Here is a 72,089-nt window from a genome sequence, read left to right on the forward strand (position 1 = left end):
ATTGACTGCTAACTGTAGCTGCACTACGGGCACGCCCACGCAAATGAGCGCACTCACGGTTAAACATCTTTACAATTTAAAAGAAATATGACATGTTCATTTATATTTCTTTTATGTTTAATAGTCTGTAGGGGCATGTGTTGTGTTTATTCACATTTCCGTGGACTCTGTTGTGGGTGTGTACTTTGGGCACTTTTAAACTTATGGGGGCGTGTCCGCTTGCAGGGCTTAGCCTACGGACACGCCCCCTACTGTCTTACATGGCCGTGTTCGACTTAGGTGTGATTCAGCATGCTCTCATGAATATGCAGAGCATGCTGACATCACTCAGTTTAACTGCAGCCTCCGTGTAAGAGTTATAACTCTTACACGGAGGCTTCGTGAATCCTGGGGAATGTTCTTTATCTGTATTTGAATTTCTTCCACATATAAACATAAATAGCCTAATTTGCATAACAAGTGTCTAAATCAGCATGAATTTACGCCAACAGGTTGAGCATCGCCATATTGATTCGTAAATAGCCACGATAGGCGACAAAAGTAGTAGGATACCTCAGACATCTCAAAGTAAGGAAAACTTTATAAAATAACTATTATTTAGTAAGAGACGCTTTAACAGCTACTGTAATATTGATTTAAAACTCGCCATCAGTACATTATGATGTGTAGTGTGCAGAAATTAATATCATTGTATAACTGGTAATTTTGGTCAATTTGTTAAAGTTGCCTAAAGTGCAGTACATTGTAATTTTAGTAAATGATCATTGGATCATTAAAGAAGTTAGTGTAGTGTAGTGATTTTACATCTGTAAGAAAAATGCTTACTGTACTTGAAAAATTTGAGTATGCAAAGGACAGGAACAGACGTGTGATAAATATGATTTTCTGCTACTGACAGTGAGTGGAAAATGCATGACAATGGCAGATAGTAGTGCAGATTGTTTTTCATGTAACTACTGTTGTTATTAAATAAACTGTAGCCGTGTAGCTTAGATGACATTTCTGTCTGCTTATTTATTTATATCTGTGGGTGGCAGGAAGAGCAGACCAGTGGTTTCTATTGTAACAGCTGATGTACTTTGACAAGTGTCTAACTGTAGCACCCCCCCCTTTTTTTTCTGTGTAGTACTGATGGAGAATAAAGGATCAAGACATAGACATGATAACTTTAGCAATGAGGAAAATTGTGAACTCATGTCAACCCATAGGGCATATGGAAGACTTTTTTTTTTTTTGTAAAGGGGGACAGAGAAGTTGAGTTGAGCAAGGCATGGAGCCAAATATTTGTTGAAATCACTGCAGTTGGAGGCAGAAACAGATCACTGGCATAGTACAAGAAAAGGGCAAATGATATGGTAGTACATACTAGAGGTAAGGCCAGGCAGAATGCAATTTCCAGGACCACTACAGGGAGGCTTCCATATCTTATAAAGTTAACACCAGATTATGAATACCTTCTGTCCATCCTTGGGATGACTGTGATACAGAAGATTATGCAACTGCAATAATTAGAGGTGGTGTTGACACTTTTCCATGAAACCAAAGAATGCAGCTGCATTTACAACATTTATCAGCTCCTGAAGGGTATTTTAAAATGTTCACCTTTAATAGCCAAAACTGAATGGTAACACAGATTGCTGTAAGTAAACATATCACGATTATTATTAGATGAACCATGTACATCAGTAACTAATGAAAAAGAAGTCAGAGTGCATGGTAAGTGTCCCACTCACCCCCTTGTAATCATACTATACCGTATGTTGTTGCATTTTTATTAATGTTTTGTAATGATTTCTTTCATAAAGTCAGCATCAGAAACAAAGAGTTCAACTGCACCAATAAATATGGATGAAGTCCGCAGTAGAATGGGTGCTGCTGCTGCTGATTAATATAATTATATTTATGAGCCAACCTGAGGGAAGTGGCAGGCAGTCTCCAAGTTTAATGGCAGGTTCTTTTACCTCACAACATGTTATTATCTTTAGAGAAAGTGGCACTGCATCACAAAGTCAAACACAGGCTTACATTCCACTCATGCTTGTACAGCAGGAACAACCCTACACATCTACACCAGTTTCTCCACACAAAGAGGAACACTTTTGAGAATGATGGCAGACATTTTGAGACCACATTGTCCACAGTGATATCATTACAAAGAGGTGCAAGTACTTATTATAACTACCACAGGAAACACATAAAGCTTTGGCTGCCCAACAAGACATGTGCCATGACATTGTTAGGGCTCAAAACACTGCAACACATAGTCAGATAGAAATAGCCACAGTCCTGCAGAATATTGTGATGATTTCCTGCACTACTTTGAATTGGCAGAGAGTGTGGATAAACCCATGGTATCACTGATGCATAGCATGGTAGCACACCAAGCATCACTTGCAGCCTCCATTTGTACACTAGTTAGGACATACCAGAATCACAGAAACACCCAGAGGGAACCCACATGAATACAGGGACTACTTGGAAAAAAAATTCAGTTTACCAACAAGATGACCACAGGACATCCTACTATGCAGGAATAGGTGGTAGAGTGAGCTGGCGTGCCATATACAGGAATCATATATACTGCCAGAATGCTGGCCTGAGATGATGATGATGCACCCTCATGCATTTCACAATACCTAACAACTGATGGAATGATAGCCCTTCCTATTATGGTACCACTCCACCGTGGACCAGAAGGGGGTTTAATTGCAACATGGGTGCAATCTATTGTACCAAGTACCTAAAGGAAATGTGCCAGCCCATAAAAAGTATGCATAGCCCTGGTTTGGTCCTGAAGAATCCGTAAGTGCCAAGACTGTATCCACTAACTACTTCAATATCTTCAAGGTAGAAGCATGTGAGATCCCCAGCATGTCCTCAGTCTGCCTCTGGAAGGTCACCATAACAAGTATAGTGAAGGCTAAACATACTTTGGTGTCCACATGAATAGGAAGCCTATACATTTCTCCACCACCACTAGAGGGAATGAAACATGACCACTAAGACAGTAATAATGTCCTTGCTGCATTAAACCTATCAAGGATTTCTTGATTATCAAAGTTATGATGAGTGTTTCTTTGCTTATATATTTGCCTTCTTGGTGGGTGTGCGTCACTGCATTCAAGAGGTTTTGGCCCAGTCAAGACAAGCAACTCCAACCTAGAAATAGCAAAGCTCTGATAGATTTGGCAATGCTTCCCTTTTTAAAGTGCATCAGTGACCAGTGAAGAAAAGTGGAAAATACTGACTGTGAATTGCAAATGGTGTAAAAAGTCTTCATTAGCATATGAAGACTTACATCATTTCTAATTTCCATCTCATTATTTGCCCATTAGCATAAGTACATTCAAAGTCAGCATGCAATGGTATAAATGGTCTCTATGAATTGCAGCTTGGCTGTGCTTGTTTAAGCATACCCCTAAAATCCTTAATGCATTTGCATAGCTGAATATAAATACTAGTCTATGTCTATATTATTAAATACCCTACACTTGTTTTACTAATATAAAATTATTGCTCTCTATAATTTTGAGACTTTGGTATATTGTTCATTATCTGCTTAAATGAAGCATGTGTCCCACATTGGTATGTTTGTTTAGGTCTATGTTAGAACAACAAAATGCCACTTGCCCAAAACTCATATCACTGAGACGAAAACACTGGCAGCACCAAAACACCAATGTTCCGGAACACCGACTAACCACTCCAGGTAAGTAACCACTTGGCCATCCAGCACAAACAGTAAATGAAAGAAAGCCAAACCCACCCATGTGGGGGGTTTCGCCCTTCCCACATGGCCCCTATGTGGGGAGGTGTGCCACCTCTAACTAAATATACCAACTCTGAGATCGCACTACCTTGGGGTAAGGGGCAAAGTTCAACAGGATCGCCAAATGGTTACTTATCTGGAGTGGTTACTCGGTGTTCTGGGACATCGGTGTCTTGGTGCTGTCAGTATTTTCATCTTGGTGATATGGGTTTCAGATAAGTGGCATTTCGTTGTTCTAAAGTAGACCCGTTTGTTCATGGTAGTGGTATGTTGTTGCTTTGCAACTGACAGAGTTTGAATGCATTCTACTGAAAGATGTTTGCTCAGAATAATAACTGAGGTAATTGATTTGTACCTGTTGTTTTATCACACCTAGATCAGGACTAAAAATGATTCCATGTCCCGCAACCCCACCTGATTAACAAAATCATAAATAAATGCAAACATACACACAAATAAATAAATAAAATGCTGGCTTTATCCATCACCAAAGAATGATTACAATGAGATATGAGTGCATTTGACAGAGCGCAAAAGACAGACATAAAATAATAGTTTCCTTATTTTATATTGCTATAAATTATAGTTATGCATACTTGTTTACCATTTGATTAGGTATATATGAATTGGCAGTCCATTAAACATAAGAACATGTCTTCTAGATGCATTAACCTGTGTCACTTTAATACTACCTTCAAAAATAATAATAAAAAAAAAAACAAGTTAAAATGTTTTTTGAAATATACACATCTCCTCTTAGTGCACTTTGGAAATCAATGAAACAGTATTTTTAGAACTAGCCAGCTAAGCTCAATGGACTTTATTGCTTCTGCCTCACTTCAACACATTCCTTTGAAATTTCTTTTATCTAGCAGACCAATTAAGTAATGTGAAAGGATGCTATGGCTGTGACCTCTTCTGAATGATGTCAGAAAAGGTTTCTGCATTTGACACTAGTGACATGTTTAAGAAGCTGCAGCTGAAAGCTGTTTTTTTTTCTGTTTCCTTTATTATATTTAAACCATTCCTATGGTGCTCTTGCAACAGAATGAGAAACATTTGGTTCTACTTTGATAAATAAAAAATACATACTAAAAATGTTCAGTTGTTGAATCTTGCATTTTGAGCTAGCCCAATATAATAGAACATTCCTTACATTGTTTTCAGAACTCACATTAATGCTTTCAACATTCCAGTTAAAAAAAATATTTCAGTTATTTCTGTTTGTATGTTTAACTTTAAAGGGTGTTGGTAGGGTAGCCTAATGGTTAAGGTGTTTGCCTTATAAACACAAAGTGCAGGGGTTTGAGTCACACAAAGGATAATTGGCTAGGCTTAAAGTGGCTCGCAAGGGCAGTTAGCTTAGTACTAACCTATGTAAGTATTTCACTGTTACTTGGGACAGCTGACCAAAATTTTCTGCTGTCATCCTAAAGCATTCATAGAGAGGAATTAAAACAGTGTGTTTTAAAAATAAGATAGAATCTTATTGAATATAGTTTAGTACTCTGTTGGAACTGAGCATATCTGAATTAGCAAATATCAAATCCATAGCCTCCCAAAAACACTATAGCCATTTTTAGAGATGTTCCTACATATATTTAGCTGGAATACTTGTGCAAGTAATGTAAGATGCATGTTTTGACTGGCATTGCTCCAAGGTATGAATGGTCCAGCTATGTTGGATAAATTCACTGGCTTTTGGCATTTTCTACATGCTCAGGAGGCAGCGAACTGAGGCATTCCATAACTAGGCATTAGTAATGGATGAAAAATGGTATGGGCATTGTTCTGCTAAATGGGGTACTGCACATAAGTAAAAAGTTAAGGTATTCACATATGGACATATAACCCTCCGCGCGCACATACACATATGGACACACATATCTCAGTACCTAAATGAAAAAATATCAGGGTACTGAGCTCTTTTCTTCTTTACAACAGCCTCTGAATGATTTTGCCAAAACCTTTGGATTGCAATAGCTATGCACACAATGTCACCAGATTCTCCCTCGTGACAGCATAAATGTTGTCACCAGTTCATTTATCTTTGAATGGTTTATCATCTCACACTCACAGTAGCTGACCTTATATACACCATTTTCATTTTTTTTGTTACTTTTGGAACTGCTTATATTATTTAGAATCTTCTGCTTCACATAGGCTAATAGATCCCTGACTAAGTACCAGACAACCCAAGTTCAATTAATGGCTCATGTGCTGCAGAGAACAGATAGGGTTTTGTGAAGGGGTGCAAGATGGGTACAGTGCTGTGATTGCATGTCAGATTGACAAAGAATTTGGCTAAGAGGTTGGGTTGAACACAACTGATACCTTGAGTAGTAATTTGTATGATGACAACATCTTCACCCAGGTAGGGTTAGCAACAAATCGCTCTGTATGGATAAATAGATGACACCATACCAAGAGTTCTTCATCTCCTCCTCTAAATTTCTTACACTCAGATGACCCCCATCTCCCTCATGAGCCTGATCTGAAGGGGCAAGTTGGACAAGTGTCAAGAAAGAGTCAGAGTAGAAGATCAAGGAAGGAATTCAGGACATGAACTGAGGGACACAAGGGACAATAAGTAAGTAAATAAATAGAAACATACAACTAACAATTTATATACCATATATAGTATAATAACATCAAAATGGATATATAACACTTTCCAGACAAAAAAGTTGTGATGAATGAACTTCAAAAGGTCTGAACTAGTTCCTTTGATATCAAACTCTGTATTTATATTAGATAAGAGCTCACCTTTTTAAAGTTCCAGAGGAATTGACTGTATACATGAACTGTGCAGTCTGTAAGCCAGTTTTTCCTCCTATTCATCCATGTAGAGCTGGAGCCTATGGTTATGTTTCATCTGCAACACCTCAAAGGTTTAAATCAGAATTGTGCTTTATTAAACCTTGACTAGTAAAAACAAAAGCTTCCATAAAACCGTTAAAAAAACAGAAGTAAGACACATCTCACCCTCCCCTTAATCTGGACTCAAAAATATTCAAGGTTTTTCAAACCAGATGTTCTTTTGATCCAGTGATATTTTATAAGAAGAACTGTGTTTAAACACTGATGTAAAAAATAGAATCAATGAGGCAGTTGAACTGTTCTCGACTGTTCATAGGATCTACTACTCTGCAAGACAAAATGTATAAAACCAGACTCCACAGTACACTAACTTCCAGGAGATCCAGGGAGCCATAGTCTGGCAACAATCTTACACTGTGTCACCCATTTTGTAATATATGTATGCATGTATCTGACTAACCAGACAGACACCTTAACAAAATAATAAAAGTCTGTTGAAGATAACTCTATGCTTCACTCATTGAAAGGATATGCTAAGATCAACTATGATAACATCAACCTGCATTCCTTTATCAACAGATTTTGAAGCATAGTCTGAGAAATGCAGAAAATTACCTATCCTTTATAGATTTTTCCTGAAAACAAATCAGTTTGGTAAGATGCAACTTTGCAGTGGTTTGAAACCTCTCCACAATCCTATTATGAGCCAAAGTCTCTAAGACATTGGTACAATTGCACAGCAGCTTAATTGGTCTACAGGATTCTATTAACTCCCTAGGGCCCTTCCTTTTAAATATGGAAACAATAGTTTCCTTCCATTCCCTTACAACCATAATCATCTGACATTTTCACTGGAACGTATAACCTAATATAGTAATGGCATGGCTGTTCATTCTCATTTTAATATTAATTAATCAATCCAGACCAATGGCATCCTTTTTACTTAAATATTTAAGAAATTTGCCTAAGGTATCCTCTGTTAAACATTCCAGTAAAAAAATATAATTAAATCAAGCTCTGATATCTGAAGAAGCGTATGAAAGCCATCACTGCAGTTTGGATTTTGAGAAAATGAGTCTTCCTATTGGCATTTTGGATCTATTTTTCTCTGTTGAGCAGTTAGCAGATGAAAATCAGAAGAGTATCTTTTCTGGCTTACATATCACTGAGCTAAACAGAATTGCTGAATACTGCATACATCCTCTGGCCTTTTCTTCTTTAATGTATACAATTCTGCTGCAATAAATTTCATTCAGATTGCTGCATTGGTGCTGTTGATTCTTTTTTCCATTGCCAGTTTAGTGTTTAAAATAGCAGCATGTCTGCTTAAGCTGAAATATATTGCAATTTCAAAGCATGCATTCACATAAGACTGATTTATGTAAATTGTGATATTTCAGTGAAGTGTATGAGTAACAAGATATTCACAGAGTATCCACCGCATGTCACTAATATGCTATGGTCTTAAGAATACAGCTTGCAATTGTATACACTTTGTGGTTGTGCTAGACTGTGTTCATAGGTTAGTACTAGGCTAATTGCCCTTGCAAGCCATTTTAAGCCTAGCCAATTATCCCTTGTGAGACTCGAACCCTGCACTTTGTAAGGCAAACACCTTAACGATTAGGCCACCCTCCCAACCCCAGTATTTTACTCAGAATTCTAATTTACAGCTTGAATCACAGAACACAAACTTGTTTTACAAGCTATCAATGTCAATGGATGCTAGGATTAATGTCCAACAGGAAGTAAATAACAGGCAACAGGCTGTGCTATGGGCAAATACCTTATCTTCCTACCTCCCAGTTGCCATAGGTGTCCCTCAAGGCTCAATATTGGGTCCTCTCCTCTTTTCATCTTCACAAATTACCTCCATTCTGTAATTCCTCAAGCTACCTGTATCCAATATGCAGACGACTCCACACTTATATGCTCAGCCACTTCCTCATCAGAACTTCAGTCCCTAACCCAAAACACCATTAGCATAGTTGAAAATTAGCTTCTACACCAATGTCTTATCTTGAACCCTAAAAAAACAAAAATGCTACTATTCACCCCCACCCATAGAGACTTTCCACTTAACTTTACTGTAACTTCTAGCAATGGAACTATAATATCTCCTGATCCTACTACAAAACTACTTGGAGTACTAATTGATAATAACCTCACCTTTGAGCCTCATATTAATAACACTATCAAAACAGTGAACAAAAAATTAGGTTCCCTCTACAGGATCAAAACCTTTCTGACTCCACTAGCCAAGACCACTATAGCCCGTACCCACCTTATCTCCACCCTACTATATGCCTCGCCTATCTATACTAAATTATATAAAAGCAACCTGAGTAAACTGTCTACCTCCTACAACAATATTGCCAGATGTGAAGCTGGATCCTCCTATAGGACCCATCATTGTATCAATCTGAATCAACTAGGCTGGTTAGAATTACCAAATCAAATACTTTTCAACCAGCTAACAATAGTCCATAAGATCCTGTATCAACCTACAAATACACCAATACTCAATATCCTAGTCACCCCTATAATAATCTCAAAATCCTGCACTCATCTAACAAACTGCTAGTACAAATAGCTAAATCCAATAATTCAACTGGTGATGCATTGTTTCCTAATACAGTGGGTAAAACCTGGAACAGCCTCCCTAATCACCTAACCTCCCTAGCCTCAGCTAACCTATTTAAAAGCAAACTAAAACCCTACCTTATATCACCCTGGTTATGCCCATGTGTCAACCCAGACTAACTACAAAACCCTTCCCTAGACACCTATCTTCTTATGAGTATAATCTTGTGTCTTCTCTATTGATAATAAAGCTAATGTGACTATACAGCGGACTAATGTCCTGTACATATTTTGAATGATTATCCATAGCCATCTTACACTAGGACTTCTGGTGAGACTTTACAGAATAAGTGTCCTTGTACATATTTTGTATGAATATCCATTGCTGTTACACACTTGCATTGTTGTGTGACATTTGTGTGTGTGACTTTATAATTAATAGTGTCTTTAGACATATTTTATTAGGAATATCCAAAACTGTTTGCACTAGGATTTTTGTATTCAAGTGCTAAATCCTATGAAATGTAATGTATGCCTAAGCTTTGTAATGTACCAATGTCTTTGTAAATACCATTGTCTTTGTAAACATCTTGATGTATGTGGAACGCTTCTCCCCAGGCCTCCACTGAAAATGGGCATATATCCAGCTGGACTAGCCCAGTCAACAAATGTAAAATAAATAACTAAATAAAATATGTATCTGTCTGCTATGGTATAGGAAGCAGAATCATCCTCTTTGCCCTATGCAGCCAGTTCAAGGAAGGGATATAGGGATCTTCTGTTGGCCCATTTCAGAAGGGGGATGCCTATTTTAATCTGGTTAAGTTTCTGACAGATGCTATTAAAATCGTGAAGACAGTTGAGCAATGATGAACTGCTGTCACACAGAGAAAATGGGAAGCAGAGGCACCCAAAATGTGGCAATCATTATTTTGTTTAGTCAATCAGAGCTGTGTTCAAAATAATGGCTGTTTATTCTGACAGATAATAAAGCATACCAAGTGGGACCTGTATCTGGGTTGCACCTGTAGCTTGTCTCTATGTCATGTCATCACTGTATACTATCAAGTAACTCACATTTTAACAATTCAGAGGCTGTGGTTACCATGACAGGTTTCTGTTATCTTTTACTTACATATGGGGCCATGGTTTATGTGTGTCTGTGGGATTATGTCCAGTATTCTACTATTTGGCACATATCTTTGTGGAAGAAATTTTTCTGTGAGGCTATGGACACATTTCCACACTTCTGCTATCATGCACATGCATGTCCAAGTGTAGTTCTGCACTGATGTTTATATAACATCTATACCTATGAATGAAAACTGTTTTGTTCCTTATGTATTTCAGCAGGGGCACAATAGGAGACCAATCATACTGACTAACACAGGATTTACCTGAAAATTTCAGCACAAGGGATTACTTTATTTTTTTTTGTATTAACTTACACTTCATTAATTATACCATTTGTAGAGCATCTTCAGCTGAGATACCCTTTCAATTGTGTCGCCTTGCTGTCATCATGATATTACCAATGAAATGAATTGGGATCAGCCATCATCAGTTTCTGCCCAGCCTGAGTTTGTGCTGTGATGGCTGATAAGACTGGGAATGCCTAGCTGAATAGGGGTTTTGACCTCCAAAGAAGGTAGCCCACCTTGTTCATATGCTGCAATATGGCTGTAAGTGCCCTAGGTGGACAACAGTGCAATAACCTATTGAATAGCCACTGCCAAGTCGTGCTGCAGCATATTATAAATGCACTCTCTCTTATATGCTCCTGCATCTAAGCTACCAGAGGAAAGTGTAGCTCCTGCTAATAGCCATCCTGACCTGTCTCAGCCACCTAATAGGTGACACTGACATCTATTTTGGTCTGTTAGTAGTGAGCAAATTGCTTGAATCCCAACCTATCACCAGACAGTTGTACCTCATTTTAATTGTATCACAACCCATCCTTGTGCATTGCCTACTTCTCCTTATCACCACTCATCCGACTTCCCTGAAATTATATTCACTTCCACCCCTGTCTGTTTGTCTGTCTGTCATTGGTTCATAGGTTTATAGAAAAGCACTATGCTAGCGGTCCTTGTAGACCATTTTAAGCCTAGCCAGTTTCCCTTAGTGAGAACTTCCTTCTGTTTTACTATCACTTATTACATCATCCCTTCCACTCATTATATATAACATTTGGTAAGGTGTATATCCATAAAAGAAAAAAAATGTGCCCTGTATTCCTTCCATCTGCTTTTCCTTTATGCTTTCCTTATACACGTACCTGTGCTTGCTACTTTTCCTCATTCTGCACCATCCCATCCTCCTCTTTTCTCCATTTTAATGGAACCAATAAGTGTCCAGATGACTGGACACCAGATAGCAGGCATCTATAATGTGCTGTAAGTTTTTATCATGCAGAGCTTGCTGACAGCTGGTCCATCACATGCTGACTCACTCTACCTGTTGTCTTTTTGTCTTATACCTTTCTTGCTAGCCTTTGTGGGGCTGCTTTATTTTTCTGCAATGTTCTTCTTGAACTTCTCCACTGTAGTTAGTTTGTGGCATTTAGTATCGCTCTGTTTTCCACATCAGATCACAGTTAGCTGCTTGGATGTGAGGTTTATCAGTCTTTGGAAATGTGTGTGCACATTACACTGCAGTGTCTTACCACTACGCATGTCATGCTTTGTTCCAGTGAACAAAAACACTTCTATAAAATCTGGCAAGTACCTTCCTTTACCTTTGGTAGCATTGCAAGCATTTGGACTTGAACAAACTTCATACATCAGCCATACAAACTGCATCATATTTTCTTCTATTACTGATCTTAGTGGGCTTTATAATATATGGGTAAACATGCACATGGTAAAAATATTCAGTATGCACTACAGGATCTCAGCTGAATTAATTTTTTTCCGTTCATGGTTGATGGCCATAAGGCTGCCTGGACTACTACTTTGTTTCAATTTCAGTCTTTTCTGTTGAATTTTTGTCTTCTTAATATTGTTCAAACACTCATGGTTGTATTGTAGTTTGTTACCAATAATTATGTGCCATTTTTAGTAATAGTCCTAAGGTTGGTTAATTTGTCTGTCTAAATATACAGTTTTCAAAGTAGTGAACTATAATTGCTATAATTACTAAAATAAGCTGCACTGAGAAAAAAATGTGCCTGTTGTTTTTATAACTATGGCTCGAGTTCAAAAAATATAAGCTATACATACACAGTATCACCAGTTCCACACAACACACCGTCCTTATATAACATTGAAATAAATGTTTGTACACATTAAACACCATCTAACAAAAGATGCACACTTTTGCAGAGGAAATAGTCAATAACAGAAAATGGGTTCAAGTAGTGCATGTCATTCCAGGCAATGTATACAACTAGAATATACCACAGAGATTAACAATGGCAATAACTATTTACAAAAGTTGTCTAAACATACAAAATTATAAATGCGCTACTAAACACAATACTTTGAATTCCTGTAGTTAAATGAATATGTACACCTACAATATAATAGTTTTATATTTCTGTACTTGGCATGTTTTCATGAATATCCATTTGTTTTCAAACTTCATTTTATGCTGCAGATAATACTTGCAGCTCAAATTTTCAAAATCATGTTGCATTAGTACAGCTTGGATTTACATTTGATCAAACAAAATTAGCTATTCGCAACTTGTTGGCATGTGTGGTATTTAACAGTTCCATGCACCTCACAATATTATCCAACTAAGGGATGCAGTCTACCTTTAGAACATTACAGGATGGGGACAGATACAGCCATGCTATCTGGAGCAGGACAAAAAATACTGTTTCCATAGTCAGAAATGTATTCACTGTGGAATTCTCAGAAAAAAATAGTACCCTAAGTGCAGTTTGCAATATGAGAACATCTCTAATTATCCTTGACTGATGCCAATAATAAGTTTAAGTATATTATTACCTGCTGGAGGAAGAGAAAATTAACTCCACAATTTTTTGATTAATAAAACAAACACCTGATAGATTAGAAAAGAAAGAAAAAAACTACAAAAGCAATGATGTTTTTGAATAAGCTTGAACTTTTAGTAAGGTCATATGTCATTTGCAACTTATGAAGCATTACTTTTATTCCTGTACAACAAAATCCAATGCCAGTATTGTCTCATTTTCCCTAATACTTTGAGCTAGTAGCTCAATGGCTAATGAAAACTGGTGATGGATGTCAGCTAGTCTTATTTCATACCTTCACTGATAGAAGAGGACTCTGAGACATATAATCTTATATTTAACTGATATATAATAATTTTAGTATAAACAAACAAAAATCAGTTTCTTTTCTATACAGTCCATTTTAATTAGGAATAAACCTCAAACTAATATCCATAAATATTTTTTTTTCACATCTAGACAATGTAAAAAGTTTTTATGACTATACCTGTTATTCAATCAGCAGCATGTTTTTTTTTTCCTGAATGACTAGATAGAGCTTTTTATTATTCAGGAGCTTTCAGACAAAAAATAAATCTGTTGTGATTATCAGTAGGGATATGGAACATCTGGATCTCAGAATATATCAGCTTAGGTATTATTTTAGTACAGTTTGCAATAATGTGCATATTAGATTCACTGGTGACATTTTGAAATAAAAAAATATATATTCAGTTGTGAACATCTTTTTCATGAAGGTTCCTGTGAACATGGAGCAAAAGCTGACCTCCTGAGTTGTGACTTTCACAAGTGTCTAGTGTTAGGTCTGGTGACTAAACAAAAATTAGTAAGGATGGTTTATTCTAAAAGAAATACTGAGATCTTCATATGCTGATAATTCTGCAGGTATATGTGCAGTTAACAGTTACTTTAAACTAATTGGATTCATGATGCAGCTAGTCCAAAGTCTCTCATTCCTACTACTTAATCTCCCAAAAATAAAATTGTCAAATATTCTCCTCATCTTCTTGAAGTAAAAATGCATTTTGCATTTTGGATTATTTATGCACTACACCATTTGAGTTTAAACTGCCAGTGCAGTGGTACAGTGGTTAACATTATCGCCTCACAGCAAGAGGTTCCCCCGGTTCCATTCTTGGAGAGGGTGCTGTCTGTGTGGTCCCCTCCCATATTCCAAAGACATGTGTCTGAAGGTTTCTCCTCAAGCCTCTGCTGAAAATAGGCTCTGTCCTAATTAGACTTTCCAGGTCAAAAAATACTAAATAAATAAATGGGCGTGTATTGTTTGCCAGTAATAGCTCCTAGTGAGTACAGCAAGAAGTAAAGACAGTTAGTCAATGTTTTTTTTTTCTCTAAATACCACTTCATATATAGAATTTATTATTTACAATGTATTCTTATTTCCTTTTGTTGACTGGGTTAGTCCTTCTAGGTAAGTGTTGTAGTTGGGGTGTAAACACAATTAGCTTAGTAAGCATTCTTTAGTCAGTAAATTAGGAAGATTCGCTTGTTCATTTTCATAAAGAGTCACTGGGTCCAGTTCCAAAAGACTTGCTCTCAGTGTAAGCAACCACTTACACTGAGAGCAGGTGTCTTGGAATCTGGCCTCTGGTGTAATCTGTTTATAGATAAGTCTTACAATGAAGTAAGCCATTTACACTAAGAGCAAGTCTTTTAGAATCAAGGCAGACTTACACTGAGAGCAGCTCTTTTGGAGTTTGGCCTATTGTGTTATTATGTTGGGTGGAGAAGGCATAATGCTAAAGAATGATATGGTACATGGGGTAATACTATATTAGTTACTGGAGTTAAATACAGGTAGTCTGTCTAATAAAGTGCTTGATAAGATGATGATGGTAGCTGAATCAAATTAATGTCCTGAAACAGTCTCCTGATTTGACATCATGGAAACCTTGAATAAGAAGCTGCAATCTGATGCTTTGAATGAGCAATATGTGAAGAAGCTGCTTCTTTTCTATATTGTTGGGACAATTATGCAACACCTGGAAGATCAATAAGCAGAGAAAGATAATGTGATTTAAGGAGAACAACTCACATAATAAGTTGATGTTGCCATAAATGCAGCACCATTCATTGAAATTGCATTGTTCAGAAAACATAAAGAGGTATGAGGTTTTATTTAATAAACTTTATCTTTTAAATAATGAGCAAGCTACTGAATCCCTAAAAAAATAAAGATTTCCATAATAAGATAGTTTAAGATGATGATTTTCTATAATGCTAATTCCGTGGCTTTTATATGAAAATAATTAACTACTGAAAAATCACAAGATCAAAAACTGAACTAGGTGAAGTGCTATATAGGAAATGAACAGCATATAGCCTTCGTAAATTAATCACGTTAATTAGATTAAACTTTCTTCTGCCTAGGGAATGAAAATATATATTTTCTTTTTGTAAGAGCAAGACAACCTAGACCCAGGCTTGAGGTTCTCCAGTTGCCTTGCAAAGAAGTCTTCAAGCCAGATTTATTCACATCCAGATTTTGTTCACAAGCCCTCTGGGTGAGATAAAGGCAACATCATTCTCTTTTACAAGTGTAAAAGATAAAGAAGACTTACAGTGAGGCAGTTCAAACCAAGAAAGTCATTCAAGGACAAACATTTTAAAGCTCCAGGAATAACAGAAAACAAGGTTATCAAAAGAGAAATGTGTTCAAAATTTTAATGTAATTAATCTTAGTTCATACATTTTTTTCTGAAACTGAATTACTGGATTTAAGTAAACACAAAGATACTGAAACACAGATGTCAAGTAATGCTTTTTATTTGACCAACATAGGCTTTATAATTACTCAAGTTTTCAAGCTGACATGAGCCCTTTCTCAGGAGTTAAGTTACTGATGTTACAGTGCTTAAATTTCCACTTGTTCCTAGAGAGGGAAGAACATAATTTATTTCTAATTGGCTAAAAAAACTGAAATCTTGAAAAATGCCAGGATGGAAAACATGCAGACCAAGATACACCTCAGCCATAGAAAGTATGTGTGTGTGAATGTGTGTGCATGAGGGCATACTTCTCAACTGTCGAGATTTTCACAGAATGTCCAGATTTATGCCTCATATTTTTAGTCTGTTCCTCATAAAATTTGTGGTTTTCTAGCAAATCAGTGTGATGATCTGAGGACTGAAGTCACTAAATAATGACATACATTTGTGTTTCAGGCTTCATATCCTGCAGAGAAATGTATGCTAAGACAAATCTTGTTATTCTAGAAACTGTCTAAGTTTATAAGAACAATACTTAAAATCTGTCCCTATTTTTGGTCCATTGTCACCCCATTCTGTCAGGCTTTGTCCAGATTTTTTTTTTTTTTTTTTGCTCTAAGAAGTTGAGATGTATGCATGAGAGAGAGAGAGAGAGAGAGAGAGATAAACTGAAACTGTAGAACAGGTTCTTGACATGACAGAAAATCAAAGTTTACCATGTTACAGTACAGTTAAGTGTTCATTAAGCAGAGAGTTTAACACTCAGAAAGACCGTTCTGACATTTAAGGAGACAATAAATCTCAAAACACGAGATGTGTAGGGAGATTAGTTAAATCCAGAGAAGGAAAACTAAAAGTTTTTATTTGCAAGCTGTTACTGTGTCTAAACAAGCAATCTGTGAGACAGAGGTTTTGTTAACAGAAAATATGAATTAGCAATAATGCACAGTTCAGAATAATGAGAAAGCCAGGGACTACCAAGAGAATAAGATACAGAGTTAGAGTGTATGGATACTGTATGCAGTTAATACAATAAACATACATTATAATACCCAACTTTTCCTTTTGAGTAAGTAACAGTGGATTTGCAATTAATGTGTCTCATAAAACCAGTTTCCAGCTTCATACCACAGACTGTCAGACAGAACAATTAAATTAACTTAATCTCCATTGTTCTTCTTTCCAAAGTTGTGCAGAAATGCCCTTTAAGAACCATAACGGCCATATCTAATATAGAATAATCAGACTAGGAAAAGTGTAGTGTTACTGGCTTTTCAGTCATTTTATTTGCAACTCTGCATTTAAGTAAAGGGTTTTCATTCATACCTCAAGGACAGTGGGTTTAATGAAAAGCTTGCATGACATTAGTCTGCACATCCACAAATTGAATTATGTTTGTATATGAAGCTTTGTAAAAAATAAAAAGAGTAATAAACGTTTTACCAAATGAAGATCCCCAATTTAACAACGGCATTAGCCTTTTATTGAAAGCCCTTCTGAGAAAAAAAAATGTGTGCAAAATAAAAGAAACTCCTGTTAGATGTTTTTACAACATGAGTTATAAGGAAAGGTGTGCTTTTAAAACATTATTCAATAATAGCAAAGTGTGTTTTATGAAGAATGATAAAAGTAGATGCATAGGTATAAAGAATAAACATGTTTACTGCAGGAAGGTGCATGATGTGTAAAATGAAGAACAATTTTAGTTGCTTATAATAAAATATAGGATATCAGTATTGCTTACTAGAATATTTTCTAAAAGTTTTATATTTTTAAATACAAATATTATTCAATTTTGCTGTTTGCCAGAGCATGTACTAATCGTTTTTTGTCCTTTCTAGTAAATATTATAACCAAATCTGCATAATGGCAATGGGAGCTATTGTGGTCCCAACATTTAGTTAGGATTGCAACCTAGTGAATTTTGTTATTGATACTCTGTAAAATTCTTATGTATTTTTACACATTCATGACTCTGAAGATGTGCCTGCATTTCAAAATAATATACAGATTTGTCATTGATTTTCATGGACCTTTTCTTCCCGGGCCTCCACTGAAAACAGGCTCTCTGGGCCCAGTGGACTTCCCTGCTAATCAAACTGGAAATAAATAAATAAATGCAAATAGGTTTTATGCTTTTAAAATGTAACTTTAAGTAATTCCATGATGCATTTTCTAGCTATATATATGTTACATGGCAAAACAAATATGACATTGTCTTCTTCTCTGTATAGGAAGCCTTCCTTTGCCAATAATTACCTGCAGTTGTACAATGCACATATTGTTTGTGTTAAAAGAAATGTTACAAATTCAAGTAGATCTGATGACTAGACTTACTACAGACAATGCTGTATTTCCTAGCTCAGTAATTTTATTAAATTATTTGTTGATTGGATTATGCAGAAAGTTTCCTAAGTAATTTATTGGATGAAATTACAAAAAAATAGAAGAGGAAGATGGGAACCTTTTTGACACAAGACTCATTGAAAGGAATTATGGGGCACTGGTAGTATAGGAACACTGACCACACAACTATTAATACCACAGAGAAACTTGAGATTACATCAGAGCATTCCCTATAACTTTCAATTTGGACTGAAATAATATAAACAGTGCTTTTACTGACACTACGCTGACTGGATTCAGTTAGTAAACAAGCTTGACAAGCTGGCATTTTTTAGGGAAAGGGAGCTATAATTTAAAGGGAAAACTGGAATGTTCCTGCTATGGCAGTTGAGGCATTACATAACTTGAAAATATGCAAGTTGGGGTGTTCAAGAATTGTTCCTATAAATGGTGTAGCTACCTCTATAAAGACGCATGGTTAACTTGGAACAGGTTGATAAGACTGCTGCTGTTTTAGGTAGATTCAACCGCCAGAGCTCCATGAGGGTGTTCCGTGTTAGTTATATATATTGTAACTCATTTTGTATTAGAAAGACTAAGAGTGACCTGTTACAACATATAAGTGAGGACTTGCATGCCATTAAAATTAATAATAATAATAATAATAATAATAATAATAATAATAATAATGATAATAGTAATAATAATGATACACTTTTTGAACATTCACCATTGCCCTTTTTAAACACTCAACATTCTGCAATTGTCTATGCTATGTTTTGGATAAGGTCAAAAAACAACCAAGGGGAGGAGGATGAAAACGTTTTTGACATTTTCAAACTAAAATAGTAATTAAGGGCTTGTTATGTCTTTGAACATTAAATGTATTTTAAAAGCAAGACTTTTTTGCAAAAAGTTTTGAATGCATGTTTTTCTGTGCAACCCCCGTGTAATTTTAATGTTGTATAGTAGTTGTGTCATATTGATTTTTGGACATCTGTTGTTTTTAATACCTAATGACTTTCTTTCTGCAGGTGAACAAGACTCGTAGATACTAATGAATTCCTTTGGAAAGTAAGTATTAAATAACGGGCAATGGACAAAAGGCATAGCTGTGTCTGGAAACCTGACACAAAAATGATGATATATTGCAAAGTCACAAGCATCTGCAAATAAAATGTCATGTGAGACTGAAAAGATAATAATGTCACTCTGGTTTACGCTGTGACTCTGAAGAATTTCCAGTAAATGATGAATGGAAAAAAGAGTTTTCTCAAGTATTTGGTTTCAAAGTTCTTAGAACTAATCATAAGTTAGGTTCATAGATATATTTATAAATCTACATATATCCATCTCTATCTATCTATCTGTCTATCTATTTATCTAGCTATACCTTATTCAATCTATCTGCGCGCACACACTCATGCACCACACGCATGCATACATGCATGCACGCACACACATTTATATTGTTTATCCTATAATTCATTCATCAACTCGTTGATTTACAACCAGCACTTCATTGGCAAATGGTAATAAATGAAAACAGTATCCAGAAAAGAAGGGTAAAACCAGGTAAAGCAGCAATGTTTGCACTTAATAAATGAAAACAGAATCCAGAAAAAAAGGGAATCCCATGTAAAGCAGCAATGTTTGCACTTGCAAAAGAAGCATGGCATAGCAGTTAAGGCATCTTGGCTATTAAATAGCAATTAGGTCACAGGTAGTAACAATCAGGCAGACGTGTACAGTTGTAATAGAGAACAAAAGCATGAGGTGTTTGTATGATTGAAGGAGCTGGAGAATAAAGGAATGCATTATTTATTTATTCTATTTGACATCTGTTTACCGGGAATATCCGACTGTGTGGGTGCCCATTTTCAGCAGTAGCCTGAGAGAAACACTCCAAGGAAAAAAACATCAAATTTACATTAATTACATTGACTACATAGCTTGTTACACAGCAATATTGGACATTTTGTATAGACCTAGGAATTCACATTAATGGATTAAACAAGTTTTTTACATACATATAACATAGCAAGCTTGCATATAAATTACATACGCTAGATAACCATGATACAGGTGGACAATACAATTATATGATACATGCAAAAATATTCTGCTATTTAATTAAATGAGTATAGTTAAATTAGAGACCTTCTTTCATAGGACTTGTAGAACAGGGTTGAGAAAGGAGAGGAGAGGCATTGCACAGGAGGGAAAATAGGTTTTGGGAGCAGAGTGATAATTTATTTATTTATTTGACACATATTTGACATTGATAAAGAGTATAGTTTGGGGTAATGATAGGGAAGAAGCACTGAGAGAAATAAAGGTTAGGAGAAAGTATAGTAAGTAATGAGGACTAGGGGAATCTGTGGAAGGGAAGTAATAGTTATGATGAATCAAGAGAAAGCAGACTGGTAGGTTAAGGGTTGGTCAAGACAAAGCAGTGTAAAGGTGAGGTATGTTAAGTAAAGTGACAAAAAAAGAGGGAAGAAAGATTTGGGTTACTGTAGGAGGATATAGATTGAACGGATTTAAGCTTTGTTGATGGGAGAGAGGTGATTAGTAAAGAGTATTGTAGAGTTCCACCTGATGTTCAGAAAGGGTAGAGGCATATAGGTATGAGAAGCTATTGTGCCGGAAGAATTGGATTTAGCCAATTCTAGAGCATGGGCAAAGCCAGGTGTTGAACAGGGGAGTCTTAAGTAGTTTTTTGAAATGTATGGTGTTAGGTGCCATCAAGATGGGTTGAGGGATAGTGTTCCAAAATCTGGAGACATAGTCAGAGTAGAGGGAATCCTCAGCACTATTGTTGGATTTTGTGACTTGTAGTAGAGATTTGTTTGAGGAATGGAATACCTGTTTGTTAGTATAGGGTTGGAGTACATTTTGGAGTCTAGAGCGCTTATTTGTTTGGTATATAAGAGAGTGTGGGTAATGGTGAACTGGGTATAGGTTAAGTAGTGGGGTAATTCTAAATCAGTTGAGTTGTCGGAGAGCAGAACAGTGGTGGGATCTGTGTGGGGAATTTGAACCAAATTTGGATACTTTGTTGTAGCAAGCTTCTAGTTTTGCTAAATCTGTTTCTTTAGGTTGGTAATAACTGGAGAGGCATACAACAGATTAGACAGTAGACATATTAGAACTGTACAATTCTAGTAATTGACTGTCTTGTAGTGTTGGTGAAGAATGGTTTGATTCTAAATAGTATTCCTAGTTTTATGTGTGTCTTTTTAATGATCTGAGATAAATGGTATTGTCTGAGGAATAGATAAGAAATGAGGATGGGCAGTCAATGGATTTATTGGGTCCAAAGAGCATTAGTTTAGTTTTGTTTGAGTTGAGAATCAGTTGTGAGTTTAAGAGCCAGAATTCAACAGCTGAGAAAGACCATTGTATCATTTCTTCAAGTTGTGGTAGGGTGGCAGCACCTCAGATGAGTGTAATGCCGTCTGAGGGTTGAACTATAGAGGCAAGGTGGATTGCAGTGTGAAGTTTATTGGTAAAAATACTGAAGAGCAGAGGACATAAAACTGAGCCCTGGAGGACTCCTATGGTGACAAGATGTTATCAGCCAGTTACGTAGTTATGGAACCATGAAAGTGATGAGTAGCTGAGTTTTAGGACTGAGTGTTCAATGAGGAGTTTCTGGTGGAAATGATGTCAAATGCTCTGGACAGATCCAAGAAGATGGAAGATGCTAGTTTACCTTCATTTCTGTGTTGGTTGATTGTATTTGTGAAACTTAGAAGGGTAGTTGTGGAACTCTGGGCCGGAAACCATGTTGAATTTTTGTTAGGAGATTATTAGATAATAGATAGTTCATGAATTATGTGTGAATACATTTTCTAGTAATATGGCTATTTTGGGAGATAGAATTGCTGTCAATCTGTAGTTGGAGAGTTCAGTAGAGTTTTATCCTTTATGTAGTGGGATAATGCATGATATCTTCCAATTTATGGGAATGCAGTGCTCAGTGATAGAGCAATTAATTAGGATGGAGATATGATAGGAGATGGCATCAGCTGCTAGTTTAAGATATTTTCCAAGCAAGTTGTCAGCTACTAGTGTTGTAGGCTTAAGCTTGCTGAGCAATTTTTTTATGGTATTGGTTTGGATGGGATTGAAGGTGATGATATCATATCACTGGTTTCATTGGATACTGTTGGGATAGTTACAGGAGCATTGCTTTTGCTCTTGGTTAATGACAGTATAGAATTAGTAAGGTATGTGTTGAATTGTGCAGCTATACTATCTATATTTCTTACATCTATTGGGGTTGGTGTTGAAGGTTGGCCAGGTAGGGGGAGGTTTTTTTTTTTTTTTTTTTATAGAGGACCAGAATATTTGTGGGTTGTTTTGGTATTTCTGTTGGATTTCACTATAGTAAGTTTTTTGTCATTTTTGATCTAGATTTTGGCTTTGTTTCTCAGATGCCACTTGTATTCTAGGTTGACTTGAGTTTTGTTGGTATGCCATTGTGCCCAGGCTTTATCTCTAAGTTTCCGTAATTGTTTGTTGTCTTTCATTAGCCAAGGAGAATAATTAAATTTTACTCTTATGGTTCTGCATTGTGCTAGTTTATTTAATATGTTTAAGAAAGTAGTATTAAATTAATCTACAGCAGTATCTAAGGGAAGTGATCTAAGTGGGGTCCAGTTACAGACCTGGAGGATGGAGATGAAGGTTTGAGTTTTAAAGTATTTTTTATTATGGATTTGTTGAAAGACAATATTTTGAGTGAAGGGTGAATACATTGTCTAAATAGGTAGGTAGTAGGTAGGTAGATGGTCAGTGATGTCAGGGAGGCAGCCTGAGTGATAACCGCATGATGGTTTGTTTGTTAAGATCCAGTTTAAAATTGAGTGTCTTTTGGCGTTTTGTCAAGTCTCATTGTTGATAGCATTACTTGGGTGAAACCTTGAAAGTTAATAAAGTTTGTGGGGGTTTCAGAGCTGCCAGAGAACCAGTTGGTGTTAAACTCACTCATTATGACGGTTTCCTGAGGAAACATTAATGATGACCTGTGGAGAATTTCCTCTGTTATAGTGAAGTTATTCCTGGAAGGAATGTAACGATTAGGTATTTATGGGAATTTATTTTGAGTTTGCTAAATAATACATCAGCATTATTGAATTTTGGGGCATTTGGTTCTAGACATTCTAATTTAAGAATATTTTTATAAATAATGGCTATTCTACCTCTGCTTTTGTTTATTCTGCCAAGTCTGTGAATGCTGTAGCCTATGGGTAGAATTTCATTATTGTTTATTTCTGGTTTCAGCCAGGTTTCTGATAGTACTGAGATATCAGGGGAGTAGTGTGAGAGACTAACATGGAATTCATGTATCTTATTAGCTCAACTCCTGATATTCATATTTAGAAGCAATAGGTTAGATCCTTCATGGTAAGAATTTATTATATTGGGGGGTTGAAATGTAGGTGGCATGTGAGGTTCATAATGTTTGATTTTAGGGCCAGGATTTGGGTGAATGTCACCACTAAGTTTGAGTTGTGATAATAAGCATAAGAGTGGGTTTGAGAGTTTTAGTAGTAGTTTATTATACTTGAGAAAAAATTGGGATGAGGTATATCCATGTGTGTATCTATATGTAAAATGTTCTGTATTGGTAGTAGTATAGAGGTCTGGTGCTGTCTCAAAGTTTACGGGTTTTATGTGGTGTGGGGGAGGTAATGAAGTGGTAGGTGAGGAGAATGTGGTGGCTAGCTGACTGTGATAGAACATTAGTGAGTGGCTAGAGGAAGGAGTATTAGGGGAATTGTGTGCAAGAATGACATTTTTGGAGCTTGGGGTGCTGGAGAGTTTTCATTAATTTAGAAGGGGGGAGGTAATTGATACAGTAAGTAGGTGGGCTGGGGTGTTCTATTTATGAAAGAAGAAAAGAGTAGTTGAGGTTAGAAGTCTAGTAGCAGGTTGATTGGTTATGGGGAGCTACACGCTGGAGTAGCTTGAATGATATGTGAATGAGTGGGTGTTTGGTGTGTTTAATATGGGTGGGCAAGTTTGATTGGCTATTGGAAATTGGTAGGTATGGTAAATGCAAAATTGTGAAGCACTAAGTAGTGTGAGTCAGTTTAAATAGAAATCTCCTATAGCTAGCACCCTGAAATTAATCCACTTTTATGAAGTGGTGCAACATATGAGAAGGAAGTAAGACATAACACATCTGTAGTGGACTGAATGACCAGAGGGCAGTTGGATGTTCACAGTGTAATGACAGTGCAAACAACTGATGTGTATTTGACCTCAACAGGATTACTTCAGAATTATGACTGTCAAATAATTTAGAGGATGAGCTTGCTCAATTGCTCTAAAAAATTTAAAATCACTAGCATTTAAATGCAGCTAATCTGGATGAAAGTGCTTTAAGTAATGATACAGAAGTCATTGTAGTTATTGCATTCAGAGCTCGGACCATACTTAATTTGTGAGTAATGTTAGTTTATGATTTTAATGACACATATGTTTGGTTTGTAGCTCTTTTGGTTTATTTCATGGAAATGAGTTCCTTTAAAACTAACTTTTAGATAAAAAGGCACATGTGGTTTTCCTATAATAATAATGGGTTCAGGACAACATTTTTTACAGAGTGGCAAATGAAACAATGATCAAGATAACAACTTCTATTTTTTCTTCCTCCAGGTCTGGTATTCAAATTATCAATTCTATCTTCCAGAAAATGTCTCTTCCCCATTCTTTTATGCATATGCTAATACATGTTTTCAGGAGTTCATTTCTTATATTTGGAAACAAATGTAAGAAATACAACTTTTGTTCTGCTAGATAAGACTCTAGAATTAATTTCTTAAGGTAAACTAGGGTCAAGAAATGTGTGCCTAAAGAAACATTTCCTCTCTAATGCTACATATTCCCCTTAAGCGTATTTGGAGAAATTACATTCTTTATAATGTTTTCCTTAATTTTATAGTTATAATGCAGTTTTTTGACCTCTTTAGTCTTAATGTTACTCAAAGAAGCAGCCGTGAAAAATAAGGTCAATGCTTCAACTGGTATACACTTTCATGAAGTATATCTGCATTTATATGTAGTCTCACATTCATTAAATCCACCAATCTAGAATAAAAACAACTACAATTTTATAATTTCTTGACCTGTTTATATGAAAGTATGTTTTGAAAAAAAGTTACTGTAAGAAGCAAAATTAGGACATATGCCAGATAACTGTATGCGTACTTCAACCAAGAATTTTCTTAAGTTGGACAGTGTTTTCTTGAATGTGTGTGTGTGTGTGTGTGTGTGTGTATGTGTGTGTGCGCGCATTACTGGTAAGTGAGGTAAGTTTCTGCAGTATTACTGTATTTTCCATTAGCCAATACATTTGACAAATTCTGTCATAGTTCATGCTTTATGTTGATTTAAGTGGATATTTCACAGAGTATGAGAGATTTCAGTCAATGAAACCATGGCTAGCAGTTGAAAAGATGAACATTCACTTTGACTGCATCTTTTCATGCCATAGGATAAACACTGCAGTGGTATCTGTCAGACTTAATCCTGGTAAAAATGTTTTCATCTTGGTCAGCTCACAGAGCCAAAGGTCATAAGTTGACTATGTTGCCATGTGAGAAACCTCAGTGCTCTCTTTAGTAAACCATGAGGCTAACATTTTACTTCTTCCTAACTCTACCTCTTGAGGAATTGCAATCAGTAGCCATAAAAATGGTTGCTGATATATTATTGTAGATAAAAGTCACTATGTCTTACTATATTTTCTTATAACTGCACATTAAAACTGAATTATGGTCTGACTATTTTCAGCATACAAAACTTTAACAGTACACTACTGTATTTCTAAAGCCATAAATAAATTCTGAAGCATGTAATATTTGGATCAGATGAATTTAATTTTTTGAGGTTATAATTTCTTTGTGTCTGTAATTCATTATTGTTATTCCATAATTAGTCATAGTTCTTCATTTGTTTTTTTTTTCTTTTTTTTTTTGGTACTTTTATTTCTTTGTTATAGCGAACTAGACAGATGCAGCTAAACTATTAATGCACTTCCAAACTTATTTTTGAATGAATGCATGTTGTTTATATTTTTTTTTTCTTTTTTGCTAAAGAATAGCCTTCTGCATACAGATGTATAAACGTTTCAATATACACACGATGGTCTTTTCACGTGAAATAAAAGATGATTTGCCTTTTTTTTTTTTTTTGCTTTCACCACTGCCTTTTCCTACAAGCCTTGCACAGGCTTGAATTTGCAAACCTATTAAGGTACCATCAACTCAGCATAGCTCATCTAATTCTGTACTATCCCGAGAAAACCCCTGACCTGACTGGCATGCTGAACTTCTACAATTCAAATAGACAACTTTGGTCCTCCAATAAAGCCTTAATCGAAACCATCACATGCAAAAACAACTCCAGGAAATCACTATTTGCCCATGAAATAGCAAAAATATGGAGCAACCTTCCCCCTGACCTCAGACTACAAAACTCCACACCCTCCTTCAAACGCCTGCTTAAAACATACCTCTTCAACAACCATCTATGCACCTGTAATTGACCCCCTGAAGCCTTGTCCACTTGCTATTTCTACACCCTACACTCTATCTGTCCTGGACAATGTAAACAACATCATCTAACTATACATATCCATGTGTGAGCAATAACCTATATATGAATGTATGTACGTGTGTGTGTGTGTGTGTGTACCCATATGTATGCATGTGTGTGTGTATACATATATATATATATATATATATATATATATATATATATATATATATATGTGTGTGTGTGTGTGTGTGTGTGTGTGTGTGTGTGTGTGTGTGTGTGTGTGTGTGTATATGTGTATATGTATGTATGTGTGTGTGTGTGTGTGTGTGTGTGTGTGCATGCATATTATATATATATATATATATATATATATATATATATATATATATATATATGTAGTGTATGTGTGTGTGTGTGTATGTATCTATGTGTATCTATGTGTAAGTGCACTTCAACGAAGACCACATCTGCCAAAAGGACGAATCCCCGACAATGGTAAGTCAATGTATTATGGAACGGGATACATTCCCATTTCCATAATGCACTCAAAAACCACATCACAGCATGTATAGCAGAGGGGCAAGCCCCCCTGCACCCCTCATGTGGTGGGCTGTGCCCCCACACCCCCTACTTAAATATACCAACTCCAAGATTGCACTACAGTGGGGAATGGGACTAACTCCCAGTCCACACTACTCACCATTGTCACGGATTCGTCCTGTTGGTGGAGTCGTCTCGGCGATGTGGTCTTCGTTGAAGTATGCTTTCATCCATCTGACATGGACCCGTATGCATATATATGTATGTATACTCTTGCATGTATATTTGCTTGAATGTATATATGTAAAACTTAAATATTTATATACTCTTATTCAATTGTGAAATATCTTGCAATGTTTAACCAGGTTCTTATCTACTCTCATTGTATATTCTGTACACTTGTATTTTTAACCAAAAGAGGGAATATCCTCTTCTTGTATACTAACAGCTGTAAAGTCTACCATCTGTATGCTACTACTCTGTAATGTCTCTCTTGTAAATTTTTCTTCTCTCTGTAAGCTTATGGAGTGTTTCTCCCCAGGACTCCGCTGAAAACGGACACTTGTTGCCCAGTCGGACTACCCTGGCAAACAAATGTTAAATAAATAAAATATCTGTATGTACACATTTACAGTTGATGACTGACTTGTTAGATCATTGTTGCAGAATTTATGATATGATTAGAAATGGATGTGGAATAAATTCCCAACTCCACTAGTTTAATGTTTTTTACCTGTCAAACACTGCTACGGATTGATCACTAAAATCTTGAATCATATGATATGCAAGGAAGCATCTATTTATCACAATACATAACATACAATACAGTTTTCTTTTTCCTTGGTGCCCATGAAGTGGCAAAATGACTGTTAAGTCAATGAATCTTTAATAAAAGACAGATAAGCCCTGAAAGTGTAACTCTTACTAATACAAAAGAAAGAAAAAAAAAAGTGTAAATGTTTTGTCAAACAATATCTCTCATTCTACAGTTTTCAGAAGAGTAATAATAGTAGTCCATAGCACAGTATTGGGTTAGTCTTTTCAATACAGCAAATATTCTATAAACACATAAAATCCATCATTGTAAGGAGATAACTATGGGAAAAGAGTACCAGATCCAAGATATGTACAGGACTACGAACAGTAGAGAATGCTGCTGTCCATGTGCAGCTGAATATAATCTCTTATAATGAAAATAGAAAAATGTGCTTTGCCATTTATAAGGATCATCGAAGATAAAATGTATTATGCAAATGCATCAGTACCAAACCATGTGCTTTTTGTTTTCAGAACTTGGGAATGGCCTTTAAATAGTACTGCAGAACAGCTAATGTGAATCCTGCATTACATCCTGGGATTTATGTGTTGTTTATGATGCTTAGAAAATGTATGAATGGATGGATGTGCAATTACAGTCTCTCAAATACTTGTTTTGCAGGAAAACTATTTAAGGTAATGTACACGGTTAACTGCCATTATACTGGAGTCAGTGTTAACCATTCTAGTTGTATTTCTGTTTTGTTTTGTCATATTAAAATAACAATCTGCCTGCCACTTTAAGTTATTATTATTATTATTATTATTATTGACAACACAATGATCCTTTTTTTTTTAGAAGCTATATAAAGATGGCTAGAATTTATCATTGATTTTGACCTCTTAGTATATCATCAGAGTTGTCAGCATACATCCATAGAATAGAAAAAAACATTTGCTTTTGTTCTCCTGTTTCAGAAAGAAGAAAGACCATTGGAAATGAATCACAGGAACTATTTTTTTTCTTCAAATCTATCAAACAATAGTTTGTAAAATAAAACAGAAAAGAACAAAGATAATCACAGGAACTATTTTTTCTTTCAAGCTATCAAATAAGAGTTTGTAAGGTAAAACAGAAAAGAACAAAAAGAAACAAAAATAATACTTAGTACATCTATCCTATGAACAACTATATACAATTATAATCAAAACATCATGTGCTTTCTTGAATATGGGTAACGCTACTTGCTTAATAGTATACGACTAAGAAGAAAAGGTTGAAAATGGAAGAGAGGGGACATGTACTGATGGGAAGAGGAAAGGGTTAATGAATAATTATGAATACAGCCTAAGATTAATGGAATTTAGTCTGGAAATACTTGTAGAATAAACTCAAAAAGTCTGTCACAATATCAAATGAACCACGAAAAAAACTGTTTTGTAATATAAAATTGAGGATGTTAATATCTTTGACAGCCATTTCTTTAAAGCCACAGCAGGACATATTTTTGCAATCAGTTATGTGTAGTTTAATTAACATGAAATTAGCTACAAGTCTAGATAAATCTTTCAGGGTTAGGTTGGGTGGAGCAATGTGGAGGATCATAACATTTCTAGTAAAGTGTTCTTCTTGATAACCAAGGGGATACTGACTGGATTTTAGATAAGACCAAATTTGATAAGGATATTTGCATTTCCAGAGGATATGTATTAGATGAGAATCATGGATGTTGCAGGCACCACGAGAAGGTGAAATATTATGGAAAAAGGATGAAATTATTAAAGGGGTCATATAAGCATTGCTTAAAATCATGAATTGGGTGCAAAATATTTTTTAAGACGAATGTGTTTGGTGCTAAATTGAGTGGTGTTGTATATTGCTTCAGGTGGGCTTTTGGAGTCATTACTAAACATGTAAGAGGAATATAAATAGGAGATGTTATGTTTAAAATTATACATTATTTTGTATGTGTTTGGAATATGTTTGCTAGATTTTAATGGGAGTATTAATTATCTAAATAACATAAGAGCATTTAGATTTAGTTTTAAGGATTTGAAATGTTGTTTAAGAAGAAAACAGGTTTGGTTTATCATAAGTAGATATATTTTAGGAAGGTTTAATTCAAGCCTTATAGTCTCTGGTGAAAGGATTTAGCATTTTAAGAGATGAATGACTAACATGTCTTTAATAAGCAGAAAAGTGGCTAGGTCTAATGTGATTGTTTGGCATGAAGTTTAGCTTTATATTGATAGGCTGAGATAGATTAAATATATAATTTAGTTTTGGAATACTAATGACTTTTTGAAATAAGATTAATCTCTTGGATGTAAATAAGGTTATCATTCACTTTTTAATATCTTGTGGTTTTGAGTGTGGTAGGGCTCTGGGATTGCAGTGTGGCTGCCATGCATCAGAAATGGAGGCTAAGTTTGCAACTTTATCAATCTGACTCCATTTATCATTAGGTAATATAGGTGAAAATCAGGTGAAATTCAGAGAGGCCTTGACTTCCCTTTTTTTTTTCTTTTCTTTTTATAAGATTATCTTATTGTAAGCAATGTGTACCAATATGGGTGAGCATGTAAATTTACTTAGCTTGGAAATGATATTTTGAAAAAAAAGAGAGATGGAGATCACAAATATTAGTTAAAAAGGAATATTAATCTTGGTGGTATATTTCATTTAATTATAGCTGTTTTTGATAGGAAAAGAAACTTAATTTAGTCTATATATCAATTTCATTTTGGATATTCAGTCAGATATTGGTAGCATTTCTCTGAATCATCATTGATTTATCTTGGGCAAAATGAATTCTCAGATATTTTAAGGGTGAAGAAATTTCACCTTCATGAAATAGTAATTTCCCTAAACAGAGGAAATTGGAATTTAAAGAAAATAACCAGATTTAAGTTGTAATTAGCAAAGGTGTAAAAGTTATCAATAGTTTAAACAATTTGCAGTATATCAGAATTAGAAATAAAAAAATAATATTATATGTCAAAGCAGTTAATGGTAAAGTGACCCTGAGAATGTTTGTGGTAAGATAGAAGGATTTTTTCAACAGCATCACGAAGAGTGGTTCTCTGTATATGCTGAATAGATATAGAGACATAAGACATATGTGCCTAGATCCATGGATAATGGGAATGAGTTTGGATGCAACTTTGTTAACAGAAAGCTGTGTAAAAGCTTTAATGTAGAAAAAATATATTGTGTTTATAAAGAAGGTGGGAAAGTCAAAATACTGAAAAATTGTAAAGGAAACATTTTAAATTAATACAATCAAAGACTTTAGATGCATCAGTTGCTATGGTGTAGGCAGGATTAAGCTTGAGGATTAAGAATTGTGTGATTTTTAATGTAAAAGTGTGATCAGAATTTTGTCTGAATTCTAGAAAGCCAGAGTGGTAGGAGATATGACTGACAGAAGTACAAGATTTAATATATGGGCTAAGATAACAGAATAGTGTTTTTAAATCCATACTGATAAATCATATTGGTCTGTAACTTATTGTTTCATTAGGATCATAGTTAGGTTTAAGTATAAAAAAGGTTTTAGAACCATATATATAGAGAGAGATCATGGACTCCTTGAGTTTTGATTGCATTAAACAAATTTAATAGGATTATTGAGATTTGGGGTAAAAACATTTACAAAACTCTGTACTGAATCTATCTAGGCTGGGGGGGTAGATTTGCCCTCTTTAAGATATGTAATGTGTTAATCATTTTTTGAAGGGTAAATGATGTTTTTAAAATATATATTTGATTATCACCAAGTTTATGAAACTGAAATTTGATTAGGTAGGATTGACATTCTTCCGTTACAGCTGACATCATGATGACCAAATAACTAAGAATAAATGGTTGACTGAATTATATCTATGGTATTATTTAATAATTGGTCTTTATCTCTGTTAGGTGTGGTATATGTGCATAATTACTGATTTTAATTTATTTAGTGAGGATCTTAGATGGGGATTGGGCACGTTCACAATATTTAGTGAGGTATCTTGTCTCATACTATGAAATTTGTATAGTATAAAGGAGAATGAGTTATTTTCCTGTAAGAGAGATTTTGCTTTCTAACTCAGTACTTGGTTGAGGTCACTGTATCACTCCCAATTCAGTGAGCTTGCTCAATAGGGCAATTTCTTTTTCTTTGTAAGACTTCTTATAGAAGACTGCATTATTAATAAGGAAGTATCTTATGTGGTCTTTTAATGCTATCCATTGGATGTCAGTGGGGATATCTGAATATGTTATTGGGTTATTAAATTATTTTTGTAAGAGATGTTTCATCTTTAATGACTTGTTTTTGAATCACAGTTCCATGCAAGGTCCAGTTATACATATATATTTGATACCAAGTGAAGCACAGCTGTATGTAAAGTCCAGTTATAGGTATATATTAAATACCAAGAGAGTGTTAATGTTTAATACTTTCTTGGTATGGTCAGAAAAAAAGTCTGGGCTCAGTATTTAAGGATATTTCTTCCCAAGAAATAGATTGAAGATGATGAAAAAAATAAATTCTAGAGAGCATTTCATGGTATTTCGAATAGTAGGTATATTTGGGGTCAGAAATTTTGTTTGCCCTAGTCTGTGGGTGTCAAATGAGCTTAAAATGGTTAGGAAGTTATTTAAATTATCTGATTTAGGGTGATAGGTTCTATCTGTATTGGGCTTAATTACATTATTTTAATCACTTCCACTGATATAGAGAGAGTGTTTAAATTTATTTAATAAATTGTAAATTTCCCTTATGAATTTATGTTGATTTTTCCAGGAGCATAAATACTTAAAAGTAGTATCTGTGTTTTGAAGTTAGGATTTTTACTTGTAGAATATCATCATCTACCATTAGGATTATAATTGTTATCTCTGATATCACCATGAAATGAAGTTTTAATTAATATGGCTACATCATTACATTTACTGTTATCACTGAAAGCTATGATTTCATATATATATATATATATAGAGAGAGAGAGAGAGAGTGAGAAATAATTTCGTATTGATTTGGCTGCATTGTTAGATACATGCATACATACATAGAAATATTTAAAAGCACAGGCATCAATGCCTTTCAGTCCCGCCAATATACCAAATCAGTTGCTCCCATAATTAGTGTCCACACTGTTCTTAACAATATCTAAAGCAGTGTTTGCTTTAATTTAGTTTAGTAGTCTATTCCATGCATCAGCTGTTCTCTCAGAGAACCAGTTAGTACGCATCTCATTTATATAGACATTTCAACATAAATTGTCTGATGATTCTCTATTACTTTTTGATAACCTCAAAACATTCCCAGAATTAGTTGCCTCTAAATTCTCTATATATCCGAATAAGGTATCCTCATAGATATATGTATGAGATACTGTACAAGTTCATATAGTTTAATCTTTCATAATAACCTAAATTTTCAAATCCATGGATGTCTTTGGCATATTTCCACTGTACTCTTTCCATTTTGCTCATGCTTATTTTCTTATAAGGTTTCCATATTGTTATTCCACATTGAAGTTTGGATCTAATGTATCTAACAAACAATGTCTTAATGATTTCTGATTTCCTAGACTTTATAAATCATTTTACACAACCTATAATTCTGCAACTATCATTAGCCATTTAGTTGATATGATTAGAATAACTCAAAGCTGGATCCACCCATACACCCAGCTCCTTAAATTAATATACAGTTTCAATCACTGTGTGTTGTATTAAATATTCACCTGTCAAATTATGTCTCCCAGATCTCATATACTTAGTTTTTGATGTATTTATCACTATATTATTTCCCTGTGCCCAAATGGTCAATTTAGTCAAGATATTTTGTAGGCATGCCTTGTCTGTAACACATGTAATCAGTTTACCCAGTTTCAAGTCATCTGCATACAGACTGTAGAACACCTCAGATAAAAAAATTGATTTCAAAAAGATACACCCCAGGATTTAATAAAATCTGTGCAGGCACCATATAGACCCTACATGGAATGTATCTGTGTACACAGCCATGGTCCCTGCTCAGCAGTGCACCATGCATATTAATGATGGCACACTACAGATGGAGAGCATAGGAACAGGGACATTGAATTGGTGTAGGGAGAAGTGTAGAGGCTACCAATGGTTGCGGCTGCGCACAGGGTGAGGCTCTCTGTACTGCTCTCCGCTACTGTTGAAATGCTGTGAATTGGGTCAAATGTGTAATATTTTATTTTAATTTTTTTTTCTTTTCTGTATGTTTGAATGGCTTGGATCAGAGTGCAGCAATCCCAAGCTGTGCTCACATATAGACAGCTGACATCTGCCAGACATCTAAAAATAGAAACTGGATGTCATTAGTTATCATAATTATATATTATTCTTATTTTGCATTTTTTTTTAATTGATGTTTGCACGGCACTGTGTAGAGCACCACAGAGCCAAGCAGTACTCATATATACATAGCCAATAGCTGCTAGACATCTAAAAATAGAAACTGGGTGTAAGTAATTATTTTTGTCTGGGTCTATTTAAGGACATTTGCACAGCATGCTATGCTGCTTAGCAATGCTAACAGGTAGCCCAGTAGTGTATGTGAAGGTATACTAGTTTTCATAATATTCAAGTAGCAAAATGGGTAGAGATACAGCCTAATGCTTAGTAGGCTCTGGGTTCGAATCTGTAGCAGTAATAAGATGTCTGTAATTTAATTTATCATATATATTTAATTTTGCTGCGGTAGCGTTGTCGCCTCACAGTTAGACGTTGCCCGTTCGATTCTCAGTTAGAGCATCTTCTGTGTGTCGACATGTATGAATGGGCATTCCTTCATTGAAGGTTGTGCGTTAGGCCCGGCAAGCCAGCACATAAAAATCTACTGCCAATCATTAGCGGACCGGAGTTCCGCTGTGGCGACCCCTAACCGGGAAAAGCCGAAAGACACAATCACATTTAATTTTAAAAACAAATTTGTGAAATATGGCACTGCTGTGCTGTTCTGAACAGTGCTTAAACATGCTAATGGCTACTTTTGTTTGCCCATTGCTAATCTTTGCTAAAACCTGAGTTGTTCGAGTTTTTGCAGTGTTTAGCTGGTCTGCATGATGCTAAGAAACAAGGCTCTTTTTTGAATGTTGCTCACTGATGTGTAATGCAGGGAAACAGCCTATATTAGGTGCAATAGGTGGGAATTCTGCAACAATCTTTGAAGTCTGATCAACTGACGATATGTCAGGCAGTGCTGCTGAAGGTGTTCGCTTTCAGGTGCAGAAATGGGGTGTTCAGGAGTCCAGGGTCTTTGTTGGGCTCCAGGTAAAAAATCATGAACCCAGGCTGCTACAGGGCAGTTTCCAGGGTTCAGAGTGTAAGGTGAAGATTTTGGCCAGGGAACTCACCAGTGTTACTTGTATCCCCTACACAGGTGAGCAGTGTTGTCACCATTATGATGACGTGAAGAGGAGAAAGAGGGGAACCTTGGACATCTGGGTCCAGGAAGCCAGAGCTAGGAATGCCCCACAAATATGTAAGTATGTTTTCCACTGTTTTACCAATATGAAGGACGAATGTCTGCAAAACTGATGTGCATAATAGTGTGCTTCTCTCTCTCAACAGCTGCAACTGAGAGGTCTCACAATGTTGAATCCCATGCCAGGTGCGTGGCCAGGTTGCATCATGAGTGTGGAATGTATAGATTCATTATGCTAACTGTAGTGCAACAAGCAAGAAAGAGTAAAGCATTTACTGCAATAAAGTATAAACAATAAAAACCGTAGTGCAATTAATGGGCAAGTAGAACTGTAGTGCAATAAATAGGCAATTAGAGCTGTAGTGCAATAAATGAACAATAACAACTGTATTGCAATAAATAATAAACAATACCAATAACAGTAAGCAAAATGGTATACAGTAGGATTGTGTTGTCATAACCATTGCAGTACAGCTGTATGCATTGCTTGCCTATGGTAAGGTTGCTGCAGTCAAGTGTAACACTGTAATAGCTGGAGAACGCCAAACCAATGGCCTGCAAACTGTATTGTTTAACTGATAGTATGGTCCAAGGCTGACTCCAGGGCAATATTGGTCACATAATGCTCTCCATTTCTCCTACTTCAGGTAATAAAGGAATATATGGGTGAGGTAGCCAACTCTATGAACAGATATCATGTGGACTTCACAGACATTTATCAACAATACCAATAGAGTGTTAAGCAGCATTGTTGATTCCTACAGAAATGTGTTTTAATAAATGCAGAATGGTTGTATTCCATGCATGTGTGTTCTACTGTCACTACAGTCAATTACAGCACTGTAATAGTTATGGAATGCAAAATGAATTCAGTCACATAATGGTGTCATTTTCTCCCACTCTGGGAACAAAAGGTAGCCCATGTTATGAACAGATATGATTATGGTTACATTTCACAGACACTTATCAGCAATACCAATAAAATGTTAAGCAACATTGTTGATTCCTAAATACATCTGTCTACATATTCCCGGAATGGCTGTATTCCTTGCATGTCTGTACTAAGCTGCTACAGTCAATATTACCTTTTTTGCTGATGTCCCCTGCAGTCACAGCTATTAGGTTCTATTCCCATGCCTGCCAACTAAGGGATGACAGATATCTAGTTTATGTACTGTACATAAACATGCCTCACAAGTGTCAGGATTTCATGTAATGTAATTAAAACTGCCTAATCAGTCCATCACAGGATTACCATAAAAATTATTACCAGGAATGCAATGTATTGCTAAATCCACTTACAGAACACCTTGGTAGTTATAGAAGTCTACATTATGTGAAAGTGTTCTGTGTAGTTGTGTACCTGCATTTGTTATTCCTCAGCCCATACTGACCCATGGTAACAGCTTGAGAAGTATGAACATGCAGCATCAGCTATAGGAGAAGTGTAGTCACTGTACTCAAAACTGACACTACATGCCTGTAGAGTATTTATTATCAGTGTTTTGTGGGATATAGTCTGCATTGTCAGTAATGATTTTTTTCTCTCACTCTCTCTCTCTCTCCCCCCACCCCTTACCTGCATTTATTTATTATTGTTATTTTTTTTATGATTTAATATTAACATATTTTGTTAAACTATTTGTGCAAAATGTGATGCATTATCATTATGTGTTATGATTCACTATTAACATATTTTGTTAAACTGTTTTGTTGGCCTTGTTTACTTCTTACTGACATGCTGTTACCATAATGACTGTTATGTTATTTTCTGTTGTGTTACACATACTATACATTAATATGTATTTGGATTAATTAAAATGATGTTCCATTCTGTTAACACTAACAGTGGATTGGCTATTACTAATCCTAACTTATTGCTGTACCTTAATTACCATAGCATGTCAAGGTAGGCTAGTTCTGGCTGATCTTTCTACCTTGCCTCAAATGGCTGTGGCACCGTGTCCCAGCATGTCTGCGACCTAGACCGGTGGTGCCACCTCTGTTGCCCATGCATTTCCTACAGTGTCAGGTAGTACTGCCCCACAGGATGGGGCCTGGCCACCCTCTGGGAGCAGTGGTGGATGGGGTGTTGTCAACCAGGATGAGCTGCTGGTCTTGGTGTGCAGGATAGTCTATAGCGGGTTTGACCACTACCTGCACCAGATTGAGGGCATGCTGGCTAACCTGGTTGGGCATCCTCACCCCATTGCCCAGCCTCCAGCACTGCCTCCCTCGTGGCAGTGAAGGTGCTGTAACAACAGTCCCATAGGTGGGGATGTGAGTCATGCTGCTGCCATCTGTAGGCACATGGGAATTGGATTCCACAACACCCTCCCCATTCAGGGTGTTCACCCTCCTCATGTGTCACACACTGCCCCTGTCTCCTGTCTTGTCTGTCTGCCAGTGCATCCTCACCTACCCAACTTACCTCCCCAACATGTTCTTATGTCCCTTTCCAACATTCCACTCTCACCTTAAAAAAAAAATTGCACCTATCCCTAAAAAAATATCATCCCAGACATAGCTCTCCATTTTGCACATGTGTCCACTGGACACACATAATTTTGTCAAATTGGCTTGACAATGTACTTATGTTGTCCTCACCCCTCTCTCTGGGGTTGAGAGTTCAAAGTCATGTACAAATTTGGTCAAAGTGTACTGTTGTTGCTGTACAAGAAATGGGTAGCTATGATTCTTTCCTACACCCTCCCTGCACATCCCTACCTGCCTTTCACTATGTTTTCCCCCTACTTGCACCCTATTTCACCAATTTCCTCTCTCCCCATTTTTCTTTTCTTTATATTTTTTTAGCGTGTGGCTGTGTGATGCTAAACATCATGCAGCTTTGCTAAGCTCAGCTAAATAGAAGTATGATGACTACATATGTTTTAAATTTGTAATACACACTTACAAAATAAACACCTGTTCCATATTTTGGGCCCAAGACCATCGCACCTGCAGACCAGTGCATTACCATGGCATGCCACACAACTCAATTAAAACAGGTGTTTTAAACAAAACATAGTAATTGCCAGTTACAGTCATTAAGTGCTTAGCAGAGGAGCAGCATCTCACAACTTGATTAAAATGTAATGGAAAAAATGGGAGTGTACCTTGGGCTCTGGTGCAATAGTACACCACTAGACAGCCAAATACATAATAATGAATGTGAGGCCTGTGATAGAAGTAAATGTGCCCTTCAGCAACAACATGTAGAAAGACACCTGCTAAGGCATTAATGACAAAATAATTGTGACCCTGGTGCACACATACATCCATATAAAGCCATGTACATACTGATGGATGTTGCAAATGTATGACAAAAAATGTATGTGTGCACATATATCTTGCAAATACACCAGCTGTAGCAGTAACTCAGATGCTCTGACTGTTAATCACCTTACAAATAGTGCATTTTGCCACACACAGTCATGGGTTTAAATCCAGGGGTGTGTAGAACTGAATGTACAGTATTTTGAAGGCAACAGTTAATGACTGAGTCATGCACTATTTATCCACACAATGCATTTAAAATGACATGTCTGCATTTCACTGATGGAAGTCACATGCCTGCATGTAGAAACACACTTCACATATCCCTATAGCAAAACTATATGTGCATGAAGTGTCACATCATGCATTAATATGCATTCACAGAGAATGTCAACACAGGTATTGTAAATGAGGGCCACTAATATCAAAGTGCAACACACAGTCCTTCCAAAGTCACTGTGCAGATTATCATGGCTGCACAACTAACATACCCATTGGAGGTCCCTACTTGTAACAAGGCCTGCCCTTATACTCGCTGCAATTTACTACCAGTCTGTAACACATGGCCTGGCAGTTGCCCAAACGGTGGACATATTCTTATATTTACACCCCATCTTACTCAAGGACACACCAAACATGCTGCCTAATACTCTGTTAATGATACAGTTAACTAACATACTTACCTTAAACACATGCCTTAATTGGAGTGGAAAGAATAGCCTCACTCTGGCTCTGCCTCTAAAACAAAGCTGGCACAGATCCTAGAGTTACTCCTAGACCTTGTTGTCCTCCAAAGTGTTCACACTCTCTGCCTATGTCTATTACCTGCAGCAGCAGCTGCAGCCTGTAGCACACACATTTCTATGTAAAGGTTTCTGCTACAGGCCTAGCCTCTGCAGCAATGTAGTCTCCTCACCCCAGTAATGTCCAGCGCAACATATCAGAAAGGGACCCTAATCTACATGAAGGACTTATGTATTGTACAGTGGTTGCATGTCATTGGCTGATGATAGTGTAAATCAGCTGTGTTCGCTGCAATTAGCATTTCAGACCAACAGATTGGTTTAGAGGCAATCACTTGCTGATTTGAAGCATGTTTAAAAGGCAAGCAACTTTATGAAAACTTTATTATCACTACATATCAACAGAGGAGTACTGCACTCCATCAGGTACGTAACTGATTTTGTGTACAACAGGATACAGATGGGTGAATAGACGTATGGGGAATAGGGATTAGAGCATTAAGCTTGTCTTAGACCTGTGATAATGACATGTCATTGATCTCCTGCTGTCTTACACCTACACGGGATGTATAATGCATCAAGAGTGCATTGTTATTTGTCATTGTGGCACACTGGTCTCATTGGACTGTCCATTTATAGTGGTTATAATAGCACACTTCTATTTGTGTGGCACTGCTCTTATGACATATTATCAGGGGGGGGGGGTTGCCCTTAGGAGACAAACCACAGTAGACTTGAGTATTGGGTGTATGATCATACAGCAGTAGTTGTCATGGCACTCACGGCATTACCTGACTATTGCTACTATCTCAGTTGTATCCACACACTTAGTATATTTGCACACTGTGGAGTATGACGTGTGAGCAAGCAGTGGATAGTGCCAGCTATTTTGTCCTTGCTGTATCTCTAAATAGTGTACTTCCACGTATGTGATCTTGTAATGTGTACCCCTTTTGCTGTCTTTCATGAATCATGTACTCTAGAAACCATGCACCCTTCTCTGATGCAGACAATGAAATTATACTGGAAGGACTAAGGCAACATCATTACATCCTACTGTCCAGGGGAAGGCAAAACAGGGAATAGCAGGCTGCATTGTGGGAAGACCATGTCCATGATGTCAATGGCATGAGCCATCAGGGCAGGACATATAAGCAGGTTTGACACCACGCAATGGACATGATCAATGCTGCACGACTTAGGGCAGCAGATAAAACCAGGGATTGTGCTGTCACCAGTGGTGGGCCTGCAGTGGAAAAAACACCCATGGCCACTAAGAAATACCTGGTGAACCTAGGCACCCATGACAGCTTCCAGGCATCCATCACACCATACACTGTGGATGTGGGTGCACTGTTTCTACAGCAGAGGACCATGCATGTAAGCTTACTGTTATTGCATTGTAATTCTGTATCAGTCAGTGTGTCCGGCTGTACATACTTTTATGTGCATGTCAGGTCTTTGCTCTTTGGGGGAGGGGTCTAATCTCAGTTGTACTCCCATATTCAGAATGTGCACAATACAACAAGTAACATTGTGGCTACTTGAATGTGAGATATATGGATGTATTACCTTGTTGTGCTGCAGCATGCGTTGGTACTTACATTACCTCACCTTCAAATTTTCAAAGGTCCATCAGGTGTTGTGAGGTATTGTCCAAGGCCAACACTTTTGTGCAGCCTACTATGGGGAAAAAATTCTCTTTTTATGGCTATGCAAACTGCAAAAGTAAACATATTATATGCACAGCGGCATGTATATCATGTGCAGCCTACTATGTAGGCAAAACTAACAGGATGTTTAAAGAACGCATTCTTCATCACCAATCTGATATTAAGAACAAAATGGAAACAAATGCCCTATATGGTCACTTATGTGTAAATAAAGAACATTCTTTTAGATTTATGGCTTTGTCTCGAGTTCATGAAACAATACAAAGTGGTGATCTAATCAAACTGAAATTGAAGAAGCCAAATGGATCATGAACCTACGAGCTGATTGATCACCAGGACTAAATGGTATAGTTCCTTTAAAGCCTATACTAAAAGGAAAAAGCTTAAAAGGAAAGAGATGAGATGAATGATCCCCCTTGGTTGTTGTGTATGTTTCAAAGCATTTGATTGGAAGTTACTTGTTCAGCTGCAATTGGCTCTTTAACATTTTTAAATGGGTGCCCTATGTCAGGCTATTAAGGATTTGAAAAAGGTTTATACTGAAAGTGCTTAAACAGTTTCATTCTCAGCCAGTGTTTTATTTATTTTAATAAAGATTTTATTTTTATCAGCTTTGGTGACAGACTTGTTTCTTTGCCTGCTTTCATATTGATTGGTCTGTCTTTGGTGGTGCGACTTTCTTGTTCTTATTATTCAACTGTAAACAGAGTAGAGTGTTTTTATTTCCTAATGCTATGAAAAAGAACACCACAGCTACAAAAGTAGGAAAATTTAATACACACTTAGCACCTCGGCATGAAATGCCTTTCAAGAGTCTTGGAAGGTATTTCATGCGAGACATGTTAGTCCTGTCATGGATACACAGGAGACACACTGTAGAATCCGACACCTCCCTGTATGGAGCCATACACATCCCCTCCAAACATTTAGGAGACAAACTACACAAGTACAGCTGTGACATGGGCTCCATAGGACAGGTTAGCTACACTGTGTATTGGTGTACCATGAAACCTGTCTGGTTGCTACAGGTGTACAATATGCCTATGTAGTGACATAGCAAGGGTGCCATTGCACACGATGATAGGTGTGATGACTGCCACATTCAGTATAGTGGTGACAGTCTGTGATATACATCCCAAATCTGTCTGTATAGGTTGTACAACAATGAATGCATTCCCACATCTTACCGACCAGTGAGATTCAAAGGGTACATTACTCTCTATGTCCATAACTTCATGTGTAATGGGTCAGCTATGTGCAGACACTATAATATTTTTCAGGGGTAGATGATTTCCTACAGGATAGTATTGTGCAGTCATTGGCAGTTAGTCTTTGTCAGTGCCCCAGAGTACAACTGACTGTGTCTTAGGCTATCCTGGATAACTAATGGTTCTGTGTGGGATTCTGTGACAGCTCCCAGTATGCAATTAATGTACTCAGTCAGAGGTCACTGACAGTGGCTGTGACTGCAGATGGGGAATAGATAGATGGGGTACACCAACACCAATACAGAAGGATGGTGAACTCCACTCGTGACTGGCATTATTGCGGTGTAGGTCTCCTAATGCTATCTTCCCAGAGTACGACTGTCAGACACTTTCCTACCTACCAGCTGACATGACACTGTACATGATGTACACAGTTTCCAGCAAGGCCTGCTGGTCTAATATTGTCACACACCTTGTCAGGCCATGGTTGGTGAACTGTGATATATGTCCGACATCCATTGCATAGTGTAACAGTCGATGGGCTCTGCCAGTTACAGTCAGTAGGCATTGTTTGGACTTGAGCAAAGGTAACAGTGTTTGGTCCAGTGTCAGTACATGTATGACTGTGTCAGTGCAATGACAGGAGGTGTACAACAGTATTAATGCTCATATCCATTCTAACTCCTATCATGGCATTTCAGGTGACATGACTCAGAGATCTGGGGACATCACTTGGCAGTACATGCTAGTTGTTCTCTGTGCAAGTAAGTATTGCAGTTACATTCAGCATGTTGCAAGAAGAGAGTCTTGCAAGGTGTCTGTACAGAGCACAGACAAACACGTTAGGGAAGTGTATTATGTACACACTGTTTTGCTTAGTCATGCTGTTGCTCACTTGCCCAAAGTATGGTCCAGGTCCTTACTTACAATGCCCTGCAGTAGTGCCATGACATCCCCACGAGGTCCTCCCTGGTGGGTTCTGGCCACAGATCAGTCTCCTTAGAGCTACCAGCATGTACCCTCCCTTGCAGAAAATACAGACATATATGTTAAGACAGCCATTTATTACCTCCTATAGGATGATTGACATAGCATGATTGCACCTACCCTTTAGATGGGACAGGCAAGTATGCAGACACCACATGAATTATGTCATCAGCATTGCAACTGCATGAACCCAGCTGTATGTGACAGAAGGGACACAGGCTCATCATGGATCAACAAACCTGACTGGTGGACAACTGCCCTGAACAGGCTGTACGATAAAAGCTGGATAGTGCTGTGTGATAGTTGGGGTGAGGGTGCTCCCAGAACATGGAGGCACTACATCCTCAGCTAAAAGAAACACATATTGTTTTTGTGATGTTATATAGATATGGTAAGTGATAAAAGTAGCCATCCACACAAAGCAGAATCACAACTCACAGTGTAGTTACATGTGTGAACTCAAATGACAGGTCCATTTTGTCAGGGACCAAATATGTCATGATGCCACATATGTTGGGTTTGTACTCCTACCTAACCTTTGCACTTACACTGTCTGTGCCAACTTCACTCCCTTGACCCCACGACATGTAACACATGACATTCATACAACCTGTGCTATAACATCTATATTTACAGAGCAGTCTGTAAATGGCCTCTCATTGGAAGACACTCAACATCTATTGCACATGCTAACATTTCAGGCAGCATCCCACATGTGATCTGACAAGGATGACAAACACCATTGGGAAACCCTTGCAAGTGGACAACAGCAACTGTTATACCCTTGCAAAGAGGTAGTGCATCTACTGACCAACACAACTATACACCTATTTGTCTGAGTATCCATAACTGTATGCCCACAGAGGTGGTCATCATGCAGCTGATCAGCACACATATATGTATACTACACACACAGCTGACTGTACACAGTTTGGATGTGTGACCAGGGGGAGCATGACTGTTACATGTGGTGGACTTTTCTGAGGCAGTCACAATGGATCTGGCTGAGAACACATCAGGGCATACAACCTCCTAGTCTGAGCCAGGCCATCTGACAATATTCCCCACTTAGGCAACATTTACAAAGCAACCACTTACGTATCCATGATACTGTCACTGTAGGGATCACTAAGTGGCCCATTGCTGGCACACATACGCAACATAGGGACATCCACCACCAATATCTTATCTGTAAGCAGCAGTGCTCAACAGGGCACAGTCCTGGGTCTTCTACTGCTTGGAATCCATGCAACTACAATACACATAACTGCTGACTCAGTGTGGGTAACAATGTTGACTGATGCATGCAAATTGGGAGCACTCATAGACTCTCTGTGGTATGTCACTATCTTGCAAGAGGGTATTGAGAACACATGCCTCTTGACATACTAATGACATTAACTCCATATAATTATATATGTAATATCATTTCCATCAGTTAGACCTATGTATGTGGTAAGTAGCACATCAGTCGCAACATGTAATGTACATAATCAGGAGTGAATGAACTTGGCACACAGACTTGGCCACACAGCTTTACACTTAATGTACCTCAGCTCACCATGTCTCTTTCAGTGGTATGACAGGAATCATATGGCATAGCTGAGGCCACAGTCACCTGTAAGTGACATAGTCATAACTTCCAAGTACTCTTCCCCTCAGCATGCCAATATCTGAGTGCAATGGCCATTTGGTGATGTACCTTTACTGGCAATTGTACAGAACAGTATGGTCCCTCATAAGGACACCTCACATCTTCAGTATGTGTTCCATGGGGATCATCTGCAATGAGTGACATTGCTACTTGTGGCATATAGAGTACTCAGTGGTCATTTGTGCTTTGCATAATGGGCAATGTGTGACTCTGCTTTATTGCATATCCTTCCTATCTGTAGGAGGCATAGTAGATGGATAACTCACTTTAAGGACATTAACCTCCTATCCAATGTTAATACTACATGCTTGTGGGAGAGAGTTGTCTAGCAGACTTAAACACACCCTTGAAACAGAACCCTGCCTAATGGGACACAGAGCAGCTCAGTGCACCTTAGCACATGCCATCTGTATGACTGTCTGGGCGACCATCATCTCAACACAGGGCATCTGCCTGTGTCCCTCTTGGATTGGGGCAGTATGTCCTGATCCTGTAAATATGGGTATAAAGATGTCTATGAGCATGAGGGCTATACGGCCATTATGCTAGTGAAGTTCAAATGTCCTATGGTTCTATAACATGATGTAAAATGCTCTAACAGGCTCACACACAAACATGTCTACATTGAGGCTAGCACCACTTCCAATCACTGTGTACAGGACATACCAAGGCACACACGCAGTCCAAGTTAGTTGTATGTAGGAGCACACACGCAGTCCAAGTTGGCTGTATGTAGGTGAGAACAATTACCTATGTAATGCCCCACACTACATTTCACAGTATGTGATGCCCACAGCACACCTCATGTGATCTAGTACTATCAATTCAGGACATATTATGCTTGATGACATCAGCAGGCCTTGTTGTGGTCAGTCCTTTGGGGAGTCACATCACACACTACAAATAAAACTGTGCAAAACCCTACCTATTACTAAGTTACCAAGGTGATGATATTTATGGGATTCACTATACAATCTCGAAGTACTGAAATGTTGAATTTCAGTACTTAGAGAATGAATAGTCAAAACCCCACAATCATGAATACCACAACCACGACCATTCACACACACACACACAAATCAAGACATAATCACACACACATACACCTACCTAACTAAACAAACATAACAACACACAGAAGCACATACCTATAAGCAGAGGGGCAAGCCCCCCTGCACCCCCCACATGGGGGGCTGCACCTCCTACCCCCCTACTTATATATTCTAACTCTGAGATTGCACTAAACACACAAACACACAAAAAACACCACTGCATACACTCACACACATTAAAATCCCTACCCAATATCATCAAACACAAAATGCTTACCTGAAACCCCAGATAAATCTGCAAACCACACCACACGTAATGAACGTGACATCATGGTAGTGGCGGATTCGACACTTCTGCATTCGGCATAGTGTAGTTTCGAGTAACTGCACTTTCCACTATTCGGTCTCGACGCACTGAAATTTGAGATTTCAGTATGTTGAGATTGTTTAGTGTATCCTATTTATGCCATCCGGACATACACACGCACCAAATAGCCTAGAGTGAGATTAGAACTCCTACCTATCTAGTCTTACTCCGCATTTATCACACATGTCACAGCTTATGTCTGATACTACACTCTCAGCTGATAGTGTTCAGGTAGATGACATCATCAGCCCTTGTAGAAGAGGGCAGTTTGGAAGCCAACATCAAGTTACAGGGACAAAAAGTGCATAGCCATTGCAGGTGGATAGCCCATGAGAGTATGGCAGTTGCTTTGCAGGGGTAAACACACACACACACACACACACACACACACACACACACACACACACACACACACACACACACACACACACACACACACACACACACACACACACATGCACCAAGTAGGCTAGAGTGAGATTAGAACTTCTACCTATCTAGTCTTATTCATTATAGATCACAGTACTTATTCCATGCATCACAGGTTGAGTCTGTTGTATATATATATATATATATATATATATATATATATATATATATATATATATATATATATATATAAAATTGCAGGCACAGTACTTGTGCATTACACAAACTAGGCTTGTGTTGAACAGCATATGTGGTCTGTAGAGTGATATTGCTTCATACTATGATTGGCATCTAATATCCTAGCAGTGGGATAACTGTTATTATCCTAGCTATGTGTGTACAGTTACCAGTATGGCCATATGTGGCTGCTAGCTGTTAGATAGGCAAACCTGTGGGCAGGAACAATGTGCCCTGTCCATGCATGCATTGACAACATTGTATATTACACCATGTGTTCACCTGCATCTCTCTACATGGTGAGGTCCAACAGGCACAGGGTCTGCAGGTAATTGGATTATGTACTGTTGCACCCTTAGTTTGGATCCTTTGACCAACAGTATGGTTGTATGATAGGGCAGATTTACTCACCATTATTAGGGTATATAGGACAATACAGACATCCACACACATATTTATGTAATTAGCAGGGATGTATATATATATATATATATATATATATATATATATATATATATATATATATATATATATATATATATATATATATATGTATATATATATATATATATATATATATATATATATATAAATGTAGCTGTGTGTGTGTGTGTGTGTGTGTGTGTGTGTGTGTGTGTGTGTGTGTGTGTGTGTGTGTGCGTGTGTGTCTGTGTGTATGATATGTATATATTTTATGTAGATATATGGGGAGAGTCTATTTATCATTGTGATATATATATAGCTATATATATATATATATATATATATATATATATATATATATATATATATATATATATATATATATATATTGGTATATTTATATTTGACACTACATAGCGATATATATACTATGTATGTGAGAGAGAGATAGTGACAGATGGATATGTATACATATATGACTGTATGTATAGACATATCTGTACATAACGGGTCATTCTGATGACCAGGTAACAGAATTGTTTTAATTTTAACCATTTGGGCATGCCCAGTGGGACTGTCAGTACTTATAAAGTGACTCCAGGCCACACCTAACTGAGAGAGAGTTTTGGCTCATAATTTTCATCTGTTCCTCATACAATTTGTGGTTTCCTGGCAAATCACTTGGATGAACTGAGGATTGAAGTAATTAAATAATGACATACATTTGAATTTCTGACTTCAAATCCTTCAGAAAAAATGTCCGTTGAAACAAATCCTATTATTCTAGCAACATTTTAAGTTTATGAGAGCAGTATTTAAAATATGCCCCTATTTGTGGGTCTTTTCCCCCAATTTTGTTAGGCTTTGTCCAGATTTCTTGCACTAACAGGTTGAGAACTGTGTTACAGACATTGACATCTATTTTATATATATATATATATATATATATATATATATATATATATATATACAAATGTAGCTGTATGTGTGTGTGTGTGTGTGTGTGTGTGTGTGTGTGTGTGTGTGTGTGTGTGTGATATGTAAATGTTTTATGTAGATATGTGGGGAGAGTCTATGTATCATTGTGATATATATAGCTATATATATATATTGGTATATTTATATTTGACACTACATAGCAATACATGTATACATACATGACTGTATGTATAGACATATCTGTACATAATGGGTCATTCTGATGACCGGGTAACAGAATTGCTTTAATTTTAACTTTTTGGGCATGCCCAGTGGGACTGTCAGTACTTCTAAAGTGACTCCAGGCCACACCTACCTGTACTCAAGTCCTGAATTTTGTGTGTTACCTCTCAACTGTCCAGAATTTCACAGAATGTCCAGAGTTTTGGCTCATAATTTTCATCTGTTCCTCATACAATTTGTGGTTTCCTGGCAAATCACTTTGATGAACTGAGGATTGAAATAATTAAATAATGACATACATTGGAATTTCTGACTTCAAATCCTTCAGAAAAAAATGTCTGTTGAAACAAATCCTATTATTCTAGCAACATTTTAAGTTTATGAGAGCAGTATTTAAAATATGCCCCTATTTGTGGGCCTTTTCCCCCAATTTTGTCAGGCTTTGTCCAGATTTCTTGCACTAAGAGGTTGAGAACTGTGTTACAGATATTGACATCTGCCCCTGTTTCGGCAGTACTGCACTTTACTCAAAATGTCCACGGCATTCCTCAGTTGTCTGCTGTACTTAATATGTGACCGAGGTTCGTAATGTTACACAACACAGAATGGCAATATTTGAAAACACCGATATAATAATACCTCACATGCAAAAGATGTGAATACTTCTAGATTAGAACCATCAACACCATCACCCATGTTAACTTCCCTAATCCACTGAGCCACACAGGCTGCCAGTCAGAGAGGAGTCATTCATCACACATTCAACAGCATAAATATGTATGTTGTTATTTTTGCCTTATGTGGGACATACAGTGTGTGTTAGAGTACTATGTTACAGCCCTGAGATTGCCTGGCCTGCTGATATACCATTGCTGACTTACTGTTAAAGCAGTTATATGGGAACACTGCTGTGTTGGGGGTGGAGCAACAACAGCACATGCTCTGTTGGGATAGACAGTAGTTCAAATATCATGTAAACACACTGTTTAACATCTCCATTGACTGATGTAGTAAATATTCCAACCATGAGGCCCAGTGATTATTAGGGGACACATACTATTGGACTCACTATCTGTAGTCCCATGTGGATGTTACAGTTGTCCAAATAGCCCACTATATTTCCTTGCATAAATGCAGCAGATCCATACATATGATACCCTATTATATTAATCCTGACAAGTAGTGTGTAGGTTAAAGACTTACCTTGCGAATGTAACAGTTGACATAACCATAGTTCAGGGCTGAATCTGTGTGATGCAAGCAGTACACAACCAATACATGGATAGGTACAGGTTGTGTGAGTTGCCTGGCATCAAAATGTTTACTACATGTATGTGTGTAGGAGTAAGTTGTCAGTTCCTAGGGCCATAGGTTGTCAGTGAATGTGCTATGCGTTATCCCTTAGCCAAAGCCAGGGAATACTGGGCATTCCTATGTCTGCCTACAGGGACATTATCAGGGGGGTTCCTCCTCTGAGTCCTCCTGTAAGTGTGGCTGTGGTGACCTAGGCACTGGTGGGGGGCTGTGTATCCCTTCCCTTTGCTGATCCTGCTTCAGCTGTTTCCACAGGATCATATTTTGTAGAATGGCACATACTGTGAATATCTGTGCACATGTGGCTGGAGTGTACAGCAGGGCTCCACCAGATATATTGAGACACCGGGTCCTTGACTTCAGAAGCCCAAACACTCACTCTATGATGTTCCTAGTTTGTGCCTGTGCCTCATTATGGTGTTCTTCAGTGAGTGGGTGTGCATTTCTGATGGGTGTCATCATCCACAGTTCTAGTGCATAGCCAGCATCCTCCACTAAATTACTTTGTATGATGTCCTCACTAGCAGTCATCTGGTACAGCTGTGATGCATGCCAGATATGGGATTCATGATAACTGCATCCCATAGGTGAACACAGATTTGCACTTAGTACTCACAAGCCCAGATTTCCATGCACAGCATAATGTTATGCCATGCAAATACACAGAAACATGCTCCTCTTAGCTAAATAAAGCAAAGAAGTTAGCCCACAAACCTCCCCTGAAAGGGCATGCTCGTGAGCAAACTGGTGCAGCTAAGATGAAATAAGCTTAGAAGTTATTGGACACACCCTCCTGTGATGTCAGCTACCTTCTCTCTAAACACCAACATAGTTCTCTGCCTACATAGAGGGGATATGTGGACACGATTGCCCCTTTATGCTATTCAATAACTCCTCCTCATTTGCCTAGGGATCTGTGCTCACAGCCTGGAAACTACACACTTCAAAACCCTACCATGTTGGCAACAGCATCAATGCACTATTGCAGATACTTCATGCAGGGTCCTGTTATACATTTTTATTAATTTTGTTTTTTCCATTTTTTTTTTTTTTTTTATAAAGCATGTTTGTGCACTGCAGCATGCCTTGCAAACATGCAGTGATTATTAAATAAAATAAATACATTTGGTTTAACTTATTTCCTTTAATTTTTCAGACGCACAAGGATAGTTTTGCTCATAACTGTATGTGGTATGCCATTTATGTTCACCTATTTACATTTTTACAGCCCCTTTTTTGCCTACATTCCTGTATATGGAATTTTTCTTTGTACACTATGGAAACTGACACTGTGGTCTGGGTAGCTGCCGATCTGCTTGCTGAATCGCTCTATCTGCCTCATTTGCATGAGATTCACCTGCTTATGAGGTGATTTGCATGCCATGTAAGTTTCCATGTTGGGACACTCATATGCACTATTCAGCAGACCTTACTGAATCTAAAAATGTCCGTGACTGTGTTACCAGCTTGGTGCGATACCTACATGAGGAAAAAAATGTATAGGCTTTATTAAATTCCCCCCACAATCTAAACAAGTGTGGGCATAAGACAGAGTCATGTGGAACAACTTGACTGGAACCTTGAATTTTACGTGTCCAGTTGCTGTGTGATATTTGCCATGTCTTATTTGTAAGCCACACAGCTATCCATCTTATTAAGAGTACATCGATACCTAGTTCTAATTTATTGATCAGTGTTTGTGTATGACCATGTCAAATGCTGAAGTTAAATCTATATAAATTATATCACAGTGCAATTTTTAATTTATAGCTGTTATCATATAGTTATAGAACATCAAGTTACAGATGGTATTTATCTGTTTTCAAGATATGCAAACTAATAATATAGATTCAACCCCCAGCCTTTCCAATTATGTCAATAACTTATTCCATATTACCTTCTCCTTTATTTTTTATACAAGATGAATGTAAACTTAAGGGTCTATGACTCTAGGTTTGTCGTATTCCCCTTTCCCTGAAAGGCTGGTATAACAAGTGCATGTCTGCAGACTTGAGGAATCTTCCCCATATTTATATTACCTAATAAATAATATAGATAATGGTGCTGTAAGTTCTTGCTGATGTATTCTCAGGTAATTGCAACTAATTCCATCTCCTCTCTGTGCTTTGTTTGGATTTAGTTTGCATAGTTCTTTTTCAATATAATCTAATTTGATTTCAGTATCTGAGGTTATCTGGATGTCACCAGGACAATTTGTCACCCCCTTTGTGGAGCCAAATTGCTTTGCATAAGATTATGTAAATGTATCTAAAGCTATCATGTCTGAAAATACATTTTAGAATCAACACAGTTTATCAATTTGTATATATGAGATTTTGTACAAAAGTAATCTCAGCTTTGGATTTAAAGTGTAAATGTAAAAAAAAAATAATTATTTTTCTCACTTGTTGAATAATATTAACATTCCATGATTCAGTAGTCCACATCAGTACTAAGGATAGTGGTACTAGTTACATATAATTATTAAAAGGAGAGTAGCATCCTCATTGGTCCTTTTGAACCTTTTTTGAGTTCTTTCAAATTTTTATCTTCTGGTATTTAAGCCCTGCATTTGAGCAGGTTTTTGTTTGGCTGTACCGAGCTGAACTGAGGTGGGCTGCCAGCCATAACTCTGAGATGAGATACCAGATGACTAGAGGCCTCTGAGCGTCCCAAAACCATAAGTTGTCTGGGTTTTTTGCTTGATTACACTATTTTGCTGCACTTTTAATTGTCTGCTGGCTACTTTTATACTGTATTTAAATACTGTGTACTAAACTGTACTGTTGTACACAATTGTCTGCCTTACTGTGCCTGATAAATCATATTTTATTGTGGTTTTTAAGTATTTGTTGGTACTGGTTACTGTTGCAAAGCAATCTGTTCTGCTTGTTCTGGTTTTCCCACTAAGCAGTATTAAAATAATTGATTTGTTTGCTGTTTAACCACATAATACCCATGGTGCAAGGGAGCGACAACCAAGGCAAACAGTTCAAACCACTTTAATAAATTAATAAAGTTAAAAACATTGAGTTAAAACAACAGTTATGTACTTTTGTTCCTTAAAACATTAACTAGAACTTCAACAGAACTAATGCACTAATCTACCCAGCTGAATAAATAATACAAGGAACATCTGGCAATTAACCAACAAACAATGACCTTACTTTACATGTTAATTGATGTGTTTCCTAAAGTGCACATTCGTAAAGTTACAAACCATAATAAAAACATAATAGAAACATTGTTTATACATTGTATCACTTCAGCTTAAACATCAAGCATATGGAATATGCATGATTCAACTCTGGTGCCATTGTAGCATTTAATCTCAACTGCCACTCTAATTCACACTTGTCTACATGTATATTAATAAAAAAAGCCTTTAGAATCATTTAGTATCTGATCAATAACAACAAACCAAAGCTTTTGCCCTGCATAACTCTGTACATGAATGCATTTGTAGATTTGCATAGCTTGATGTCCAGTAAGTGTTTATAAATTCTCTCTTTAAACTTCCTAGACGTTATTCCTATATAAAAAAGCCAGACAAACTTCACACCCAGCCAAATAAACCACCTGCTTGGAGCAACAAGTAAAATGACCTTCGATTTTAAACCTTTTTGCACCAATAACAAAGTGAACAGTTTTTTTAACAAAGGGACATTGTGCACAATAATCACACTTAAACATGCTGACCTTGTAAATCTATTACTCTAGACAATGCAGGTCATCGTCTTATTTCTCTCTAGCATATTATTTAATGAATGATCTTTTCTGTAAATTATTATCAGATTTTTACCCATCCCTTATGAATGCTGAAAACAATTGCTTTACGATCCAGAGTATAAACTATTTTTATAATAACTACATAGAACAACTGACTTTTCCAAAAAGAAAAAAACTGTGTATCAGAATTCATATACTGCGTATTAATCAATGGAGCATAGAATCCATTAATTTTTTTTACTCCATACCTCCTCCAACATTTCCAATAACAATTCTCTTGGATAACCTCTATGAGAAAACATATCCAGTAAGGCATCAGCTTCCTTAAAAAAGGGATTCAAGTCTGATACCATCCTGGCAAGCTGCAACAACTGACCTTTAACAACGCCTTTCTTCTGATAACCACAATGCCAACTAGAGAAATGTAAATAATCATTGCAAAATGTAATTTTCCTGTGAACAGTTGACTAAAATCTTCTCTCTGTGATATTTTATTAAGTTTAACATTCAAATATATAGTTTTATCCATACTATAATTGTATGTGAATTAAAAAAAATCCCTGAATTGTTAATATACGGAATAAATTCCTTAAGATTTTCTTTTGAATCTCTCCACAGGATGAAAATATCATCCAAAAAGTGGGGTATAATATAACCATGAATACTGAAATTCGCTTTTAAAAACTTATTCCAACAGCCACCCCTGTCATTTATTTATAAAATCAGCCCTCAAAGTAAATATAATTAGTGGTTAAAACTGTTTCCATAAGTGCAGTAGCCACATTAATTTTATCCATATCTAAATCTCCCAGTGAAACTACCTTTTCCTCAAACTAGTTCAGGCCCTCACAATGGGGAATAACTGGATAAATGTTTTGTACATCTGTCTTAACAAAGATGCAATCCTCTGAAAATTACATTTTCCAATGATTATTAACATTTCTCTAGTTAGCATTCTGGTTATCAGAAGAAAGCACTTGATTAGTAAAGGTGTCACCTTGAGAGCAAAGGAGGTTAAAACCCCTCTATACTCGGCACTAACCAGCCCATAATTGAGTATAATGCTCCATTCAGCATGAACTGTATGAAGCACCTGCAGCAATTGGAGAGACCTGAGAGGTGTCTAACAAAGAAGATCAAGATACTCCAGCATGTGCCTTACACAGACCGACTAATGTCCCTGTTACTATACTTTGTATGGTATAGACTTCTTAGGTGAGACTTATGCCTGGCTTGCAGAGCAGTCTCAGACCCAAACCTAATAAACTTGATATACATTTGTAAATCAAATGGGACTGGAACTACCTGTTCCAGGAACCTAAATATGGCCTGCATCTTGAATAGGACATGCTAGAGGAACAGATTTGTCTCACAGTGACTGCTGCATCTTTGGAATAGGCTACCAATTAATGAGAAACAGAGCACCTCTATGGCATTGTTCAAAAGGAACCTGGAAGTTTGGATGGGGCACCATAAATCCTTACTGGGGATAGTGCCCACAACCCTGCTGGACATGAGTAGTCATTACTGAATGCACTCCTTGGTATTGACTAGCATATCTATGGTATTACATTGGGAAGAAATGGCTAGGCTTGGAATGACCTCTGGGTCAATAGCCTAGTAAACATCTATGATCTTATGGTCCTCTGAAATGTTGATATATATATATATATATATATATATATATATATATATATATATATATATGTATATGGGGTATATGGGCCTAGGACATTTCACTGAATGCACATTTCACTGAAAGTCAAATTAGTATGCACTTTTCACTGAAAGCTCAATTCAGTGAAAACTCAATTCACTGAAACACATTTCATTGAAAGTTATATATGGCCTTTTCCCCACTGTAGTGCAACCCTGGAGTTAGTATATATAGTAAGGGGGTGTGGGGGCACTGCCCCCCACATCAGGGGGTTTGGGGGGCATAGCCCCCCACATATTTTAAATATTTTGAACTATATACATGGATACTTGCAATTCCAATATATTATTCTTTTCCAAACATAATATATACTTAAATTATGTGGGGGCAGTGCCCCCCACACCCCCTTACTATATATACTGACTCCATGGTTGCACTACAGTGGGAAAAAGGCCATATATAACTTTCAGTGAAATGTGCTTCAGTGAATTGAGTTTCAGTGAAATGTGCATTCAATGAAATGTCCTAGACCAATATATATATATATATATATATATATATATATATATATATATATATATATATATATATATATATATAAATAAAATTTAGCCACTGAAGGTACTACAGTAAGAAATCAGTCACAAAACTGGAACTACAGATCTTGGACAAAGAGTTCAACTTTATCCCATACACAAAAAACCTAGTGAGCAGCATTATGCATCTCAAACAATGCATAAGAAAGATACATTTAAAACTCTTTTTTCATAATAAAGAAAATATGTACACAAACATCAGCAAAACTAGAATGAATCAAAACAACACTCAAAAAAGGCAGACACTCAATGTTTATTGCATAGTGATGAACCAGACTCTAGAAGCCTATAAAGCTAATTGTGAGATGGATATGAGAGAGCTGTTAATGAAAAAAAGGTACAAAAAAGTGCTATAATAACTATAATACAAATGGATTGCACTTAAGGAACTTAGTCATGATAAAATTAAAACGGTGATGAAAGCGGAAAAAGGAGGTGTCATTTTAGTAACAAACATCAGAGTTTACAATAACAAAACCAAAGGAATATTAAGTGACCCTCAATTTTACGGAGGAAAGTGGATCATGCTACCAAAGAATCAGCTTGTAACAATATTCAAAGGGTATTAGAATCCATGCATGAGTTAGAACTTATTGGCAATATCCTGCTTGCATTCTTCCTGGTCCATCATCCTAAGGTACTATCATTCTTTATGTTTTGAAAACCACATAAAAATTTAGGAGACCCCCCCACCCCCCAGTAGGCATGTGTTTGACATCTGTGGATCAATAATTGAACCCATGGTAATCTACTTGGAAGTCACCTTAAAACTCCTAGCAACTAGCAAAACTTCTTTAATGCTAGACAGTCTTGAATTCCTGTAGAAAATAAAAGGCATGGAAGATACAATCCTGGTTACTATAAACATCAATGCATTATGCACAGTACTTCTTTACAACAATTGCATCAAGGTAGTTGAAGAAGCATTAGTAAGACTCAATGGAGCTCTACCAGAAGAAATTGAAAAAAAAAGACTACATCACTACATTATTGCTTGCCCTATTTAGGAACTACTTTACATTCAATATACTGTATTATCTACAAATCACAGGGACTGCAATAGAGGCAGCAATGACCCCAAGTTTGGCCAATGTAACACTGGAAAAGCGGGAAACAAAAAAAAAATCTACACTAGCACTTATCACCAACACAGAGTGCACTACATGCACTTCATTGGTGCCATTTTCATTGCATGGACTGGAAACAAAACACAACTGTTTCACTTCTACAATTAAATCAACAAATATGTGAATTTCCTGAAATTTACTGCTCACCATAGTAAAAACAAAATGTAGACTTCTTTGATCTAACTATCAGCAAAATAGTAGTGGATGGGAGGATGGATGAGATTTTGTCCAATAACCTATTCCAAAAATCAAAGAGGGTGAACATGCTCGAAACACAATAACATCAAACACTATAACATCGAACTTATAAGCGCGAAAACGGAAAACTCTGAAAGCTGAGAACAGCGATTTTTTTTCCCTGGGAAAAAATCGCTGTTCCAGCACAAAACACAAAAAACACAAACACTACTAAGTATGTCTAATGTGGGAGGCTTCACCCCCCCATAGCCCCCTACTTAAATATACCAATTCCGAGATCGTACCACAGTGGAGGAAATAGTGAAACCATGGAAATGGCCCACAGAATTCTTTCCCTGGGAAAGAATTCAATGTTCAGCGGCTTCGCTGTTCTCAGTCTTCAAGGTTTTGGGTTCACTATCATAAAATTCGAGGTTTTGCAAATTTGATGTTATGATATAGACCCCTATCATATAATGAAAAGACGTGATCAAATCACAAGGAATGTGCATTGGTAGAGCTTCAAAAGAGCTAAACAAGTTCCTAATTAATCTTAATAACCTCAAAAGTGATTTAATAGCTAGAGGTTAAGAAACAAAACTACTGCATTCTTTACTAGACTCTGTTAGGGACATAAATATGCAGAGAAACCAGACAAGTTTTAAACCTGCAAGCAGGCTACAAGATGGCTATAGGAACTTCTATAAGCATCCTAAAAATGAGTCAGGGAAATAAAGAATGACCATAACTTTCAGCGTAGACTACCTAGTCATACATGAAATATTGAAAGATCATTGGTTCATCATTAATGATAATAAGAAAATTGCAAGATATTGGAACTGGGCCCCTAGTTCTTCTTTAAAAGAGGCAAAAGTGTGAGGGAATTCCATGAATCCTGCCCAAACACAGACTTGAATAAATCCAGCTTAAATGAAATATGTTAATGCAAATCCCAGAACTGTTCATTCTGTACACACGAGCAACTCACACCTCACTGTATACCCTAATACAAGGAAGGAAATTTTCAGCAAATGTAGTGCAGATTACAGCACAGATATGGCCATCTAAAGGGCCCAATGCACAAAATGTGAAGCACTCTATATGCCAAAACTATTAAAAAAAGAAGAAGATACAGATTTCTCAGCTATGTACAGACATAAAACAAACTCCAAAGGAATGCCCTGGCAAAACACTCCCTTGAGACCTTAGGACTCTCCAGCTTTAAATTGTTTATCTTGGAAAAAAAACAAGAACAAATTTGTTGATGGAAATAAACAGGCAACTCTTAGAAAAACTGGGGGGGGGGGGGAGTCGAATGGATATTCAGACTTAAAGCCTGTAACAAACAAAGTAAAAACTTTGGATGCTCAATCAATACTGTCCTACAGTTGATAAAACTGATAAAGTTTTCTTTTTATTAAGTCTTCGTTCATGTGAGTTTTCAGTTTATGTTATTTATTTTCTTATTAAGTAATTCTCTCATAACTTTTAATCTCACAGGAGTAATATTTATCCCTCTCTTGCTCCAATTGCTCATTGAACCTTATTGGGATACTGTAACCAATCTTGCATATGCATCAAAATAAGATTAATGCAGATGATCATTAAGCCCCATAAAAGCGGTCATGGTGCTCTGACTTGTTAATTATTTTTTTTTGTAATTGTTTAATTATTTTTGATACATGGTTCATCAAGGTTGTAGATATCAGCATGAGTTTCTGAGTTTACCAGTTTTCTAGTGAAGCTTTGGGTCCTGAAGCAAAAGCATTTTTACTGTTTTTTCTTCTGTGAAGTGTTATTTTCATTGGCCCAATTCATTGTGATCCGCTGAACTGTGCATGGAACACAGAGCCCCACATTAGAAGTAAACACACAATGTACAAGAAAAACACATCAATTAATCTGCATGTCTTAGAAAGGCAAACAGACAGCCCAAAAGCTCTCATGTATCAAAGCTATTTAACCCTATTCAATAGTTGTTGTTATTTATTGATTTTTATTGATGATTCTCCTTGTGCCCTGTCTGACTTTTTTGAAAAAAATTAAATAAAAAAATAAGAATTAGAATAAAAGTATGATAGATGCTCCAACCTTAAAGGGGATTTCTAGAGAATAACATCTGGACTATTTATGCAAATTGAAGACTAGCCTTTCCCTCCAACCAGGCTGATAGTCTTTACCAATCATTCTGAAGAGTCTGTCAAGCTTACTACCAATGGCAACAGCTGTTCTCCACTGCATCCCCGTTTTATAAGCAGATAAATATGTCAAGCAAATGTAATCTCTTTCACTAAAAAGCTATCTGATAAAGTCTACTGGACAAAAGTGCTCACAAGAAAACAGAGTAAACCAGGCAATATTAAGGAGATGTCACATTGTCACAATTTTTTGTTTTAATCTTTTAAAATGAATCATTTGGAAAATGGTTGAGGTACAAAAATTCCACTGCACATCAGTCCAAGAATTTGACAAGATCTTCCAGCGTAACTGGCTTTTTCTTTCTTAATTGTACTTGCTTGTCTCAGAGGAGCACAGTCACCTCCACTGGGTTTGGAAAGCCCACACTGACACAAGAAGTTGCTTTGAATTACAGTCTCATAAGGAATTTTAACTGAAGAAAAGCAGCAGTTCTGAGGACTAACACCTGCCTCTAACTTTATTCCTTTCAAATAGTTATTTTTGCAACAAACATGCATAAGAATTCCATTGTTTTTGAAATTATTATCATCTGTAAGATATGTTAAATTATTGTTGACCTTTGTATTGTCTTCAGACTGCAGAATGCAAATATTGGAGATCATTAAATCTTTTTTTGTGATATATTGAGTACCAACATCAAAAGAATTATGTTTAATTTGCTATTTGTATTCATTTTAATTAGAAACCTCCCAAACTGAATTTAATGTTAGAGCAGAACAAACTACCAAACAATAATACAGAAAAAGCTTCTATCATGTGCACATTGATATATCTTCCTTTATAATCATCCAAGAATATTGGTAGTTCATCCTACAGGGTTAAGTTTTGGTCCTACCTCCTTTTGACAATTAATATAACATTTAGATATTTTCATACATTGTTGTGCTCAGTATTCTTCAAGCTGTATAGTTAGTATCTCAGAACTGACAGAGCAGTTTGAGGATTCGGACCTTGTTAACGTTGTACTCAGTAAGATGATGTGTTAATTATCATTAGATGTCCAAGAAAATGAAAAAATATGGTGCTCATTCCTTTCTGATTTTTTAAAAAGTTTGTTTATGGGAACCATATAAATAAAGTTTTATTTCAATATCCATTAATGAAAGACTGATGACGACAAGTCTCACTGCTAGAACATATTTTATAGATGTTACCTCAGTCATGAATAATGACCCTTATCTACAATGTTAAGTTAAAAACTGATTAACAGAATAAAATTATTTTTCACACACAGGGAATTGTCCCTATGTTTTCAAGCTTACTTTACAGTAGTGTATAATTTCAAAAGTCTTACTGAAAAAAAGGGAACAGCCTTGACATCTGTTGCTGCCTTCATATTTCTTTCTTGAATTTGTCATATTATTCAGATGTGAATAATTTTCATATAATACCCTCCTGCATTACCACCTAATGGGGTTTCCTTCTATCTTGTGCCTGTTAAATTGACACAGGCACATTATAATTACCAGTCAATGTACAAAATTCATTCATTCTAGATCACAGCTCAAAATTATTATTTTATGGCTGCTTTTATTGTAGAGCAATAAAAAGACCATATGAGGTGTGAGTACAACATTCATGACTTCTATTTATTTCACTGACCAATGATATCCTGTAATTTTTTTTTTATTTTTGCCAGAACACAAGTGATTAAGGTTAAACTACTAAATTTTGTATAAATGTAACAGTTCTTTGAAGATTAAGATGGGTTAATAGAAATGAAGAGACACATTTGTGTGTTTTGTTATGTATTGTATTACTACACAGTACAGCTCTGAGTTTACACAAATCTGAAATACATTTTCTTGTGAGAATGAACAGATTTTGAGTTTGCAACATGAGTTTGTTAACTTGTAGTTTATTGATCCATTAATCCTAGGAAGAATTATTTATATACTTTATATTTTAAGGTCTGGATATTCCATTTGGGTGAGTCGATTTTCAGAAGAGGACTGTGGAAATAAAGGTCAGTAAATTAATTTTACAATTCAAAAGAAACGTATCAGATGTTTCACAGAAAAATTACCCAAAATGTTACTAAAAATTGAATGTGTACACAATTATTTCTTAGAATACTGCAGAAACAATTTACAATAGACCAAATTTCATTGATTACAGAATACATTCCATATACTATTTCTTTATCATTCTGAGTGCAATATGATGTCTGGTATTCAATGTATATTAATGTAAAATATTCATGAAACCATTTTCGCTTGATGCATAATCACACAGGACTGTTTCAATGACATTTTGGGGTTTAAGTAAAACGAGTGTGGTTAATATGATTGACCCATAAAATTTTAAAAGAGAAGCTGCAAAGCAGAATATTATTATTTATGTATATTTATATAATGTATCATCTTGGCTGCAGAAAATGGAGGGCTTATTATCATACCAAATTAACACTTCTTACCTGTCATGAAATATGCCCTTGACAATTAATTTGAACATGGCTTTATATGGTTCTTTCCTAGGGTTGACATTCAGTAGTTTGATGTCCAAGCTGAAATAATAGCATTTAGCCCAAAATGCATATTTATCAAAGGGATTTAAATTAGTTATGGTTTACCCTTTACTTCAAGATACACTGACCTGTTTTTATTAAGTTCAATATACTGGGGCGAAGTTTCCTAGCTGTTGAATAGCATATGTTATAACATTAAAAGTGAAACATTCTAACAAAAATGGAGGGTCTACTTTGATCCATCAAAATTACCCATCCCCAGTTCATCGAAACATCAATTATCTGCAAGCATGTACTGCCAAAAAATCCTTTCCCTTTGAAAGGAACCACTTGGCCACCACAAGAAAAAAAACACATGGACCAAAACTAAACCCACCAAACACCCCCTACTTAAATATTCCAACTCTAAGATAGCACTTCAATGCAAAAAGGGCAAAGTTCACCATGGTGGCCAAGTCGTTCCTTTCACAGGGAAATGATTTTGGCAGTCCGTGCTTTTGGATAACTGACGTTTCAAAGAACTGGGAATGGGTAAGTGTGTTTCAATAACTGTAATTTTGATGGGTCAAAGTAGACCCATATATATATATATATATATATATATATATATATATATATATATAGGTTCATAGGTTCATAGGTTCATACTAGGCTATCTGCCCGAGGGCATTTACAAGCCTAGCCCAGCTATAAACTCTAAGATAGCACTTCAATACAGAAAATGGTGGCCAAGTGGTTCCTTTCACAGGGAAATGATTTTGGCAGTCCGTGCTTTTGGATAACTGACGTTTCGAAGAACTGAGAATGGGTAAGTGTGTTTCAAGATGGGTCAAAGTAGAACCATATATATATATATATATATATATATATATATATATATATATATATATATATATATATATATATATATTTATTTATTATTTATTGATATTTGTTGACCGGGAATGTCCACTGGGCTTGAGGCCCATTTTCAGTGGAGGTGAGAAAAGCTCCAAGCTGCATGAAAATCATTCTGTAAGGAAACAAAATTATAATTATAAAGCAAGTGAAATAATACAGAAAACTATCTGAACAGCAAATATTTTGTAAAAAGGCACAATACAGTAACAATTGAACATTAGCATGTAGGAAAATTATACAGTTAGAAATATTTAAACAATACAGCTCCATTTTTGGGTGGGTAGGAAAAGGGAAAGATAGAATTAGAGAGTTAAACTTAAAGGTCAGACAGATATAGTTAGAATCTTATAGCTAGATAGTGGGAATAAGTAGATTATAGGTGGCATATATTTAATGGTAGTATTAAAAGTAGAAAGTAACAGAGAAGAGAAAATGTGTTAAGATGGTTGTACTGATGTGTGGAATATGATACTAAAGATTATGGATAACTCGTATGGTGTAACAGCATAACATAGACATAAGTATATTTGCTACGTGAAACAGTTTTGCTAGATTAAGGAGGCTGCGGATATGTGTTGCATGTGCATCTAGGGTTAGCAATGAGAGGTTGTTTTAGTTTTTAGTTTTCTTTTAAAGGAGATTATGTTGTCTAATTCTGTAACTGATGATGGGAAGGCGTTCCACAGCTTAGTTGTGGAATGGGAATAGAGGCAGCTACCTGCTCTTTTACTAGGTTTTAATACTTTAAGTAGGTGATTGTTGTTAGAGTGTAGATTTTTGGATGGGACATAAGGTTCAATATTTTTCAGGGAAGGGCAACACTTGGGTTTATAAATGAGTTTATGGGCAAAGGTAAGTTGTTTATAATGTAGGCAATGTCCAAATTCTAGCCAGTTTAGTTATTTATTGGCCTGGCAATGGTGGGTGTGATTTGGTTGGGCTGATGCGAATTTTGCAATCTTCTAATAACAGGACTGTAGCTTGTGTTGCAAAGAGTTGTGGAGATTGGTGAAGACAGGAGACCTATATAGTAAGGTTGGAAGGAGAAGACTTTTTGAAAGTTTTATTTAGATGGATTTGTCTAAGTATTGTTTGTTTCTGTAAAGTTTGCCTAATTTGAAGTGAGTCTTTTTTATTGCGTTATTAATATGCAAGTCAAAGCTAAGTTTGCTGTCAATAGTAATTCCTAGCAATTTAGCCTGATTTACTAACTATATATATATATATATATATATATGTTTAGAGAGAGATATGTGTGTGTGTGTGTGTGTGTGTGTGTGTGTGTGTGTGTGTGTGTGTGTGTGTGTGTGTGTGTGTGTGTGTGTGCTCTACCTTTTCTATTTTAGTGCAGTCTTGGGGGTAATATGTATAAGTAGCAGGGGTTATTGGGATGCAGTACATAAGATGGCACAGGAGCCTGCTTACATATAAAAATAGTGTATAACAGAATATACTACCAACTGATCTGAAAGTATAACTGTCAAGATGAGATGTTCTTGTGAATAGCTACTATATAAACTGTCAGATTTGACAGACAGAACTTATTGAGGTTCAGTTCAACAAGCTGATGTTAAAAGTATTGTTGAGAGCTTCAAAAAATGTGAATTTGAAAAGAATCTTAATACTTTGCATATGACTTACTTACCTTTCAACTGACTGGTTTATGAATGAATTCCATGGATCTCTTGCCTGTTTATCAGAGGAAGGGTATTACAATGTAGAGACCTATTTGGTAAACATTTCTTTACAATAGTTTTTGAAGTTGTATACTTTAAGCAGATATGAATCTAAGAAATGAACACATAAGCTCCTTTGATGGCCACATTGATACAACAGATAGAGATAGATAATGTTCTGCATAATACTATGACAGCAAAGGATTAATGTATAACTCTTAATCTGCTTAGAGGTTCAAGCCAACTTTATTTTTTTTTAATAGTGGATAAAAGGTCCATGCAGACTGAAAAAAATGTTTAGCATGTCTGTGATAAAATGTTTTAAATTATTGTAATGCTATGGATGAAACACTGATGAAATAAAACACCTCGCAGAAGCCTTGGTAATCAGACTGGTTACTAGTTTGACAATTTTCATTTTGGCAGTGAAAATTAGGTAGTTTTTCAAGCTTTTTTAATTTTATTTTACTCTATCTTAACTATCCCATTAAGTGAACTTCTCCATGGAAGCTCTTTTTTTGAATCACGTTTATGTCAACAATACATACACAAAGTTATGAACACTTAGTATATGCCACAGAAATGTGTTAAATCTTGACAGAGTATTACAGACGTCTCTGTGCAGACAGTTGCAGTTAATTTCTAGCACATAACCCATATGAAAATCATTTAACCTATGTACATTAAGGGAGGTTTCATAAAATGATAGAATTTTAATGCCCTTGTGAAATGAGAGAAAGCATTGAGAAAAGTATTGTGAGAGAGAACTTCACATCTCTGATGAACAGTCATATTGCTGTTGAGGTGAGCTGAAGATATTGCAGTGGTGAATGAAACTTATGATCTAAAGATACACTAAATCTAAATGCACAATGAAATGTTTTTATCCCTAGTCATGTCTGTACAGAACTTTAGTGATGCATAATATAATATTAAAATTCAGTTGATGGTATTGGTTTAATAAACAATAGGAAAATATCTGGCTTTAACCAGAGTCCTGCAGTGGTGTTCTCCATATCCAAATCCATAACACTGCTCCATATTTTATTTTATTTATTTTTTTATTTTAATTAGCTTCTGTTTAGTTTTTTCCAAGAAATCTTTAGGCACAAAAGTTGTTTCGTTGTTAACCCAGTTGACTAAATACTTAATTTTATCATGCCCCAACCAATATTACTAGTTTACAACTGATGGAGTTACTCGTGTAAGTGCATACCTCACTGTTATTGCCTTTATTTTTTTTTATATTTACTTTGTACCTAGAAAATACTTGAAACTTTTACAATACATGTAAGAAAATAGGCATATTCTTTTCAGATTTTGGCAAACACAACATGTCATCTGTGAACGAGGACAGTTTCTCTTCGCATCCATACTAATTGCAAACTCTGTAAGCCTTCTTTGTTTCTAGATAAAGGTTTTAAAGTAGTTAAATTCTGAGTCACTGGCAAACTGGTAAAAGTCTGCAAAATCAAGTATTCACATTAGTGATGAATAATGGAAGCAAAGATAAGCCCAGAGCCCTGAGGCACAAATGCAGTCACAGTATAATATGAGAAGCAAACTTGTCTCCATAGGTACATGGTTCATAGGCGATTACTAGGCTAATGGCACAAGAGCCTTTACACACCTAGCCAATAATACCCAGGATATAACAATATTATATCTTAATTCCACAGATATGGTATGACTCCAGCTAGCATACAGACTATCAGAAGCATAGTTAAGGTGGGGCAAAGGGGTGGCTGCCCCAGGAGCAAGGTGCTAAGGTGGTGTTATTGGGAGATGCATATTGATTAGTGGCACATTACTAGCATTCACATCAATATCAGCATTTCTGAATGCTGGTACAGAAATGATTGCTTATACTAGTTCTGTGATTAGCCTGTAGCAAGTGGTTTTCTATAGCTTTTAGAAAATAAGAGGGTTTTTTTTACCTTTTTTAGCTTGCAGAAAAGGATCAAAGATTAGGAATACAAGATAAGGCTTTCCTCTTGAGTGTACCTCACTATCAGAAACATTCCACATATGTAGTCTTAAAAACTCCATATTCCAAACTGATCAGTGCTGAAAGGGACTGTCATACATTCACTGTTAAGAAATGTCTTAACTGTTATCCATACTAAATAATTCTAAATCATGTAAATTAATTGGAGGAACTTTTAATAAGTATAAAGTAACCTGCTTTATTCATTGAGTGGGCTTCTAGTTGAAGTTGTTAGTAAGTCATTAGTAAGGGTGCTATGTTTTGCACATTTGTTCCACATTTTGAGAGTTTTTTTTTTTTTTTTTTTTTGTACCACAACTTAAGGTTGGTAGGCTGTGGATTAGAGAATGACACCAGGTGCTAGATGAATGAGCTATGGCTCTGCAGACCAAGATAGTTGGAATAGCCAACCAGCCACAAATTGCTTCATACTTTATATCTAATGTTTTAAAGTTTATTTTGGTTTAAAAAGCAGTCACAGTCTTGAATACTTCAATGGGATCTAGGAAAATAGGACAGTCATACTTCACTCGCCCAGGTCCTTACATAATTTTCAGTCACAGCTAGAAAGTTCTCCTTCTGCATGAAGTATTCTGTAACCACATTGAGTATTAGAAACTCTGGCATTCATGAACATTATGGACTTTTTCTGGAATTTTTAGCTCTTTCCTACATTTCAAGCAGAAGATTGCAAAAGAGTTTTGCTAAAGCTTGTCATTTAATTGAAGGTTTACTTTAGATGAACATTATATTGATGACATAAATGTGCAGACAAGATGACAGCAGTATCTCATCAGTATGATCTCTGCTTCACATAACTTGGGTTTAATTTTCAGTCCTGACTTTCAGTCATTGTCTTTTGGAGTCTGTATGTTCTTTCCATCTCTGTGTAGCTTTCTGTTGGGTTATCTTGTTTCCTCCAAAGAACATGCCGGTTGTCTGTATTGCCACATGACCTTTTGTTGGGGTTATGGCTAAAATAGCCAATTCACTACATTACATAACTAGTTAACAAATAATAAATCATTAAATAGATTTCTACCAGCCAAACATTATTTGTTTTATATTTATGACAATCAGAATGGAAAACAGGAAAGCTGATAAGTCAGTCCAAAAGATTATATTTTTGTGTAACGAATTCCAAGAGCTGCAATGGAGTAATGTTCTTTGATCATGGATAGCAAATTGTTGTTCTTATTAAAATCTACATCTAAGCAGTACAGCAAGATTATCATATAGAGACAATCTGATCAAAGAGGTCTTTGAACGTTTCTGAAGTCACATGTTTGAAGACCTTCCCCATGTCTGAGATTATAACAATTATCAGAATTGACAATCTGTAGGCAGTCAACTATTCCCTTTCCCCAGAGATTGTGCAATATCAGAGTTAGTATATATAAAATTAGTGTGTGGGGGTGCAACCCCCTATATGGAGTGATGTTGCTTATGTTTTCCTGTGAAGTAATATTTGCATGCACCAAGAAGCGACATTGGTGCATGAGTACTAGGAAGCTGAGGTTTCCATTATGTGTGTTTCCCAGAGACCAGGTTTTGCATAATAGTCTATTGTTATTTTCTTCACCAAAAACCGAGTGTTTTACCTTCAGGATGTTGACCAACTGAAGGTAAATCATATATCTAAATCTATCTATCTTTCTTTCGATCTATCTATCTATCTATCTAGCTAGCTATCTATCTATATGGATGGATACTAGTTTTCTGAGTTTCTGATATTGTCAAGGAAAAGGTGCTTACCTTTTTTCTTGCTATGCATAAAAAGTGGCAAACATGATTTTCACCAAATAATATCTAATTGATGCAATAAGAAAAATCAGCAGAATCATTTTTACAAATATATATTATTTTATATGAGATAGTCTTCAAATATGATACACTGGCATCTATGTAAAACTGATGGGTCAGTTATAATGCTAATCTATATAGGTGGGCATATTGTAGCTCACAGATGAGGCATTAGGAGTACAAGTCTAACTTTCCTGTGTCAGACCAATCAGTGTAGCATAAAATGCATCTTGATATGATCTCATCAAGTTCACATAGGCTAATATAAGGAAGATCAGGACTAGTAAAACGCTCAAGACTGTTCACCAGTTATGAACATATTATTCTGGGATTTATATTTTCTCCATGAAATTAGCAAAATCCATTTCATTATCTTATTTTCCCATAAATTGGCTTTGTCTGAATAGATGAAGACACCACCCTCAGACTTTTAAATATGGCTGCACTTGGGGTCATAATTCACGAATGAATCTTCTTAGAAAATTAGGGTTGTACATTTTTTCTCCCCCCTACAAAACAGTAGTCATAAATGATTTTCACTGCAAGAAAGAGCATCCCTAAACAAATTCATCACGTTGATTGCATCTTTATCCCATGCATCTGCTCAAAATGTATATGCTACCTGCTCAACACCAAGCCAGTTGACATTTCAGTCTGGTGTCTTTCACCATTACTAAATATAGATTATAGCGACTGCTGGTGGGAGTAAGCTAGGTGGATCTGCTGAAATCATTTCTGTCACTAATTTGAATACTTTCTACTTGCTTTTATGATTCAGTCATAAGAAGTAGGATTTGCATGTAGAGAAACATTATCTGTAAATTGCAGATAATTGTAATTTTACAAACAGGGTTGAACTGGACATCACCTGTTTAACTCTTAATAACATGTGCAATTGTTTCTGATTATGTAATTTTTCTTATTCCTTTGGTAGAGGAGTTGTGAAGTCTTTTAATTTTTTGATGGCCAGACTATTTATAATATTTTACTCTCTCAAGTGGCCTGTGTGATCATTTTTTGTTTTTGGTGCTGAGAATAATGGTAGACTAGTGTGCAAAATGTGGTCTCTGGGAAACACACATAAGAGCTCAGTGTTTCTAGGTAGACTGCTAAGGAAAATATTTTTGTCTTCTCAGGAATACAAACTAAATAGAGCAATAATGCCAGCATGTTGCATGTGTACTAGTGCAATTTCAAATGGAAACATATCTTACGGGAAGATATCATAAGAAAGGGACTAGACTGCAAAAGGGAATTGAAAAGCAACAGAAATGTAGCAGAAGACAGAAATGTAAAGCATCACTCAGTGCTAAGCAAGAAAGCAGTGAACAATAAAAAGAAAGAAAAAAATTACAAAAATTGGAAAAATAACTAATTCTTTGGTAGGAAAAAAACTTACTGTGGAAACACAGCAGTACAATTTGTGCAAACAATTGTTGCTATATTTTTAACATTTTATTGAAATGCTGCGGTGGTGGTGCTGCGTTAGCGTTGTTGCCTCACAGTAAGACATTGTCCTGTTTGATTCTCAGCTAAAGCGGCTTCTGTATGGAGACATGCATGAATAGGCATACCTTCGTTGAAGGTTGTGCGTCAGGCCTGGCAAGTCGGTACGTAAAACTCTACTGCCAATCATTAGCGGACCGGAGTTCTGCTGTGGCGACCCCTAACCGGAAAAGCCGAAAGATACAACATTGAAAATGTTAATATAATAGCATAACACATTAATGCAACAAATAATAACTATTTACAAAGTTGTCTATATCATACTGTACAAAGTAAAAAATGACTAATATAAAAACAGTCATTTGAAATGTCTTCAGTACTGCTTTTTTAGTTTCAACCAATAATTATAACTAGAAGTAGTTCTGTTGGTTTTCATCTTAATATTGTATTTAATTTTGGTAAATGACTTTTGCATTATTTATACCTTCGCCCATGAAGGGTGTAATACAATTTCCACATTTTTGTAACAGTCTTCCTAGCTAGTGATAGTACACACCAAAATAAGAGGGATTTGGGATGATTCCATTGGAGCATTAAATAGCATCAAAGATTTTGAATGCACACATCTATTATACCATGACTTGCATAAAGTTATTAATATCTTTCCAAAATGGTAGTAAAACATTGCATTCAAATACTATATGCAGCCAGTCTGCTTTAAATCTAGAGTTAAATCTACAATACTTAATGCCTTGTTTATGGAACATAACCTCAATCATGTGATGGATTATGAAGGCTCAATGCAAACATTTCCAAAATAAGGAAGAAAATAAGGAAGAAGAAGCTGCCACAGGTCCATATGTACATATGTGTTTACTAGGCTAATGTTTCCAGGGGGGACCTTTTTAAACCTAGCCCTGCTTAATAAGGTGAAAGTGAAACATTGTATGTTATGCCTGCACAGTAAATACCTTAACCATTATACCAACCCCCAACCTCTCTCCCTGATGATTGTAGTATCATTTCTTATTAACATTAGAAAAATAAGTATTGCTTGTTTGTTTGTTTGTCTGGAGTAATTCTAATAATTATAGTTAACATAAGATTTCAAATTGTCATTCTTGCATATTATATATATAAATATAATTATTTTAGGCATTGTGGGAGAATTTTTCCAAATAATGGCTGTACCACTTCTTTTTCCTTTAAAATGTGTACTGGAAATTATTATATATTCTTCTCAGTTCAATTATTTACTAATATCATTGTGGATTAAATGAGTTTCTTGCAGAAAAACAATATGATTTAAATGCACTCTTAAATATTTGAGTAAACCACCCCTCTTAAAACCACTTCTTAAACTATTAATATTCAATTAAATGCATTCTAAATAAGGCATATTGAAATGTAAAGATAAAACAATGTTTTATATTATCATTCAATAATGATATATTGATATATTCAAAATAACTGTATAAAAGATAAGAAACAACCATGGATAATATGAATACAATTATTTTGCTGTGTGACGTAGACATAAAATCTAAAGTTAATTTAACTATAAACAATATACTTTACAAAGGAAAATCTAACATCGAAACCATCAGCTCTAATTTGATGAGATAACCCTTTTAAACTACCCACCTAAGTTATAACTAAGTACCAAACCCAGCTATCATTGCTACAACTAGAAAAAGGATATGTTCTATTAAGGATAGAGTGAGGTGTATTATTAAACATAATTAAAATTTAATGAAAATAATAAGGTAATTACATGTATATAGAAATGTAAACAATATCTTGAAATCAAACAGCCATATTGGTTACTAAAGAAACAAATAATGAAACAAAACTGTGTTCCATAAGTTAAACTATGGATCTTGTAATATGCTGTAAATATGACATAATGTATATCAAATCAAACCTATTGTTTAAAAATAAAAAACTTCATGAAATAGCAAATGTTATTATATCTAAAATAAGTAATGAAGCATGAACCTAATCTTTTTATCCATCCATAATAACAATATAATGCAATTAGATCTAAATGATCATAGGTGGTCTTCAATGCCAATTATAATGAAAACTGAGGTACTTGACATAAAAAAAATATTTTGTTTGTATGAGGTATAATTACTGAAAATATCTATAAGTATGCCATCACAGAAAAAAAGAATCATATTTATTTATCTACAATTCAGTAGATCTTATTTTTCCTAGATATACGTTTATCTAACTAACCATTAAGTTTATCAGCCATCTATCTTTCATTTTTAATTTGTCATTATTCTTCCGTAAGTTGAGGATAAATTGACAAGTGAAGAAATAAACAATGTAACTACATGTCAGATTTCTATTGTTGAATAATATT

This window comes from Protopterus annectens, chromosome 9.part0 (genome assembly GCF_019279795.1).
Source record: "Protopterus annectens isolate FY-2018-M chromosome 9.part0, PAN1.0, whole genome shotgun sequence".
Lineage (NCBI taxonomy): Eukaryota > Metazoa > Chordata > Ceratodontiformes > Protopteridae > Protopterus > Protopterus annectens.